The 60,948-nt window shown below is 32.9% G+C and overlaps 3 protein-coding genes across 3 annotated transcripts; all 3 read right to left on the bottom strand.

Annotated features, from left to right (window-relative positions):
- Positions 1-5,743: 5,743 nt before the first annotated feature.
- LOC134725214 (uncharacterized) lies at positions 5,744-18,170 on the bottom strand. The gene is made up of 6 exons (XM_063588856.1): positions 18,046-18,170; positions 16,055-16,206; positions 11,098-11,272; positions 9,377-9,448; positions 8,562-8,637; positions 5,744-6,204 (listed from the first exon to the last, which is right to left on the bottom strand). Exons 1-6 carry the CDS (start codon positions 18,062-18,064, stop codon positions 5,946-5,948), a joined length of 753 nt encoding a protein of 250 aa, XP_063444926.1. The 5' UTR covers positions 18,065-18,170; the 3' UTR covers positions 5,744-5,945.
- A 2,157-nt stretch (positions 18,171-20,327) lies between these two features.
- LOC134725213 (uncharacterized) lies at positions 20,328-28,482 on the bottom strand. The gene is made up of 6 exons (XM_063588855.1): positions 28,389-28,482; positions 27,100-27,248; positions 25,890-26,064; positions 23,961-24,101; positions 23,000-23,081; positions 20,328-20,730 (listed from the first exon to the last, which is right to left on the bottom strand). Exons 1-6 carry the CDS (start codon positions 28,405-28,407, stop codon positions 20,490-20,492), a joined length of 807 nt encoding a protein of 268 aa, XP_063444925.1. The 5' UTR covers positions 28,408-28,482; the 3' UTR covers positions 20,328-20,489.
- A 4,727-nt stretch (positions 28,483-33,209) lies between these two features.
- On the bottom strand, positions 33,210-41,609 carry LOC134727101 (uncharacterized). Its single transcript, XM_063591486.1, has 6 exons — positions 41,387-41,609; positions 40,637-40,794; positions 37,962-38,115; positions 37,256-37,372; positions 35,363-35,438; positions 33,210-34,104 (listed from the first exon to the last, which is right to left on the bottom strand). Exons 1-6 carry the CDS (start codon positions 41,403-41,405, stop codon positions 33,918-33,920), a joined length of 711 nt encoding a protein of 236 aa, XP_063447556.1. The 5' UTR covers positions 41,406-41,609; the 3' UTR covers positions 33,210-33,917.
- Between the last annotated feature and the right edge of the window lie 19,339 nt (positions 41,610-60,948).

Genomic DNA, 60,948 nt, shown 5'->3' with positions numbered 1-60,948 from the left:
ATTACCCTTTGTTATGTACAGTGATTTCCTCCCCCCAATATTTATAATCTTTCATTATGTACAGTGATTTCTTCCCCCAATAAATATTATCTCTTGTTAAGTACAGTGATTTACTCCCCACAGAAATATTACCTTTTTTTATGTATAGTGATTTACTCCCCCCCCCCATAATTATTATCGTTTACTATGTTCATTACCATGCATGTTACAAAATTATAATAACATGCGCGTGAATTAAAGGATATATTCTTCTAGTTTTTTGTCGCCACGGTAAGTTTTGTTCAAATAATTTTAGGAAAATAGAAATATAGTTTTGTTGAATCACCAAATGAGTAACGCTACAAAATGCCTTTTAACGTACGCGTATAAAATATAACCCCTTATTTTCATTCGTTATTATTTCTGCTGATCTTCAATGGCTACAAGAGGAGAGATGGATTACGGAAGGAGCTGAATTATTCAGGATATATAAAATGTAGGACCAACAAATTGTAAACCTACCGATCTTCTTTTTACTTCATCGCTCCACACTCCAAATTTCGTTGAATGTTTGAATAACCCATTGTTGTCCTTTGGTATGACATCTGTTTCAGTTTCTTCAGACTTTAAACTTAAAATTAATAAAATGTCATTACGTGAATAATTATTATTTTATCATTATTATTTCATTTACATGTTTGTACGAGGTATGACAACAAATTGAAAGTTAATTGTCATGCAAATCTTATACAAACTATTTTGCTCTAAAACAAAAAGTGACGTGTTGGACTGAAAATTGAACAAGATAATAAACAGTTTTACTATTTGAATACCACAATGCTTCAATTTGTTTGATAATAAGAGTACTGATATACATAGTACCCACGGTGCTTACTAGGGATTATAGTTCCAAAGTTTGAAGGTACTAAAGCTACTGTGCGTTATATTTTCTGAAAGTGCATTTAGTTTAATCGTGTGCTTTTTCTTGTTTACATATGTCCCACCTAGTTGTAACAGTTTTGTTTTCTAATTATTTTGTATGCCTGGCATTCGATGATGGAAACTTGTATGCCCATCTGCAATATAAGAGGAGCATTATATTTCCTGGTCTGTGTGTCCGTTCGTCCGTTCGTCCCTCTTCGGGTTAAAGTGTTTGGTCAAGGTAGTTTTTGATGAAAGTGAAATCCAATCAACTTTAAACTTATTACACATTTAACTCATGAAATGATCTTTCTAATTGTAATGCCAAATTAAAGTTTGTACCCCAATTTTACTGTCCACTGAACATAGAAATTGATAGTGTGAGTGGGGCATCCGTGTACTATTGACACATTCTTGTGTAAACCTATATTTGAATGCACTTAACTATTTTTTGTTATGATATACTTTATGTATAAAGCAATCGAGTTGTGTATAATTACCTTGGTTTGTATCTATAAACTTTAATATTATAATGCAAATCCATACTCTGGGCATTCATCTTTTACTGTACTATAAAAAAAATTATATGAATATATATATACATGTGACGTATAACAATTCTAATAAGTGTTCTTTGGATTCTATAAGCATCATCAATTTGATGACTGAAAATAAAGATTGTTTCTTCCTGGATTGCCTAAATTTTGAACACAATCAATTCCTCGCATGCCTAACCAACAAATGTATTGAATAGTTGTGAAATGTGTATACTATGATTTTTTTGGGGTCTTTCTTTGCTGTAGAAAAAAATATATAAGTCGAGCCTGAGAGTTACTTTTTCGAGGCCACGAATAACTTATGCGTGGCCATAAATTCCTAGTTCGAGGTCACGAGATACTAGTTCGTGACCACCACTTACTTACTCGTTGACATCGATCAATTATCTGTGACCACGACTTACTTTACCGGTGATGCCAGTTAATTATTTGTAGCGACGAAATGAATCACCCAGTCATTGCTGCGGTTTTTTTTCGGGGCCATGACTCATTAATTTCTGCTCACAAATAATTGGAGGTGACCATTTCGTAAGGTAAGTCATGGCCACAAAGAAGTTACATTAGCTTGAATTGTTTCCACAAATAAGTAACTCGTGACCACAAGTAAAGCCCTTTAATGTTTCGTGGCCACGACCTAGTTAATCGTTGCTACGACTGAGTAAATCGAGACCATAACCTAGTGACTTGTGGCCGCGTTACATGTCTTTATACATTTACTCATAAATATACCATGTTGATTTCTAACATGTACATGTATTTCTAAAGTAAAATTAAACCCGCTTCGGTTGAGACTCATACACTATAACATGTATAATGCATCACACAAAAAGCTTAAAACCAGGTAGGCCGTACAGTTAATTTACTCATAGAAGTTTCAAAATTAAAACTTAAGTCTGAGGAACGTTATTTTGAACGAATTGGCTTCGAGAACTAATAATCGACTGACCCTCCCATAGCAACTGATGTGCCCCGATTCAAGAGTTGTTTTAGCTGAATTTTGTGACAAATTGTTTGTTAATGCTACAAATAAAAAAAATCTTTCAGCCTACAAAACGTATAAAACATAAATTCAGATTTAACCATCAGTTTTTTAACAATGTTTAATCATACCTGATAACCCAAGTACTTGTGTTTTTATTTGGTTTGTAACGTCCATCTTCACAAATATTCCAGCCATCATTCATAGTGCCATGTCGTCTTCGTTTTGCACAAAATGCTTGAATCGTCGAAGTTATTCTATAAAAGTTATTGAACCAAAGAAAGATCTTACTGATGATTTTAAAAAATAAGCCGATATACGAATAGCAAAACAAACATGAAAAAGCTATTTCATATAAAAAGGAAGCCTTATAAACTGTTGAATATTCGGCTGGTGATAACATGGATAACATCGGTTAATAAACTTCCCCAAGCAGACGAATCGATACAGGGGTTGTAAATAAACTTCCCCCAGCAGAAGAATCGATACAGGGGTTGTAAATGAACTTCCCCCAGCAGAAGAATCGATACAGGGGTTGTAAATAAACTTCCCCCAGCAGCAGAATCGATACAGGGGTTGTAAATAAACTTCCCCCAGCAGCAGAATCGATACAGGGGTTGTAAACAAATTTTTATTCATTTTTGGTTATCATCTGTAAAAAAACATTATAGATAGAGAGAAACTTAAATATGGACAGTGTTTAAAGACAAGACAAGTACGACACATGAGTCATCATATTCAAAATCGTCAGTTGACTCCTGAGGGTTCTGATTTTAACAATATTTTACCGTAATTTTGTCTTATATTTTTCAAATTATAGTAGATAGATAGAAACTTATAAAGGAAAACAATATCACATAAGCAACACTTCCGAATCACCAGAGATCAACTCTATTTTTTGGTGGGGTTCGTGTTGTTTATTTTTTAATTTGCTATATTGTGTCATGTCTACTATTGTGTTTCTGTTTGTCTTTTTCATTTTCAGCCATGTCGTTGCCAGTTTATTTTCGATTTATGAGTTTGACTGTCCCTCTGGTATCTTTCGTCCCTCTTTTATCACCAATACATAATCTAGAATAAGACAAATGATGGAAATGGTCAGACAATTCTATATTAGAGTTATTGCCCTTAATGACAATTTGTTAATATATGAATAAGAATTAAACTACTAGACTTGTTAAGTCTGCGATTTTGAAATAAATTGGACTCGTGTTAGATTGGAAAATGATATCAATCGATTTGAAATATTAAATGCATGCACATTTTTGTAACTACAAAGCCATTCCCTTTCATGAATGTGACCTACCGAATTCGACTATTTACCAGATTTTTTTACCACATAAGCATACGACTGGTACCACATGTGGAGCAGGATCTGTTTACCCTTCCGGAGCACCTTATATCACCCCTAGTTACTTGTGGGGTTCGTGTTGCTTGTTTTGTTTTTCTATGTTTTGTCATGCCTCCTTGTTTGTCTGTTTGTCCTTTTTCATTTTAAGCCAATGGCGTTGTCAGGTTTTTTTTTTCGATTTATGATTTTGACTGTCCCATTGGTATCTTTCGTCCCTCTTTTATTGAATTTCCAGCTGTGAAATTTTAATGCTAGCTGCATATTGTCTATTTGTAACGTTTACAAAAAGGTTAACAACATACTGATTTCATTGATACACGGAATTGTATCGTTTCATACTGATGAACGGTAATTTTACAATTAGGGTCTTTTCATTTTTGTATGTTTACGAAATGTTCATTTGTTTATATATTGATTGAGGATAAAAAAAAAAAAGGTGTTTGTCCTTGAATTGCTGTTTCACTAAAGTATAAAATGAATAATGCACATTTGCTTCGTTGGCTGTCCCGTTAAAAGCAATATGCATCGTATAGTCTAAATAAATTATTAAACGTGTTGTTTTCATTTTTTTTTGTAATATATAAAAGTCAGGAAGCTTCCACAATTCTTCTAAATTAAAGCCAACTTAAAATAATTGCTTTTGCACCTTAGAGCCTCGAACATGAAGAAGAACATGAAAAAATAGGAGATAAAATGTTAAAACACGTTTTAACAATCCACAAAGGAATTGAACCGACAACCTTATTATTTGAGGCAAGCATACTACCACAAAACTATGCATATTGTTTTGAACTGTAATTTATGATAAAATGGATGATTTTTCATTTCCTATTGTTAATTATCCGTTTTTAGATGGTGACGTTCCCTTGTCACCATCTTACGGTGTTTATATATCTCAACTTGTACGATTCGGTCGTGTATGTAACAATGTTTTAGATTTTAACGAGGGAAATTTATGTATTACTGATAAATTATTACACAAGGGTTTTCGATATCACAAACTAGTCAAAACATTTACTAAATTTTATCATCGGTATAAAGACATCATTCGTAAATATAGCTCAACATGCAGACTTCTTATACGTGTAGGTATTTCACATCCAATTTTTAATGGAAATATTCTGTATAAAGCACAAAGGTGTCAGTATTCACCTCAGAAACTTACAAAACCTTTGAATAGACTTATTAAGAAGGGATATAATTACGATACTGTTGTCAAGTCATTAAAGATTGCATATTTTGGCGTTAATATTGAGTCACTGATAAGGTCTTTGCGTCGGAACTAAACACATTTATTCTAAAAAACAGTTGTTGGCATGACACGGGTTATGTTCTTCTCACATATGTTATGATGGTATGATACTAAACCCCTAACGGGAAGGATTGTGCCTGATGTTCATATGATGAAATCATATTCTTTCAGTCAGTTTAATTGAAGTCTGGAGCTGGCATGTCAGTTAACTGCTAGTAGTCTGTTGTTATTTATGTATTATTGTCATTTTGTTTATTTTCTTTGGTTACATCTTCTGACATCAGACTCGGACTTCTCTTGAACTAAATTTTAATGTGCGTATTGTTATGCGTTTACTTTTCTACATTGGTTAGAGGTATAGGGGGAGGGTTGAGATCTCACAAACATGTTTAACCCCGCCGCATTTTTGCGCCTGTCCCAAGTCAGGAGCCTCTGGCCTTTGTTAGTCTTGTATTATTTTAATTTTAGTTTCTTGTGTACAATTTGGAAATTAGTATGGCGTTCATTATCACTGAACTAGTATATATTTGTTTAGGGGCCAGCTGAAGGACGCCTCCGGGTGCGGGAATTTCTCGCTACATTGAAGACCTGTTGGTGACCTTCTGCTGTCGTTTTTTATTTGGTCGGGTTGTTGTCTCTTTGACACATTCCCTATTTCCATTCTCAATTTTATTAGTGTATTAGAAAGTACAACAAATAAAAAATACATTGTTCATATTTATTTTTGCGATCTATGTTTACCAAAAAATTAACATTTCCTCTGCGAGTTTGTAAATGCAGTCTAAAAAAAATCAATGGATCATTAAACAATTATAAAGTTGTAAACGTCACAAACAAATTTTCTTGGGAAAATATCAGTCGCTGGTTCCAACCAAAGCAACGAACGTTACCAATTTGATGACTTCATCAGTTTGTCCTTTTCTTCTTTCTTTGCTTGTGTTTTGTGTCTTGTGTCGACTCTTTAAGGTTTGTGGCAATTGTTATGGTATTTTCATACGTTTCTTCTGTCGGCATTAGATCATCATATGTCTGACCATCACTGGCTACGGTCAGTGTTGCATAAGGACCGTTAACGCCTGGTGTAGATTGTGGGACGTTGTCATATCTCACCGACTCATTCGTGTTTGAACAAGATTGCACGGATCGTTTTGCATTTGACTTAGACCTTCAACATGTAAGGTAACAACACTACTAAATTGGAAGATTTTCATAATATAAAAGAAAAAAAATCATGATATAGAAATATCTGTGTTAAATTTTGAAACGAAATCATGATATTGAAATATCTCTTTTAAATTTTTTGAAACGAAATCATGAAACAGAAATATCTGTGTCAAATTTTGAAAAGAATTCATGATATAGAAATATCTCTGCTAAATTTTGAAATGAAATCATTATACAGAAATATCTGTGTTAAATTTTAAAAAGAAATCATGATATAGAAATATATGTGTTAAATTTTGTAACGATAACGTTGCAAAAGTTTTGTACCGTCTAATTGTGTGATTTTGACAACACACTGCCAGTACAAAATATGCGATGCCCATAATAAATTCACCAATAAAAGCTGAGTGAATGATAACATGCATGTGAATAAAATATAGTGCAGCATTTGATAAATTGCTTTATTTTGACATAAGAATAAAAATGTTAAAAAGAGGTGATATAAATCAAAGGGACATTCAACCTCTTGCGTCTAACACCGATTTGCTACGTATCAGGTACGGTTGGTACGTAACACAACCGTTGGTGCTGTTTTTGAGGTATCGTTTAACGCATGAAATTATCTTAATAATCACAATGAAATTTCAAGATTTGATTTGCGTATCACCAAAAAAATAGCTTAACGATTTATTTGATAGCGATGTTAACGTTTCTAGAGCACTTTGTTTATGATCCTTAATGGAATAACTTTGTTATGCACAAGTGAATGAATCAAATCGACCTTAAACGGACTGAGTTGAAATTGACATGACCTTTAGATTCTAAATGTAGATTTGTGTTTGTTCCTGTTAGATTTGTTATAGGTATTTTGTTTTAGTTCGTTTTTAATAATATCTCAACCGATGAGTTTGGAGGTTGTTTAAGTATATTCAACCTCTACTTATTCATTATTATTCGTTGGATACCAATTTTCGTGGATTAAATGGGTACAGGTTAATCACAAAATTAAATCATCAACGAATAGCAAATTCGATATAGGCGTGTATACATAGAAAAGAAGATACTAATATGGTATAATTGCGAGACAACTATCCACAAAAGACCAAAATGACATAGACATTAACATTGATAGGTCACCGTATGGCCTTCAACAATGAGCAAAGCCCATACCGCATAGTCAGCTATAAATTTAAAGGCCCGGATGAGGCAATGTAAGACAATTCAAACGAGAAAACTAACAGCCTTATTTATGTAAAAAAAATCAACGAAAAACAAATATGTAACACATACACAAACGACAACTACTGAATTACAGGTTCCTGACATAGGACAGGCACATACATAAATAATGTGGCGGGGTTAAACATGCTAGCGGGATCCGATCCCCCCTAACCTTGGATAGCGGTATAACAGTACAACATAAGAACGAACTATAAAAATCAGTTGAAAAAGGCTTAACTCATCAGATGGACAAAAATACAAGTGGACGTGGCAGGGTACTTATACATCCCGACACTAAAAGACATAATTAACAGATCTGAGAGTACTTGCAGTTATCTGACAACTAGTTCAACATTGTTCAAAGCCACTGACAACTAATAACAAAATCATGCATCTAAGACTAAACTAACAATCCGTACACATCCAACTTCCAATGGATTTAGTTTAAAGACGTCATAGACAGCCAGAGAAAAACATGACCTTGTGCAATGCCAAGTTACAGGTATCGACAGATTGCAGATCCATGAATATGTATATGAATATAACGTATAGTAATATTTAGTTAGCTTTTAATTTACTGATATCAAAATCAATATTTATACCAATAAAACAATATTCAAGATTAAGGGTTGAATATGTAAAGAGTAAAAACACAAAAATACTGAACTCCTGGGAAAATTCCAGAAAAGAAAAGGAAAAGGAAAGGCAAAAATCAAAAGGCAAAATCAAAAGTTCAAACACATCAAACGAATGGATAACAACTGTCCTATTCCTGACTTGGTACAGGCATGTTCTAATGTAGAAATGATGAATTGAACCTAGTTGTATAGCTCGCTAAACCTCTCACTTGTATGACAGTGGCATTTTTTAGTAACCTTTTAGAATAAGTTTATTTAAAGAGGCGACAAGTTTACGTGGATCATTTCTAAATTTCCGGGCACGGTTAACAACAATTCCGTAAAAATGAAGATGTGTATGCAGAATTTGGCAAAATCACGAAATTAAATATCCACGAACATGTAATTTTTCCTTAATCCAAGGAAATTTGTAGCCATGAAAATAAATGAATCCACAATATTTCATATTAAGGTCAAGTGATTAAAAAATTCAGTGTGTGCAAACATTGATTACATTTACCGTTTTCTTATCAATACGACTAGTATTGCTAGCATCAGCAATAAAGTCAAGCCTACTGCAACACCAGCAATGCCACCTACAAAATGTAGTTTTGTAATCAGAAATACCACGCACTTAATTAAACGTCGAACTCATCAGCATACATAAATTTTTACTAGTTAGTTTTTGAGTTTGTTCAACAGGTCACAGTTATGTTAATATTTTCCTTTATTTGATTTGACGATCTCCATGGTTTTGTGTAAGATTAATAAAACAACGATCTTATATTATTACTTTGTACCGTATATATTTTTTCTAAAATGTTTTAATGAGAAAACACTCACCACGGCCATTAAAATAAAACAGTTGGTCTTGAATAATGAGAAAAAACCATACCGTATAGTTTTATATATTTATATAGTTATATAGCTTAACAATACTCTGACCTGAAAATATGAATCAATGCATTTAGATAAATGAAAGGTGTAACTAGTATCAAAACAATTAACCCATAAAACAATACAACGGAGATTAACTACTGAACGCGAGGCTTCTGACATGGGATTGGTACACATGAAATGTATTATGGTTAAACGTATTAGCGCCCAATCCTCTCATAACCTGGGCCGACAACGTTTCGGCAAAACATTAGAAGAAACTGAAAAAAATCAGTCGACTATACGTCTTTTTAAAATCAGAATCTCAATGGAGACTTAATACTTGATATGTCCTATATCAAAACAGTCAAAACGTCCTCATGATCGTTTTAAATGAGAAAACAGAAATGTCAAAAAAGAAATAATTTATTTTCCAATATCATTAAATATGAAACTCACCAGCATAATTACTGTTTCGTTCAGAATGTGGTGTTACTGGGTGGGATGGAGGCACTGTGGATTTTGTTATGTCTTAAAGAATGAAATTTATATTAAAAATCAATATATAACATACTTTGAGTAAAATGTATACATATATTTTAAAGGTAGCCAACACAATGCATGAATTATTTCATAGTATATCTCAAAGCCACGTTAACAATGATTTATATTTGCGCAATTTATTATTTCAATTGCGCCACAAACAATATTTCATCCCCCATTAATACATGCATTTATTAAAATTATAATAAAATTAGATGCGGTGTATTGAGAAGTTTCATTAGAAAGAATGATTGCAACGACTATTGTAAGATTAGAGGCATTGTTCCTTCATTGTACATATAGTTTTAAGGTGGTACCTAACACTACAGGGAGATAATTCTGTAAAGTTATATAAACGTTTTAATTACGTTGTGGTATTAACAGGTTAAGGGAATATTAAGCTTTTCAATGATCAAAATTGGTGTTTGTAAAACTGCTATATAAACAGTGTAATTTTTCTGATAAAACGGTTGGTTCAAATGTTTTCAATTTTTTATATTTTTGTTAAAGGGTCAAAGTAAATACTTTGTTAAAATTTTAAGAAAATTAAACGAGCCAAATTAATTTTAGTTAAAGTGTCAGGTACTTCCTTAATTTTGGTTTGGCTAAAGTTTTACTGTTTATATGTTTTCTGTTACATTTAAATTTTTATACTTCTATAATTTGTAGTTTTTAAAAATTGCTTTGATTTAATGTATGTAACACTATTCGCATTATAAGCATATATTCTGTAAGCTGAATATGTGTTAACTTTGGAATAAAGTATAATTATTATAATCAATTTCGTTCTCCAAAGAGTAGTGAAAGTAGCATATCGAGAACTATCAATTCGTAAACATGTTAATTTTAAACAAGGTTACAATGAGATATTAACTTATGGCGTAACATAGACAATATTTTTCTCATATACGAAAGCAAATTAGTGTTTTATAGTGTGTCATAGATTAAAAATATTCGTTCATTGTATGTTTACTTGTTTTTGGACTATTTGTCTTTTTGATCGAGTTTAGGTAATTTAATTAATATTTAATTGTGGTGTTTTTTGTGTTGTAATGTTCATGATGGTACACTTCTGATTCGGGTCACGAAATGAAGGTTTATGCTTTTAAAATGTTTACATCTACTGCATTTGTATGCACCTGTCCAAAGACAGGAACCTACCTAGCTGTCCATTGGTTGTCGTTTGTTGGAACCAACGAGACTACTCTCTATTTAAGTGTATAATAAAAAAGCAACATTTATAGGTTATAGTACGGCCGTCAATAGACCAAAATAAAACAGCAAACACATGGTTCATTGAAATACTAGTACAATGTTGTTGTTACGAGTACAGAATCATTGTTTACAAAATTGATATGTTTGTTTTGATTTAAATCTTAAATTGAAGAAATTGGTTGTTTTCACTATATCAGATACCATTGACTCGTGTGTCAACATAATGTAGGAGGTGAATTATTTCCATATTTATGCCTTTTGCAAATAACTGTCATAAAATTTCCTATCATGTACATGCACCAACTATTCTTCATTTTAACTACAAAACAATTACAAAGAAGCTAAATTGAAAAAGGTAACACTGTATATTTTTGAGTTTTAGACACATCATTTTTTTTTATACAAGAACATAATTTCCTTACTTGTTACAATGTTGTAGACAGAGAACGTGAAATTCCCACCACACGTGTAAACTTTATCACTTGAACAGTATATATCACACTCTTTGTCGTTCAATTTGACAGGTAGTCTAGTTCTATCGGCGAGGTTCCAAAAAGGGATATAATCCTTATCTCCACAACTGCATACGTCACCACCCTGTAATGATATCAGTGTATAAAAGAATCCAAAAGTACTTTTTTCAGAAAACTTTTAGATCAGTTTTTAATGCTGGAGTAAGCGTTTGCAAAATCAGGTTTTTTGAATATTTTAAAGCTTTAGTATTCATTTCAAAATTAATAAAACACTAGAACACACCCGTGATATCACGGGTCCGTGACTGAATTAAAGTATATATCTATGCGCAAGCCTTATTTTAGTATTAGTATTGCTATATGATTATAAGATACACAGTTTTCTCTGCTTTCAAATCGTTCTGTTTGAACCCGTTGAACTGGAACTTATAAATTAATGGTAATATTAATTATTTGGAAAACAAAAGGTCCTGGAATGGAGTATTTTTTTATCAACAGCATTGTCCTATAATAGTTATAATAAAGTTAAATTCTTTGATTCGCTGTTTTACGTCATGCCCGCTAACAAATTGAAAACTGTACCTAAACGCCTTATTTTTAGTGCAGATTTTTAGTATTCGTATTGTAATCTTAGAAAGACTTACTGATTAAAAGACTACAATAGGTAACAATTTGACAATTAAGTAGTGTGAACCCTGTGATTATAAGTCTGACCAGTGTATATAGCATATTAATCATGAATACACTGTTTGGTGGTGCGCCTGTCAGATGCAGAACGTATAGATAAGGTAATAGGTAACAGGTGAATATACTATTGGTATCGGTATCGAACTCGACCCGGAACTTCCTAATTATTCGCAATATTAATGACGCGGAAAACAAAAGAGCTTGGAGTGGTGTAATTTTTAATCTACACCTGTATTCTATATTAGTTATATATAAAGTTTAATTCTTTGATTCGTCGCTTTTACGTGATGACGGCTGACAAATTGGACCTCGTAATTTTAGTATTATAGATTAACATAGCGTATTTTTGTTAGCTTAAACCATCGTTATTTGTGAGAACAATTGTTACACGCAACTTAGTTTAAACGTTGTTGTGTCGTCATTCTACTGTTTTACCTGGTCTTTATTTCAGTGATTGGACTAGGATCATTTACTTGTAAGAAACCATTATGTTATCTTTAACTGTCCAATATTTTTAAGAATATCCCTCTTTTGTCTTAAAAATATTGGACAGCTAAAGCTGAAATAAAACACAAACTATTAATTTCCCTTATCTTTTTCATCACATAAATGAATTTCTTTTTTTCAAAATATGTATCCTCGTTCGTCCTTAGGTTATCAAAATTAACCTCTTGTGTTGCTCTTATTCTTCCTAGCATCATAGCATCATGTTCAACTACAATGAATATGAAAATGCAATAAAGTAATGCGTCTAAAATTTGATAGATCATGCTGCAATACAACGGCCATGAACAACTTAAACCTTTTCATGTTTACCAAGTGCGAATCGATAACTTCCTTCATGAACTAGGGGACTATCGTACTTTTTAGAATTTTCAGGTTTCGGCGTTGATTTACAATTTTTTTAAAGTTATTGCCTAAATATGAATATAATGCAACACTTCGCTTATGAACAACGGTGAATATGAGAAACAGAATAAAGGAAAACATTACCGCATTTTATCTGTTAAACAAACCAACCGTGTGTCCGATTAGCACTTTGTTCGCAGTGATCGTTTTATAAACGTGTTTTTTTTTCAAAAGAAAATTGAGACAAAGTTATGTTTCGGAAACATTTAAAAAAAGACAAGGGACTCAATACACAAATAGACGAAAAATGAGCGATACGACCTTGCAGAGAGAGAAAACAACAGAAAAAAGTGGGGGGTATTCAGGTGGTAACGTTTTGGTAAACAATCTTTAAAAATCCAACAATAAAATATCACTGATTGCATGTTGTTATATTTTCGTTTTTATTTGAAAAGATATCGACTGCAGTGCACACGATATAGTTCAACAAGAACTTTTCTTCATATGCTATTCTTTTTTTTTCGAGAAGAAAAAGAAACTAATAGAAAAGAACTACAGTTTGAAACATAATTTATCAAAACCTTGCCATAATTAGCTGCTTTGACAACTGATATATCCTCTTTGTAATCCACACTAAAATAATGTATCTGAATAGATTCTGAATACGCAGTTTGATTGTAATTCAAAGTTTGAAACAAGACAATCACTAATGAAGCCATATCTTTCTTCTTTTTGGCATTAATAAAATACTTTAATCAATTTATCCATTATGAAACACAAAACACACGTAAAGGTATTCACGGAAACCATGAGCGGAAAATATGAGTAGTCCTTGTGCACGCAAAAATCATAATACGCATACCCTGTGTCTTATTTCTCATGAACATAGCAATACCTGCTGTTAAACTTTAGATGTACTTTCTTTTTGTCTTTTTTTTAAGTTGAGCTACTGGTTAAAGAGGCCAACATAAAGAATATATTTCAATGTAAATAAGTTTATTTACAAAACAATTTTCCTACTTGATGAAAAAAAAAATTTACCTGCTTTTTGTTTTGTTTTACCTTTTTCGACGTGTTAAACAATGTTTTATGTAAAATATTAGCCTCTAACAGTCCATTCTGTAATATATTAAACAGGTCTTCGGCCTGCGGCCTCAGACCTGTCCAGTATTTTACAAAATGGACTGTTATCGGCATATAAATATCCTCTGTTTAAGAAGTAAATCATTTTTTACAAACAACGTATTTTATGTAAGGGATATAAGCCGCAAACAGTCAATTCTTGTTTGATATTTTACAAAATGGACTGAGAGGCTTATATCTTACCCAAAACATTGTTAAACACGTCGAAAAAAAGGTTAAACAAAAGAAAAAGCAAGAAAAGATTTATTTTCATCAAGTATGAAAATTGTTATGTGAATAAACTTTCTTTACATTAAAATATATATCCTTCATGTTTGCCCCTTTAAACAGTGGGTCAACTTTATATAAAAAAAAAATAGACAAAAAAGAAAATACAGCTGAAGGTAAACAACATGTGTTGCTACATGAATCATAAGACACAGGGTATGCGTATCATAATTTTAGCATCCACAAGGACTACTCATATTTTCCGTAAATACCTTTACATGCGTTTTGTGTTACAAAATTGACGAAGTGATGAAAGTTTATTCTTCCTGCAAAAACGGAGAAAGAGATGTCGTTATTAGTGATTGTTTCAAACTTTGGATTAAAATCAAATGTGTTTTCATAATCTATTCAGATGCATTATTCATTTTATTTCAGTGTGAGTGTGGATTACAAAGAGAATATAGTAAAATCAGCTATTAATGGCAAACTATATACATTTTACATTTCAAAATGCAGTCCTCTCCTATTAGTTTCTTGTTTCTTCTCGGGTTTTGTTTTTTTACTAGGTAACAGAGAAAAACGAATAGCATATGAAGACAGGTTCGTCTTGAAGCATATCGAGTGCACCGCAGTCGATTTTATTTCAAATATATCATTAACATGAACAAATGGAAGAGATAACACCATGCAATCTGTTATATTCTTTTGTTGGGATTTTCAAGAGTCTATGACTGTTTACCCAAACGGTACCACCTGAATTACCCCCTTTCTCTTTTTCTGTTTTTTTCTTTCTTTCTAAAAGGTCATGTCGCTCTTTTTTTTATTTCTTTTTTTGTGTATTGAGTCCCTTATGTTTTTTTTAATGTAACCGTCCGTGTTTCGATTTTCTTTTCAAAAAAAATCTTTAATAAAACGATCACTGCGACCGATGTGAGAATCGGACACGTGATTGGTTTGTTTGACAGGTAAAATGCGGTAATGTCTTCCTTTAATCTTCTTCCCATATTCATCGTCGTTTATAAGCAAAGTGTTGCATTCTATTCATATTTAAGCAATACTATTAAACTTAAACACACAACAACTTGTAAATCAACGCCATTAGTTCATGAAGAAAGTTCTAGATTCGCACTTTGTACCCAGGATAAGGTTTATGTTGTTCATGGCCCTCATATTGCGGGCCATGATCTATCAAATTTTAGAAGCATTACTTTTATATCGTTTTTTTTTTATTTCTATTGTTGTTGGGAATGATGTGAGGAAGACTAAGAGCAACACCTGATGCCAGTTTTGATAACCTATAGACGGAAGAGGATGAATCTTATGAAAATGAAATTCATAAAAGCAACAGAAACAAGACTTACAACGAGCATAATCAACTTTATCATGTTTATGAATTAGTGCTAAAAGAGACAATCCAAAAACATGAGAAAATGTCTGTGATATAAGTATTAGAAGGGCTGGAAATCAATTTGAATGTGATTATTTTCCTAAAGAAACCGTTTTGATGAGTGACAACATTTTTGTATTGGAAGGTGACTTTAATAAAAAAAAAGTTGTATTTTTTGTTTACATGATAAAAACAATTGGGATAATTAACTTTTTTTTTATTTCAGAGATTGAACTATCGTTTACCTGTGAAGAAGAATTATGCTACCTTTAGCTGCCAAATATTTGTAAGAAAGTAGAGGATTATTCTTAAAAATATTGGACAGCTGAGGGTAACATAATGGTTTCTTAAATGTATATGGTAGTCCCATCACTGAAATAAAGAACAGATAAAACAAAAGAATGACGTCACAACAATGTTTTCAGAAAATCTCGTATCAAAGTTGTACAAGAAGATAGTCTATTGCCCTTTGATGTAAAATATAAAGCCATTGTTTATCAAAAGCGGAGATATAACACTACAAGCTTAACACGATAATAACTGATCTGTTATTATTCTTGGATTTAAAAATCTGCTAGATGGCCTTACGCCATAAACGTTTTAAAAATTATATTTTGAATTATAAGTGCTTACCGTTATCCCGAACTCTTGAATCGACAATGTTGTTTGGCAGTGTCTCATACAAACAAATGGAGACATATTCAGGCTTGAATTTTTATAAAAGTATGGAGAGAATATTTTTGGCCTATATCTGCCATAGCACCCAGCATATATGTAGTCAAGACCTTGAATTAATTTAGAATAAAGTAATTTAAGCACATCATTTTTTTTTTGTGACACATGTTATGCAAAACTTGTTTGTGAAATGTGTGGGATTTAAGATTCACGAACCAAGTATTTGATATTGAATATCTTTCAGTTTTGTTACTAGTATGATATATGTAAGAGCAGATCAAATTACATATTTCTACCAGCTTATTGTTTACCTTTCAACTAAATGTCATAAAAGTTTGTTATTTGTATGTTCTACACATAATTGTTTGTGACTGGTCCATCTATCATTTATAATTGTAAATTTTAATGAGACAAAAAAGGGGGATGAGTAGTCTCAAAACTTCTCAATCAACAATCTGTAAATGAAAATGTCTAAGGCCGTGTTCACACCAAACGCTGTGTACAGTAAACATGTTTACAATTAGTTTACCGTAATGTACACTGGTTTAACATTACATTTGTTCACATATATACACCTTGTTTAGCTACCTGTACATACGTTTTGTTCACATTTGTAAACTATATGTCATTTAAATGTTCATAACGTAGAACTGAATTCAAAGTTTTCGGACAATTTTTCTAGCGGTAAGGGAACGACCATTTGACTTCAAAAAGGGGGGATGGAAATATTCCGATCCCCAATTTGATAAAAAAAAAAAAATCTGGTCATACAGATGATAAAAAAAATATTCTGAATCAAGAGTTTCCCCATACATTATAGTGTTAAATACTGAAAAAAAGTATTTGATCACCAGCATCGAAAAAAAACGGAATAAAAACGTACGCGCGAAAAAAAATCTGACTCAGATAAAAAAAATTAACCCTGCCCCTTTTTTTTTTATTTAAGAGGTTGCTACTTTATAAAAACCATTTTTATAATTTGCAATAGTTTGAATATACTAGAGATGTCTCGATTACGCATAAGAAAACGTTAGCTGCAGCAGCTTGCTTACAGCCGAAAAAAAAGATAATTTGGATCACTACATTTTTATCTTTTCTGTGTTTCAAATGGTATTTCTTCTCCAAGGAGTATTTGGTAAAGGAACAGGGCAATGGTGCTGCTTTGAGTCTTGATCAGGGGTTAATAAAGTACGTTATTTTTTATTAACAAAAAAAATCTGTAAAATTTAGACAACAATTTCTGTAAAGAACTATATACTAATAATTATCAAAAATATCAATTTTACTCAAAAATAGTCTCCTCCTTAAATATATACACGGTAAAACTAATGTCCTAAATGCCTACTTTTGTGTACAATTAACCTACACAAGGCCTATATTGACTATCGACTGTGTGTAGATAAAACATGATTTAAACTACATGTAAACATTGAGTTTTATCAATGGGAACGCAATTGTGTTTAGTTTACGTGTGAGTTACACTAACACAACACCGAAGTTAGGTCAATGTGAACACGGCCTAAGAAAAGACACTCTCACGTGATCGATAACTTGTATTTTTTTTGTCATTTTGTTTGAAAAGGGTAGGTTATTCTGGTATATGGTCTTTTGGAATATAAACATTAAATATGTGTGACTATTTGTTAATATTTGTTTTACTCCTGTTTATCACCTTTATCATCTGTTTGAAGTTAAAAGAGTATTTACTCAATTCATTAAGTGTAAATTATAAACAAAAATATATGAACAAGGTTTAATCCACCATTTTCTACTTAAGAAAATGCCTGTACCAAATTAGGAATATGAAAAGTTTTTTTTTCTCCAACCCTTTGATGTGTTTGAACATATGATTTTGCCATTTAATAAAGGATTTTTCTGTTTTGAAATTTCCTTGAGGTTAAGTATTTTCGTTATTCTACCTTTTCCTATAGATATACAAAATTATTTACCTTCTCTTTTAAAATCCATCTTCGTTTTGATATATTGGTATAATCAGTTTCAAGTGGACGGAAATTATTATGTCCCTTACATAACGCGAGGTAATATTGAAAATGTTTAAATATTTCCGCAACACTTGAAAAATGTATCTTTAAAATAAATGTTAATGATCTATGTGACGTTTCGTCTGTCAATAATGTATAGTCAATTATCGATATGTACAATTGTTTTAAGTAATAATGAATGCAAATTAATAATAAAGATATATATTTTCGATGCACAACAGTTTACACATTTGACAAAATGTGACTTTTAACGTATTCACATTAAAATTGAGAATGGAAATAGGGAATATGTCAAAGAAAAAAAACCCGACCAAACAGCAGACAACAGCCTTAAACCACAAATTGGTCTCCAACGCAGCAAGAAAATCCCGAACTCGTAGGTCATTCTCAACTGGCCCTCATAATATTTCTTTTTTTCTATTGTAAAAATCACCGTCACACTGAATTCAAAAACATAAAAATGAATTAAATTTTTAAGTAAACCATACAATACTAACACAGGCCAGAGGCGCCTGACTTGGGACAGACGTGACAATGCATCGGGATAAGATATGTTGTGTGTGATCTCAACCCTCCCCGAATACCTTTAGCCAATGTAGCATAAAGAAACACATAGCAAGACGCACAATAAAACTTAGTTAAAAATATCCGAGTCCAATGTCAGAACATGTAACAAAATAAACTAAAAAAAAATAACTATGATACTTAAATGAACAAGGAACTACTATCATAAACTGACATGGCAGGAACAGACCTCTATTAAACTGATTAAGAGATTGTGTCTTCAACATATTTAAACCAAGCACAATCCTCTCTTTAGGGGTTTAGTATAATACCATCATAAAACATATGAGAAGAACAACTGGTTTTCGAATACATGTGTTAATTTCCGATGCAAAGACTCTCTGGGTTATTCAATAATCCTTATTGACTTTACTATAATATCCTTTCCAAATAAGTTTATCTAAAGGTTTGGTTAGCCTTTTGAGATGAATGACGACATTTATGTACTGTGTAAAGAATATAACCATAAAATAATGAATGTGAAAGCCCTGAACGTATAAGATGTCTGCATGTTTATTTATATTTACATATGATATTTTTGTACCGATGATATAATTTCGGGAATGTGTTGACTAGTTTGTGATATCGAAAACCCTGGTGGTTTTTTTTTCAATAATGCTGAGATTCTTTTGTTGGAATCAAAAACGAGCGAATCGAACAAGTTCAGATATACAACCACCATAAGATGACAAATGAATAATTAACAATAGGAAATGAATATCATCTTCTTTATCAGATATTTTGGTATCAAGCTTACCATTAAACATTTCAATATCAAGATCCAGGAGAGTTCAGTGTTCATTGCTAGTATAAGTTTAAACTGTATACTTTAAAAAAAAAAATGAAAATAAAAAATAATCTCCTCTAAAATTATCCCATTCTTTGTACACGATCTGAGATACATTAGTTGCGTTCACATATTACACACTCAATTCAATTTTTGTTTCTTCCATATGAATTGTGTGTTGACAACAGCTCTTTGGCTCATACAGTAGTGGGTTTTCTTAAGAGACGATTTTCTTTGGGTGGCTAACTTTTCAATACATTGTTGCCATGTGTCAAACAGTACAAGTTTGTAATAAATCAAAATCAGTTATAGGATCCGGACGTTTCAACATGTGCAACTTTGTTAACTACATGTACATGTATGTGAAGCTTGTTTACAAATTTTTGTCAATATGATGTAATGTTTATGTCTCTGTTATACAAATAAGAGCTTTAGCTAGCTCTGAAACCAGGTGTAATCCATAATGTTCCGCACAAGGGGGTGCCTTAACCAAGTCAGAAATATGACACTAGTTTTGAGCTTGTGTGATGTGTTTGAGCTTTTGATTTGACAATTTGCTAAGGTTATTGCCGCTTTAATTTTTCCTTAAGTTTGGTATTGTCGTCTCTTTTCTGTTTTAATGTATTGTAATCACTCATATTGACATATTTTTTATTTTTTAATTATTTTTTTTAGATTAGACTGTTGGTTTTCCCGTTTGAATGGTTTTACACTAGTAATTTTGGGGCCCTTTATAGCTAGTTGTTCGGTGTGAGCCAAGGCTTCGTGTTGAAGGCCGTACATTGACCTATAATGGTTTACTTTTTAAAAATTGTTATTTGGATGGAGAGTTGTCTCATTGGCACTCACACAACATCTTCTTCATCTATGATACTGGTATTACATAACAATTTATTAGATAAATTGCCTAAAAAAAACAATATAAAGAATTCAAAAAACAAAATATGTAATAGAAAAGTTGGAAATGTTAAAATTTAATTCCTTGAGAAGGACATATCTGCCTATTACTGTTTGAACGTAAGTATCTCAAAAATGCAAATCATCTTTTTCGTCTTTTTTTCTTTTGTGACTTGAAGTCTGTGTTTGTAGCCACCGTTTCAGTATTTGCATATGTTACTTCTCTAGGCATTAAATCATCATAGGTCGAACAATCATTCTGAACAATAAGTGTTGCATACGGACTGTTGGACCCCTGTATAGACTGTGGAACATTATCATATCGCACTGACTCATCTGTAGTGTAACTAGATTGCAAAGTTCTTGATACATTTGTCTTTGACCTGTAACATAAAACAAAACTTAAGTTTAAATTTGATTGTTTAGATGCTTAAAAATTTCAATTATTGAAGTAAACACTATTATCTTTTTCAAGTAAGAATGAGACAACAGAAATATACCGCTGTTCGAAATTCATCAATCGATTGAGAGAGAAAAAAAAGGGTTACAAACTAAAACTGAGGGAAACTCATCGAATATAAGAAAACTACAACACAACAAAACACAACTTTAATATGTAACACACACAGAAACGAACAAAATATAACAATGGCCATTTTCAAATTGGTACAGGACCTTTTAAGACAAAAATGGTGAATTGAACCTGGTTTTGTGGCATGCAAAACCTACCGCTTTAATGGCAATGCAAATGTAACATTAAAATGACAACATTTGAATAGAGGACTACAATGCAAATAAATAGTAGAAAATATAGGACAGAGAAACACACGAGTAATAGCCAACAAAAAGTAACAGTTTTAAATTTAATACGCCAGACGTGTATTTCGTCCACACTGGACTTACCAGTGACGCTAAGATTAAAACATTTCTAAAGCCAAAACAAGTACAACGTTGAATGGCACTTAGGACCAAAAGAAAACAGAAATGCACATGACTCTCATATTGCATACCAAACTGTCACTTAAAGACGCGAATATCAAACTAAAAGAGAATGAATAGTTTACTCAATAAGAAGTAAATACCGAAACACAATGCAGGGACATTAGCTATAATTACTAGATAGTTACAAAACAATGTTAATATTGATGATGCAAGTCCAAATGCCAACCTCATTAAACTCAGCTGTCATGCAATCTTTAATTTGCCCTTAGTCGAAATGAGTTCCGCATGAATTTAGCATGTAAATTATTCTTTTAAATGAAAAAAAAGTTATAAAAAAGCGAAAAACAATGAACACCTGGCCTTAAAATCATACTCATACTCCAAAATCAACTAATCAAAATGTAGGGTTTTATGTTTCGAGCATGATTTTTGTGCTCTTAGCATTGGGCAATGTTCTATGACTTCAACCCTATGAGAAACATGCCGTTGACTGATCCATCCCACTTACAAACAAAAATGCTTTTACAGATAAATTGATGATATACATACATATCAATCTATAACATGAAATTAAACATATCAATACCAATCGCTAATATGTGATTGCACTTATTTGTCTTTCTTTGTTTTATTTATACATTTTTGTAAACTGAAGTTAAAGTTTTAGTATTTTAATTACTATAAATCGAAAAAAAAGGGAAAATTAATAATAAGGGGGGTCTGTTATTTTAAATATGTAAAGTTTTAATTCCAATAACCAATGTTTACGTTTGCTAGTGTTAGATATAAAATTAAAAAAAAGAAGATGTGGTATAATTGCCAATGAGACAACTGTCCAAAAGAGACCAAAATGACACAGACATAAACAAATATAGGTCACTGTACGTCCTTCAACAATGAGCAAAGCCCATATCGTATAATCAGATATAAAAGGCCCATATATGAAAATGTAAAACAATACAAACGAGAAAAATAACGGCCCTAATTATATATAAAAATGAACGAAAAACAAATATGTAACACATAAACAAACGATAACTACTGAATTACAGGCTTCTGACTTGAGACAGGCACATACATAAATGATATGACGGGGTTAAACATGTTAGCGCCGGTATGAATGTTTTAATTTGAAAATAAGTATGGCGTTCATTATCACTGAACTAGTATATATTTGTTAGGGGCCAGCTGAAGAACGCCTACGGGTGCCGGAATTTCTCGTTACATTGAAGACCTGTTGGTGACCTCCTGCTGTTGTTTTTTTCTATGGTCGGGTTGTTGTCTCTTTGATACATTCCCCATTTCCATTCTCAATTTTATTCATTTTAAACAAGGTTACAATGCGGTATTAACTTGTGGCGTAACATAGACAATGTTTGCTCACATACTTAAGCAAATTCAACGCGCCCCATATACAGAAGTGCTAACAACTGGGCTAGTGAAATGACACTCATTAACAAAAATAACATATAAGTTATTCAATTTATAATCTAAAAATCCAATGTCTAGAGGCAACCATAACATTACGACCTTGTTGATAAGCTATGTTTGTCTACGCATTTGCCTTTTTTTTTAAGTCTTAACACGCATGCGTTATATACGTAGCCATGGTAAAGTGCATCTACAAATAAAATCAAAATTTACTCTTTTTCATTAAGGTCAAATGTTCACATACTATATATTATTACTTCAACTATTGCATTCATTTACCTTTTTCTAATCAACGTTAACACGAGTAGTATTAATAAAATCACCAATAAAGCAACTCCAACTGAAACACCAGCGAGTATACCTACAAGATATAACATTTGGTATAGACGTTTAGCAATTAGAAATACAAAAAACATAATATAACATATTGTATGATTATATAATGAATTAAATGGTTATCCAATATGGTATACAAAAATTGTTCAGTCAGATTGCTGACAAATGAAAATACATTGTTTTAAAAAATGTAAAAAAATCTACACTTGCTTAAACCTGTTTTGTGTTTATCTCTAAAGTACGAGACAAAGTGACACTACAACTATTGCAATTTTATACAGTTATAGAGAATGTGGTCAAATGAAATAGAATAAAATGCTGGACATGAAGCTGGGCGATTGGTGCTGTTGTGTACCAAAGTACCAAAGGTGTGAGTTAAAATCCAATTGCGGGACAAACATTTATCAGCATGAAAATATAATTATAATACTCTTGGGTTCAATTTTCATACTAAGTACCCTTAAAAAGTGATAACAGACGACAGATCCGTCCATTTCTATTGAAGGTGATACACGACTAAAAACATATATTATATTTATAATTCATCAAAATAACACCACATCATAACAGATACAATACTTGTAATCAGCAAAATAACTTTACAAAAACTACCTTTTCTTAGTTTAATGCTCAATTAGATATAAAAGTAGCTCAACTGTTATGTCTATTTTCATTTGATGATCCTGTTAAAATTGTCAACAAATTTATTTTTATCTCTAATTACATGAATTATGAATACCACAGTTATTGGGGTCTTGTTAATTTGTTCCCTTTTTCTATATATAGTAATTACTAGCGGTATTGTCTTATACAAAAACGAATATGATCATTATAAAAGGTAAGAACTGTACTCAATAAGACTATAAAATCAAGAATGTGCACTATCATTGAGAATTGCACTCACTACTTGTTATTCCGTGTTGTTTTGTTCTGCCATCCTGAATCGGAAAAGATGTTGCATTTAAATCATCTGTACATGCTGTAGTTATCCCTTGCGCATATTCTGTGGTAGGGCTTGAAGTTTGCACTAATGATGAATTCCTGTCTTTAAAAATTGCAAGTCCAATATGAGATAAACATTTATGTACAGTCAAAAAACTCATTCCTCAAATTATCTTACTATTACAATCATATCCTCAGTGTCAAAGATGTTTTTTGTTTTGACGTGTCCTTCGTCCTGATTGTCTTTCCATATAAATTACGAAACCTTTTTTCTCTTCGTTTTCGCAAAATAAATAAAATATTTAAAAATTGTTACATTATATGATTCGTAGCGAAAACGAACCGTGGAGCACAGTTGCTTGATGTGTTTTATCTTTTGATTTTGCCATTTGATTAGGGACTTACCGTTTTGAAGTTTTCTCGGAGTTCAGTTGTTTTGTGATTTTTCTTCTTTGTATATTTTTCTTTCTATTACTTTTCGATTCTTGTTTAATATGAGATGACTGAATGGTTTGCATTAATTCTAGCATTCTTTATTGCATTTCCAATCATTACCCTTATATGTAAATTAAAAGTTTAAATAGATATAGGAAGATGTGGTTTGAATGCCAATGAGTAACTCTCCATCAAAGCCTTGGCCTATATCGAACAGCAAGCTATAAAGGACCCAAAAAATACTAGTGTTAAACCATTCAAACGGGAAAAAACAACGGTCTAATCTATATAAAAACGAGAAACGAGAAACACGTATAAATTACATAAACTGACGACAGTCACTGTACATGTATCAGATTCCTGATTCTACCTGATTTGAATCAATCTACTTTAGCAGGTTTAGCTTCACAATATGTGTTGATTTTTATAAGTCCGGATTGAACGCGATTATGCAATTTTGTCTTAAATTACGTGTAATTGAAAAACTTGAAAGTTCTGATGCAGGACATTTATGAAGTGTTACAAATATACGGCTTTGAGCATTACCCTTACAAAGGTTAATCTAGACTAGAAAAGCGCATCGGACGCATAAAATTTATAACGGGAGGTTTTCACTTTTTGCGAGAAGTGTAGAAAAAACCACTTATAAGTGTTTTCCTTTAAAGCAACACGATTTGTTTTTGTAGAATTTCCACTGATACATTTACAGCTTATAACTATTTTGCAAAATGTGGTGGCAAATGTGCAAATATTGTATGTAACGTATTTGTCATATTTGTCATGTGGTAAGGTTTTTAACAATTCATGTTTTGCTGATTGAATGGTTTAAAAGCCAGTACAATTTAAATGATGTATAACCTCAATTAAATGCTAGAATGTCCTGTACCAAGTCAGGAAAATGGCCATTGTTATATCATAGTTCGTTTCTGTGTGTGTAACATTTTAACGTTGTGTTTCCGTTATGTCGTTTGTTTTCTCTTATATTTGAGTGTGAATTCACATTACTATAAGACGTGTCACGGTACTTTTCTATCCAAAATTCATGTATTTGGTTTTGATGTTATATTTGTTATTCTCATCAGATTTTGTATAATGCTTTGTCCTTTTCTGTGTGTGTTACATTTAAATGTTGTGTCGTTGTTCTCCTCTTAAATTTAATGCGTTTCCCTCAGTTTTAGTTTGTTGCCCCAATTTAGTTTTTTGTCCATAGATTTACGAGTTTTGAACAGCGGTATACTACTGTTGCCTTTATTTAGAGCTATATTGTTTTAAAAAAATAACAGGGCTGGTTTGAAATAAATGTTTCCTCTAAGACATTGATTACTACATATAATGTCGTCTTTTCCGAATGCACTTTTTATTAATTCATATGAAAGCAGTTAAAAAAAATTGAACACGAAAGACTAAATGTACAAGTTAAGTTTTTTGACTATATCTTTTCATTTCATCTGCTTACCTGCTAAGATTCTGTATATGGAACATGTCGAAATACCACCACACTTTTCACCTCTATTACCAAAACAATCTATATAACATGCAGTGTCCTTTTCTTTAAAACGCTCAAAGGTAAAGAAGAAGTATTTATGGTTCCATTTGTTGTATAATGGTTCACACATGCACATGTGACCTCGCTGTAATAATTCAAGACTATACATGTTATCATTTTTATGCAAGGAAACTGAAATACTCATATCGAAGCGATATTATGAACTATCGTTAATATTTAGAAATTTCTAGTGAAGAAAATACCCCCTTACAATATTTTTTAAGAAGAAGTGACTCTAATAGTTGTTATCCATTCATTTGATGTGTTTGAGCTTTTGATTTTGCCCTTTGATTATGACTTCTATCTAGATATAGACTATGAGGATCGGTTGAAAACAAAAAACTTAACGACAAACGAGATGATTTCAGCTTTCCAATCGTGACCTTTTCATTTTTAAACCAACATTACAAATTGTTGCAGTTGAAATCTTCAATTCGTAAATTTTACGGACCCCATCATGGGTTGGTTGAATATAATGGAATATCCGTTATACATATGATATCGGATATGTTCTTTATGTCGTTACATGTACTACAATTTCGTTCCCATTTCACGAATATGACCTACCGAATTGGAATATTTACCGGCTTTGTAATAACACGACAGATACTACATATGGAGTAGGATCTGATTTCTCGTCCGAATTCGACACCTGAATTGACCTCCAGTTTTTGATGGGGTGCGTGTTGTTGTTGTATCCCTTTTTGTGACAATTTTATCACGTATCATTGTCAATATAAAAGAACTGATGCGACTGTCGTACTAATGACAGGTTTAGCGCTATAGAACCATAGAACCCGTTCAATCCACCATGTTTTACAAATGCATGTATCAAGTCAGATATATGACTGCTGTTGTCCATTAATTGGGTGTGTTTTATCATTTGATTTTGTCATTTCATTGGGGAATTTCCGTTTTGAATTTTCCTCGGAGTTCAGTATTATCGTGATTATACTTTCTCATGCGGTCTATATTTCAACTGATGCTCCAGTTGCAAAGACAGCCCTGATTTGGACAGTCGTAGTCACAAAAGGAGTACAATTATGGTATCTCATTTAAATAATTTCATTCTGACTCAATATTATTAACTAACCTTGATTCAAATTTACATTTTACTAACCGTTATTCCAAAAATATTACTACGGTGCTTAAGTTGGCAATTCGTCATACAAACAAATGGAGACATTTTATCAACCCGATCAGCCCGTGTATTCTCAAACCTTCTTTGTATAGAACTATCATAGCAACCAACATATATGTAATTCAAATCTGAAATGAATTTAGAATACAATGCAGTTTAGCAATACATTTTATTTACTTTTTGATATTTTCAAATTCTAAGTCTGGAGACATATTGGACTAATGTTTATAGTTTAATATGTTTAATACCTAGACAATACTTGACGCATACAGACGTATTGAAGTAGTTGAATTACATTGCCTATAAGCTAGAAGCACATAAAAATAATACATTTTTTAATTGTCCTCTAAGTTATGAATAAGCGAACGCCAAAAACAGTTATAACTGATGACAAATGTCTTAAGATAAGGTTGTAGAAGATAAATAGCATCATCATAAATCAAGATAAAAAAATATATCATATGCGCTTGAATGGACATCTTCACTTTTGTTTTTTGGTTTATGTTGTACATGTTGTATCTACTCACTTTTATTTTAAAGTTTAACATAATCAGTATATTTACATTGGCTGGTAAGAAACTTTAAGGAGCACGTTGTCACCAACTTATTTATGTGTGCATCTGTGTCCATGGACACCCAAAATATAGTAAATTAAAATATATTTATAATCTCTCTTGATTCGAACAAAAGGTTTTCAGAATTTTACATCATCAAAATGCATGATATTTTCTATTGCATATCTTTGTTGCATCTAAAGGTTGTGTTTTAATACACAATCTACATTCTTGGTGAAACCCACCAATCTAACTTTTTGTGAGTAAGTGGACCTTATTACAACCACAAAAAACATGACAAAATGAAATATAAGATTGTGCACAGTGTTACATAACGAATTGGCAATGAAGGTCGGTTGAAACCTAAGGTTAACGAGTTAAGTAGTTATTTAAATTTTAGCATTATGAATTATCCAATATAAGGATGCAATCTTTAAGCAGCACCCAAACATGGAGTACATATCCTTCAGAAGAGACGGTATTCTAGGGCGTCAGTTTCATATCATAGTTTTCTTGATAGAGATGATGACAAGGGAGCTATAACATAAAAGGATCCAAACATTATAATTTGCTATCAATTCAATTTACCATTATTATCATAATTGAAGTAACGTTGATATATATATATATATATATATATATATATATGTTTGTTCATAATGAATGAAATCCTAATCATAACAAAAACTTTCCCATTAATAGTATGGACTTTACCTTTTCTTTCGTCGTCCATCTTCGTTTTGATTATTGTTGATGTTAGCGGAAACGATCAAGATATTTAGTGTATTATAAAAGGAGAGATGATAATGTATATGTATGGATATTTCCGCTAGACTCTCCTTTAACTTGTGTTTCTAAAATATCTATGTTAAGTGTATCGTATCGTTTCGTCTGTGACTGTCAGTTTATTATATTTGATAATTATGATTTAGTGTGTTATGAAAATATATCTTAATCGCAAATGATTTCTTTTTTTTAAATATTCCTGCGTGCACCATTAATAAGATCTAGAGGAGAGGGGAACTTCAATATGTTATATAACATTGATACCACTGTACAAATATAAGTTTTTACAATTTGAATAGATGTAAAAGTTTGGTTTTTTTTTTTAGAGAATTCGGTCTTTATTTAAACTTTTAATTACAATAACTAAAACACGGTTTACAAATATATGATATTTATAAAAATACCATGTTTCTGTAAATTTTATACGTACTTTTGCCTTCGACTATTTTGATTCGAGCGCTCTTGATGTGTATGATGTAGACGAAACGCGATTCTTGCGTCTCATAGAAAAAAAATGATTTCTACTTGTCGATGACACTTCTGGCTGACATTTCGTCATCAGGGTATCAGCATACCCATAGTGTGGCCTGTTGTGTTAACATAAAATATAGTTCATAAGTTTATTTTCTGTAATTTTACTGTTTATACAAATTTTTAATTATTCGAAACACTTAGGTTTTTATCAAACCCAAGATATAGATAGCTTGAGAGGTAATTACAAAAAAAAATGTAGCACAACGTTTCAGAATTGTTGTTGTTTAATACCCTTCAATTTTGTATTTCATTTTCCATCGAACTATAGTGATGCGAGAGCAACTAATTGGTTTAATGTAGATAAAACTCGCGTCGGGAAGCCAAATAATATGACTTATCGTCCTTCCCTACGCCTATATCACTCTGCTCTGTCGCTCAGTAATTCTCGTATCAAAACTTCAAAACGAGACCAGGCATTATCAGCGACGTTACAATGTTAGAGGAGAAGTTATCAGCGACGTCATAATGCGAGAGGAGACGTTATCAACTTGCTTTCGTCAAGCGTAAAACTGTCTTAGGGAGACGAAACAAGACCATTAATAAAACGATAAATAGATAATCGGGTTTTCTACGTATAGATATCGTAAAATATCAGCCGCTCGACACAATATAAAACTTTTTAGCTCGTTCGCTACGCTCACTCGCCAAAAAGGTTCACATTGTGGCTCGCGGCTGATATTTTACGATATCAATGTGTAGAAAACCCGATAATCTATACTTATCGGTCGTCCCTCTGTCTATATCACTCTGTTCAGATCTTAATGTTATTCCGTATCATGTCTTTGTGACGTCAAATACGTTGACCCGGCCTTAATAACTTTGACCCGGACATATCAGCGACACCATAATGTTTGAACTGACGTTAATAACTTTGATCGGAACTTATCGAGTCATCTTTTGTGTGCTGGCGAAACAAAGAAAACACTTCCGAAATATGCAAATATAGCCCAATAAATCGATTAGCAGATTATCTGCATATTGATATTGTAAAATATCAGCTGCTTGACATCATATTAAGGCTTTTTGATCTCGTTCGCTACGCTCACTCGACAAAAAGCTTCATATGATGTCTCGCAGCTGATATTTTACGATATTAACATGCAGATAACTTGATAATCGGTACATCTTTGATGCGCTGAAAATTTAGCAATGAATAAACATAATAAAAAATATATGTTTTTATTATATTTCGCATTAACATTCTTTATTTTGATTGGCTTTAAATACTGGCGTATTAAAATTTTGAAATTGTTGCCATATTATGTGTGTGTTCTTTGTAAATTGTGTTCTCCTATTGATTTATATTGTAGTCCTGTGATGTTGTGTTGTCATTTTAATGTTATATTTCACATGGCCATAAAAGAGGGAGGTTTGGCATGCCACAAAACCAGGTTCAACCCACCATTTTTTCCTTTAAAAATGTCCTGTAACAAGTCAGGAATATGGCCATTGTTATATAATAGTTCGTTTTAGTGAGTGTTACATTTTAACGTTGTGTTTCCGTTCTGTTGTTTGTTTTCTCTTAATTTTAAGTGTGAATTCACATTACTATAAGACGTGTCACGGTACTTATCTATCCCGATTTCAAGTATTAAGTTTTTATGTTATTTGTTATTCTCATAGGATTTTGTCTAATGCTTAGTCCGTTTCTGTGTATGTTACATTTTATTGTTGTGTCGTTGTTCTCCTCTGATATTTAATGCGTTTCCCTCAGTTTTATTTTATTACCTCGATTTTTTTGTCCATGGATTTATGAGTTTTGAACAGCAGTATGCTACTATTGCCTTTATTTATAAGAGGGTGTTAATTTACTCTATCACTATTTTTATAATACCCTTAACGTTGTTATGTACGTGACGTCAAAAGAAAATATTTTTGAATGAAATTCATTCATAAAAGACAATAAATTAAATAACTGTGTTACACATTGCTGAGATGGTGATCATGGAGATAGAGCAGATTGTACCCCACGAAAAAAACATTGTCAACCTTGGCTTCGCCGCGGGTGACAAAGTTTTTTCGGGGAAACAATCTACTCTATCAATCTCTCAGCTATGAGTAATATATAAATATTATCATATTTCACGTTTAAATGCCATATCTATTTTGAGTAATACGAGGGTACTCGTTTACTCTATCACATGGCTGAACGGGTGACAATTTTTTTTCAGTGTCACCATCTCGTCCAGGCAAATCAAAAATCGGAAATGAAAAGGACCATAAATTGAATTTACATCAAGTAATACAGTCAATGCTTAAATTCTACGTTTAGACCCAGATTCTATTTTTTGACTGTCAAAATAAAATAGCAAAACATCTTGCTTCACGTCTGTTGATTTTTCTTACACCCGTAACCTTGTTATGTACGTGACAATATAGAAAATACATAAGAAATAATTGATGGGGGGTTGAATATATCGCTCAGGGTTGAATACTTGGCATAAATGGCTAACCTGAGGTAAAATCGCGATATGTATAGAAGCTCCCATGAATTATTGCGATTGTCTTACTTGTGTGACAAGTACGACAATTGTTTTGGATCGAAGCACTGTAGATGAAGGGATTACTTGCCGTTCCCATAAATAAACGCACTATCAAATTGACGTAAAAAAACAGCAAACTGAAAAAGTGACACACTATCTAAAATGACATATTTAGATCGGTTTTGATGACTCTAAATAATAAGTGTACGTATATGTCGTATATGTGTAAAAATAAAACTTAGTGGCATGTATAACACATTTTAGCATCGTTTGTTTCCCTTTCCTTGTTGTGATGATTTTTGGTTTCACAATCGTGTATTTTCCCGTAAAATGCTTATATGTTTACGTCAACGTTCTATGACGTCGGGTAGCTCATTCATAAAACAGCTTATGTCGCAGGAGTACGATTGGAACAGCTAAAACGATTTACTCATATTTCACCACGGATGTGCACTCAAGTCGTTTGAAGATCGTCATGTTAGAATTTTAAATAAAATTCATAGATGATATTGTTACCCCGAGAAAACATTGTCAACTATGTTATTCATATAATAGCATGACATTTTTGTATAATTTCAATTCATTCTAGGTTTGAAGAGATCCACCAACATGGACTGCAACCAATGTTTATAGTGCAGGAGTTATCGTAAAGGGATTAACAGTTTCAGAAATAGGTACATTGACACTTGATTTAGATGCCGTCAGTAAACTTGGAGAATACGATAGTTGGACATATACTGATAAAAGTTGCTTTCAAGGTTATCAATTTTAAGCAACCATATCAAAGCTTGGGATTTACGTTACGTATTTCTCTTCATTTTCTTGGAGAATATCGTAAGTTAATATGGAAGTGAGTTCTTCTTTTTAGTCTGTTATGAAAATAATCAACCGACTTAAAGAGCGGTACCTTCGATATTTCTGTATTAACATAACGTTTGTCGATTCTCGGTCACGTTTTTTTCTTTGAAATAATCTACTAGGTGTCGCTAATCGATGCTGTAATGCCAAAATCGTGTTCAATGAGTTTTGCAATTGCCTATAAGTAAGCAATTTCATATGTGTAAAAGTCGTTTAAGACACATTTGTAATGTTTTTTTCCATACATACATGAAATAATGGAGGAGAAATGAAATCTGATTATCTTCAAAGTTGTATTAATTTTAAACTTAGCTACTATAATTTTCTCTAGCCATGGATGTTTAAGTTATGAACTATTGCTCGCTACAATTTAAATCTATGGTGGAATACGCAATCAATCAGCATCCGCTTGTTGCAATAACAAGATTAAGTCATTCAGCAAATGTATAGATTGCATGAACACGCGGGTCATGTGCATTATTTGCGAAGTTGTACACATCAAGAGTGAATCTTCACTCTCCTTATAAGGGTTAGTGGGATTGGTTGTCGTTGGACTGTAGGATACGAGCCATGTTTTCCACAGCTCCTATTTTGTGTTTCAAGAAAGTTCAAAGCCGTCATTATCTCCGCCCTTTAAGTGTTGATTTAATTAGTATGTTTTTCTGCATTAAGATTGTTTTTCGGGTCAATCTTTCTGTTTCACGAAAAAATCTGTTTTACGGCAGTGGTTTCCCCACAGAGTGCAGGCTGTATTATATATTCTTTCCTGTGCTATTGAAAATATCGTTGACACAAAATAAAAGCCTGCACATGTTTCAACAAATTTAACCACTATCATATCAATGGTTTAATACGACCAAAACTGATTTTTGTTTTTTAGATTTTGAATATAAGAAGAATCTACCATTGACCAGCCTTGCAAAAAGTTAAAGCATAATTTTGAAGTTTATTGCTTTTCCAATTCAGATACTGACGACTGATGTTATTTGACACTGGTGGTGAAAATCAGTTGAATCTTACAGTTTCCTATGTTGTGTCTTGTGCACTATTATTTGTCCGTGTGTCTTTTGTTTTTCTTTTTTTAACCATGGCGCTGCAGTTTAATTTCTATCAATGATTCTGAATATCCCTCTGGTATCTTTCGTCCCTCTTTTACAAATTCTGATAATTTAACATATATTGTATAAATCAGCATTCGAAAATTTTGAATCTCTTATATCAATACATGTATAAATTTATGTTTATAATTTTGTGGTTCTGCATTTTATTCTCCTGCATGTATTTCAAATACTTTTTTATTGTGCTTTGCTAAAAAAAAAATTAAACATAACATTTAATGGTCTTACATATTATTTGATGGACATCATTAATAGGTAATTCGTATATGTTATTATCATGAGCTGTGTCTAGACGTCTTCGTCGTAATATGCATAAATAAACAAAATATCGTAAAATGACTAGAAACGTCTTCCCTGGTTTCCAGTTTCAGGTTGTCACTCTTGACCTTGTCGAAAAGTCACCAAATTATTTTACAATTGTTTCAAAAATGTATTCCCTGTTTTGGTTATATTGCCAAATATAATTAAACAGATGTCTCACTTATTTCGCTAGGGAGAGTAACAGAATCTGTGTTTTCATATATAGGAGTCTCGTTCTGAATAATTAGCGTCTGTTCAGATATATCTGTCATAGAAGGAACACTTATGTGGTTTCGAACATGTTGGTGGTGAGGACGTGTTTCTGTAAGTCTCCTAGGACTTGGTTTTCTTCTGGAAAAATAGAGAAAGAAACATTGTCTTATATCGAGTTTATAAATGTGCACTTTGCTGTGTTTTTTCTACTCCACGTTGGCTATAGAAGTATATAAAATGAAAAGGTGGAGATCTTACAAAACATGTTTTAACTTGCCACAGTTTTGCGCCTGTCCAATCTAGGCAGACTTTAGCCTTTGTCAGTCTTGTTTGTTTTTGTTTTCATTTTGGTTCCTTTTTATGTTTCGACAATTAGTGTTGTGACAAATTTTCTAAGCTAGTACAAATGTATCAAAACGGTTTAGGAGCCAGGCGATGCCTGACTCCGAGTATAGGAATTTCTTGTTGTGTTGAAGACTCATTGATGGATTTTTGCTGATGTTTGTCCTTAATTCGGATTTTTGTCTCTTTGGCACAATCCCCGTTCCCTTTATTATGTATTATTTATTGCATTTCAAACCTGTGTGATAACCTTAGAAAACTAGTTGTTCCTAACGTCACAGGTATAGACAGACTCATTGACAACCACGTGGCATTTCCTGCTTTCACATTTACCACAAGTATTGATATAGAAGGTAAAACTAAATTAAAAGATAAAGAACTTTCAGTAGCGCAGTTCCATACTTCATAAAAAAATACAAATTACTGAGAAAATGAGGTTCGCACTTCCTCTGGAAAAGTCGACCTTAGTTGAATTTTGCTTTAACAGGGTCGTTTATACATATCAGGGTCAGTGGTTTTCAAATGTATGCGCTTCATCATCTTGATAAATGTTAATAAATGAATGCGCCTTGAACGCACACATTTTTACAACTTCTAAGTGTTTTTTTCTTTTAAAATCATTATTCAATTTAAAATTAGATGTAAATCTTAATTTTCGTTATAAATAAGTTTTCGGAGATAAATTTTAAAAAGGAAGCACACTGCAAAATAAGACAAATATTGTAAAACAATATGTGTTGAGTACATACGAATGAAGTCTTTTTTTAGTAAACTATTTGATGTGTGCAATACGTACAAAATAAGTTCTTTGAGTTTTGATATGATATAACTGTTCATGTGTCATACAAGAGATATAATTCACCAATCAATTCCTATACAAAGTCAAGGAAATAATAGTTGGTTTCCATTCGTTTGATGTGTTTGTGCGTTTAATTTTCCATTCGATCAGCGTCGGATAATTATACAAATCGACATTGTGCAAATGAGTACATCTGTACATTATCTATTCAAAGTTTGTTACTGTTTGCATGTAAGTATAATAAGTATACTTTACCTTCGAAGCACGAATATATATATAAGACTTGCAACGAGTAAATAGACAAGGACTGTTGATACACCAATAGCAGTACCTGCAAAGAACAGAAGATTCCGTTATACTATACAGTTCTGAATACTTGACAAGTTGTGGTCCTACGTCCTGTTTATACCTAGTATATTATGTCGACATTAAATAAAGCGTGCATTTTTCAGTCTGTTTATGACGTCTTTACACTAAATCCGGTAGATGTGTACTGATTGATTTTTTAGACTTAGATAACATGGTTCGCAAAATTTAAGTTGAAATGATACTTTAAGTTGAAATGATACTTTAAGTTGAATAACTTTCGGTAATTGGAAAAAAACACAAACTACGAATTTCAAAATGTGTAGGCGCAATAAATATTATATTGTTGTTTTTTTCAGTTAAGCTGTTTTAAGGTGGTACCTAACACTACAGGGAGATAACTCTGTAAAGTCAGCTTAACGTTTTAACTGCGTTGTGTTGTAAAAGGAATATTAAGCTTCTCAATGATCAAAATTGGTGTTTGTCAAATTGCTATATAACCAGTGTAATTTTTCTAACAAAACGGTTGGTTCAAAAATTTTTAAATTTTTATATTTTTGTTTAAGTGTTAAAGTAAATACTTTGACAAAATTTTATGAAAATTAAACGAGCCAGATTAATTTTAGTGAAAGTGTTGGGTACTACCTTAAAAGGCTCTTACCAATTCTCCGTTTCAGAATCTAAATAAATGCATAATGAGTAATATTTCTCAAAGGGTACACCAAAACTTTATGATTGGTTTAAAACGTGATAAACAAAGAAAATTCAACCAATGACGTAACGTTATTGTCATTTTGGTGTACGAACAATGGGATTACCCATAGTCCTCTAGATTTTGAAGCAAGCCACGTGCAGTTTGTAAGAAAACTTAAAATTAATAACATATCAATTTTAATGAATTACCATTGGAAAATTAACGGTATACTAAGTAATTGTTTTACTTTTACGTTTATTGTTTTGTATCAACTGTTTGGTATATTGTAGATTGGAAAATTATCTGCACACCAATTAAACAACTTAAAATTAAGAGAACTGTGTAATAAGCTACGTGTGTATAATTATAAGGAAGTATGCCTTCAAATATTTTGTTACATTCTTGGCAATGACCGGTGTTTCTATCTACAAAAACTACTATGCTCTGTGTTATTGGTGTTGTCTATTGTTGAAGTCCGTACGATGACCTTTAATAGTTGCTACATTTTGTAACTTTTGTAACTACACATATATTTTCCCAGTATTATATTGGGTCTCTGTTGGGGAGTTTCCTAATTGGCAATCATACAACTCTTCTAAATTAAAAGAAAAAGAATATGAAATTAAGAATTTAAAATAAAATTTTTTTACGTACTAATTATATAACGCCAAAACTATGAAAATTGTGTCTTAAATTTCTTTATTTTCAACAAAAAGTGGTTTTTGAAAAATGCATATTTGTCGACCAAATCAAATATTGATGTCCTATTACTTAGTACCGGTTCAGTCCAACATGGTATAAAATCATGAAATACATCCGATATGGTTTAGTAATACTGTCCAGGGGCGGATCCAACCATTTTTAAAAGGGAGGGTGGGTTCCCAACACATGATGAAGGGGAGTTCCAATAATAAAACCCCATTCAAATGCATTGATCGTCCAACAAAGGGGAGACGAACCCAGATCCCTCCCCCTTAGATCCGCCACTGTTGTCCAAGACGAGTTTAGAAATTTCTGGAATTTCATATTGTAAGGACAGTTATAATACATGATGTGGTATTATTGCCAATGAGACAGCTCTTCCATAAGTGACCATTTAGATCGTTTAGCACTAATAAAATAATATTATGATAAATGTTATATCGTACCTATATCACCACCAGTTCTTGTAAGACCATGTGATGGTTTGGTCGTTGACACTTCACTGCTTCCAGACAATGTTCTGTTCCGAGATTCTTCTGCTTCCTGTACAGCAGATGCATTCCCTACATAACAAAGGGCATGGAAATGGGAAATATGTCAAAGAGACAACAACCCGCACAAAGGGCAGACAACAGACGAAGGCCATCAATGGGTCGTCAACGCAGCGAGATAATCATTTGACCTCTTTGTGTCTGATCTACGATGTATCTTAGATAATTTTGGCGTCCGTTAATTGTTATGTTTGGTTCAAGTCTCTGCAACGTAGTATTTTACCTTCACGTCAACAATACACATAATTATATATATATATATTTCCAGCAAAAGTGTTGGAATCACATTTCTTAATACGAATACAAACACAAAATTAGCTTCAGGCTATAGTAATATTTTGGAAGATACTGTCCGTACAAATATATATTAAATGTACGGTGTTGTACATTTAAACATAAATCATTCATTTTGTAAATTACACACACATAAATATGTAATGAAACATTAATAAGAGTGTGACATATGTCACTATAAAGTACAAATACAGTGAAACCTGTTTAAATCGAAACACTTCTGGACTTTATGCAGGATTCGGTTTAACCAGATTTTACTGTACTTATCTTTTACAACAACCATAAGAATGACTTAAATTATCCTCACCTATGCGAATTTCATAAACTGAAGCCCTCAGTAAAGCTCCACATTTTTCATTCAGGTGTCCCAAACAATCCAAACTGCATTCAAAATCATCCCGCTTTTGGTATTTACCAGATCCAAGTTCTTCTTCACTACCACAATAACAAGAACTTTTGTTCTATGAAAATGTAATTATAATAAAAAAAATATACACAAAGCTGTTTCCTGTTCTATATATAACATGTATAATTTTACTTTTATTGGGTTGATAAGTCATTTATTTTAAGTAAATTATGTCTACACTACTGGTACGGTATGGTTTTTGTTCAAAGTTGAAGGCTGTGTTTCCTATACTATAGTTGCTTAAATCCACTTCATTTGAAATATTAGAAAAGTTGTCTAATTGGCAATGATGCCACATCACCTTATTCTAAATTGAGAATAATGACCTGTACACTGGCACTTGCATTGCTACATCCAACGTTTAACATCACTGCCTTCCATTAAAAGCTATACTGTAGTAAACCGTTGAAATCGAAAAATGTCAGAGAACAAAGGGGATTTTTTTTTAAAGATGTGAAGACCTCAATTTGCCATCGTCTTCGATATGATGACTGTAGTAATTTTATGATACAAATTAAAGGAATGTCAGGCTTTTCAATAATAAAATACAAAATAAAGTTAAAAGTGTCGTATCCCTAGTTAATTATGAAACATTAATTAAGTGCATTAAGTAGTTCTATATCATCATACCTTAAGACAGATTTCTGATTTATATTATTTTGATTGAAAATATGCACATGTCAAAAGTATTGGAACGTCAAAATGCATCCAATTTGGTATGACTTATTCATACATGTTATAATCCATTATTTTGTTGTACAGTTTTTATGTGGTAAAATGTTTAACATTATAACTAATGTTCTTGTATATATTTGATGCATTGCCAGTAATTAGATGGTCGCCGTAGCCAGTAACATAATGAAATTTCGTGTATTATAGTATAATTTGAATAGAAAAATGAAGTATTGATGCAAATGCAAAGTCATCCATTAAATATCAGAATGACGAAAAGTTGATTAGTACACGTCTAGAGGTCATCGCAAAGTCAGCAACTCTGAATAGTGTCCGAGTGTACAAAGAAAGAAGGAAATCCACACATAATCGACGGCTTTATTTACATGACACTTTCGACTTTTATACTACAGTCTATACTGTACTGCATTTAATTATCAGCAAACAACCCAGTAAAATACAGCACAATTAAAATGTCTACTGATCAATCCTCCGTACAGGACGCAAAAAGATTATAAGATACCAATTATAAGTTCGAAAGATCAGAATATTTAATTGTCAGCTCTATATGATGTTCTAAAGTTATCAAATATTAATGCGCAAAATACTTTAGAAGTACTTAGTATACAGTATATGCAGAACCAACAACTCTTCCGCACAACAATTAGATTTATCTTCCTCATAGAAATAATCATGATAATTCGGAATCGAAAAATGTCTTATAACCAAGATTTATGTAACAAAGGAGTAGGTCCGGTAAGGACCGAATTTGGCCTCAAATTTCAGTTTCATCTGACGAAAGATTTTGACCACTTTTTAAACACTTAAGTGTCTATTTCATATGATTCAATTAATTTATTTGCAAGATTTTAACTTATAAAGTCATTAAAAACGATTCGATTCAAGCTCAAATATGGAAAATCTACCAAATATCCGAAAAAATGTCACTTTTCAGCTGGTTTGTCAAAAACGTAAGTGGCCGCGCCGCATCCGTGTTCATCCTCAATCTTTACATATGTTATGTATTATCATCAAATACAACTTCCATTTCAATATTTTGGATGAACACGAATGCGGCCACTTTCGTTTTACCCGGAAACCGTCTAAAATTTAACTAAAATGATGGAATTGTGAAGATTTCAGTAATTTAGCACGACTTCATGGTGCTAGTACCCAATATATACATACATTGTAGTGACAAAAACAGCCCATATTTATGTAGCAGAACCATTCTGCTATCCAATAACTAAGTAAGAGTTTACATTTTAACAATTTTGTAAAACCGCTATATTTTGGGGCCAAAAAAAGGTCTTACCGGACCTACTCCTTTGTCATTATTGAAAATATTCAACATGAAAACGATGTTTTTCAATTTAAAAAAATACAACAAAAAATACAAGTGATCATTTGTTGAAAGCTAAAAAAGAGAGTTTACGGAAACAGTAAACGGTTTGGTAATGCTGAAGATATGAATTGTCTGTTTGTTTGACAAAAAGGCCAGACACCAAAGGGAGAATAAAAAGACTGAGCAAAAACTGGGTTAATAATGATAATCCGGCAGGGGAAGCACATCCTGCTCTACATGTAACCCTTTGTGATGCTCATGGTAAGTTGAGTCTCGATCGATAAGACGACGGGACAATGGCTAGAATAATTGTAACATATCTTATAGCTATCATCAGCTGTGACTACAGATGTTGAATAACAGTTAACAGTTAACATCTAAGTGCCTGTTCGTTTGCTTAAGTTGAATGATTTACATTTGACTGATCACACAGTTATCTGTGTTTATTATGTTACCCATGTCATAGTAGTTTTAAAATCATTCCGGAAAAAACGTACAATATAAAACTTCATTTGAATAGGGTCATTTGATAAACATGTAACTTATATTCTGTACTTACAGAAGTAGCAAAGAACCTATTTATTTCTATATCTCCACTAAAACTGCAGTATTGAAAACATATTTTAGAGGACATTTTATCGCCACTGTAATGGAGTCCATCGTCAAATAACCTTTGGTCATCATTTTGGTAGCAACCACTATACTTATAGTACACAACTAAAACATAAAAGGAATAGAAATGTGTACATTAAAAAAAAAGTTTCATCTTATTTCATATAAGTAAATGACAACGGGCTGTTTCGAACTCAGAAGGGTCCCTCCTTCATCAGTATACATGTACATAGGTTATCAGATACTAGGAAAATTGACAAAATTCACGCTTGAATATCTCACGAAACACTAAAAAATAACCCTTCATCAGTCCACTGAGGACAAAAAACTATAAAAAAAAATATAGGATCGGATTTAATTTGAATAGTTCAGGTTGTCCCTTATGTATTTTAGAATAATTTAATTATTATACCTCAGTTATCATGTTCTATATAAAATACAGCTACATCTCAGGGCAATAATTGGACCTCAAGCTCAAAATAAACTTACTATTCCACTCTTACCAATGCAATAAGTATACAATATATCCCCCCACCCAAAAAAAAATCAAGATCATCATCCTGCATAACGAAGGCATCTGACCTTACATTTGTTATTTACAAAGTTTTTATGGTTTGATTACCAAGAATCTTAGTTTCAAAATTTAATGAACCTTTGCATAATTGTACTTTACTTATAATATTGAATAATTACTTACATCCTGCCTTATCTGTCATTGTTTATATTTGATGTCACTTTCAACTATATATCAACTATATATAAAGTCCTAGTTTAGATGTCATCCTTAATAATTCCCAAGTCCTGTTTCTTTATATAAGTATTATAAACTTGTACACTGAAAAAACATGTTTCATACCGTAATCCATAAAACATTTATAGAAACATAAAAAAGTCTATTTGTGTATAAAGGTGCGCGTAGTGTAAAATAAAATTTTACATGTATATGATGTACACCTTGTACACACCTGTAACCATGTTTTGATCATACAGTATTCATAAATTGTAGTACATAAAAAATCCGGAATAAATTTTAATTTTAAAAGTTTTAAATATATTTTGATTAGCATAACAAATACTGTATGTGTTAGGTTTTTCTTTTTTTTTTTACAACAGATTGGGTATACATTTAACCAGACATATATTTAATATGTAACTTAGTGACTTACCATAAGTTAACCATTCTTTTTAGTTGATTCATAAAATGCATAAGAAGTTAATACTTTTATCTAATGAACAAGCTGGTGTTTTCTGGGACCATTGTATGCTAGTTATGCCTGTATAATTACTCCAGAGAATTGTCTTTAACATAAACATTTCTAGATGCACGATACCTTTTAAAATATCAATCGAAAAGTTGCCGGGGTGTTGCAATAAGGTTCTATATGAACTTCTCCTGTTTGACCGTAAACCTCATTCTCAAGCGACTTTTTAAACAGCGTGTTGCAAAAGGAACATGACTGTCAACTTAGTGTGCATTCATCATATTCAATCGTTTTGATCGTAACTTCTAGCTAATTCATTAGTTAATAGTAATATTTGCCGTATTAGAGATAATGTGTCCTACATGACTAAACTGAATGGTCTTGCGTGGCTTACTTCTTATTGAAAACATAATTATATTAAATATTTGGTTTAAGCGTTAATGGTGCTTTTGGTTTATTTTCAAAAATAGGGACATGTTAAAAATTAAAGATTCAATTTTGAGCAATAATTTAATTAATTTACTTTCATTGGATATTTGATTTCAATTCTTGCGATAGAGCGAGAGAGCTCAGTCAGTCATCATCGTCATTAAGAGTTTACATACATGTAAATTGCAACTATATTGATGAGTGAAAATGTGGCTTGAAAATCCGATTACAAAGGTTCCATAGAACAATATTGATTAACCCCGTCATACAGTGGCTTCGGTTGAGTTAAGCATAAGAATCAAGGGAAGGCGATAAAAAAAATAGTAACGGCCCTTTAGCGCATACAAGTCATGTGTGCGTACGAGAACTGCTGCACGGTTGATGCTGAATGAGATAAAAAAAAGATATTTCCAAATACTGAAAACATGAAAAAAATACAAATCAATGTCAAAATGCTGGTTATTAAGGATCATATTTGTGAACCCTTTGGTTTAATTACAGGTTGAATATTTCAATGTATTACCATAATCAATTAAGACTTAAATATGTCATTGTTTTATAGCACAACCCTTCTTTGAAATATACAGCTATCGTCAATGTATTGGATATTTAATAAATGTTTGAATAGAATGAACATTTCGTATTCATATAAGCCCTATCAAAAACTAATTGGCCATGTAAAGATTTTTCATTTGTAACAGTAAGATCAGTATATGATAATTATATTGGTGTGAATTAAGCTGGAATCACACATTCACGATTTGTACTGCCGTCCTTGACAGGACCTTTCCCGATTAAAATTTGTCAAAAGTCTGATTAAGATCCTGTGAATCGTTGATGGAAATTTAAACATTAATAAAAATTTGGTCAAGCTGGGGTCACACATTCACGATTTTTACTACCGTTCTTGATAGGACCATTCCCGATTAAAATTTATTAAAAGTCTGATCAAGATCCTGTGAATCGTGGATGGAAATTCAAACTTAAATTAAAATTTGTAAAAAAAATAATTTGATCACGACAACAATCAGATAGTATTCAGGAAGCACCGATATTCAACCGTTTCTAAGCGAATTAGTCCCGATAATACCGTTCTGAATCCGCTTCTAATCCGATTTGTATTTTTCGCCAGGTAAAATTCGACCGAGTCTGTCACGACTGAGTCCCGACTCTACCGAATGTTATCCGACTGAGATCAGACAGTGACTGGTCAGTGAACCGACGCTGACGGAAGTTATCCGTTCGAAAACTGTCGGCATATTCGGGATGATCAAGTACTGTCGGAACGTAACCCTATCATAGTCCGCTCTATCGCATTGCAAACGGCTTTGTCTGGTCTCAGTCGTATTGTATTCTGTAATTGTCGGGACTCTGACGTGGGTATCATTGACGAATTTCGTATTAATAACGGGACTGTTTCGGAACGGTTTCGGCAAAAAACGGTTCGCAATCGACAAGATCTGGATGCAATCTGGACTCAATCGGCAGAAAAACAACTATGAAAAATTACTCCGGATCATTCCCGTTCCACAGGACACCGTCCAGAATACACAAGACATTGTTCGGAATTCGATCCGATACAGCAGAATCTGTCACGACATAGCCACGATAGTAATCCGACTAGACAAAATCGGGTGAGTTGCCCCGAATGTTACGGGACGCACCTAACTGTCGGGATGCTTTGCCGAACTATTCGGGCCCTTCCCGATCCATAGGAATCTGTTACGAAATAAAACGAATGCGTTCAGACAATGATAGGACATTCCAGATAATTGAGGATACTAATCCGACTTTTTCACTTTTCGTGTCGTATTGCTGTCTGATCTCAATCGGGAGCAATAATCGGCAATGTGTGAACCCCGCATTAAACAAACAATTAAATCACAACAACAATCAGATATTGTTCAGGAAGCGTCGATATTCCCCCGTTTCCAAGCGAATTTATCCCGATTATCCCGTTCTCAATCCGCTTCTAATCCAATTTGTATCTTTCGTCTGGTAAAGTTCGACCGAGATCAGACAGTGACCTGACAGTGAACCAACGCTGACAAAAATTATCCGTTCGAAAACTGTCGGCAAACTCGGGATAAGCAGGTACTGTTGGAGTGTTATCATATCACGGTCCACTTTATCGCATTGCAAACGGCTCTGTCTGGTCTCAGTCGTATTGTATTCTGTAAGTAAGTAAGTAAATTATTTATTATAGTGACATGTGTTTTTCACAAAATATTATATAATACAGGGATATGTAAAAACAATAATTAGAACACCCGACCCTTTGGGTCTATAAGTCACTTTAAACATAAATTTCAATGGTACGACGAACAAAAATAAATAAAATGTTATTGAAAATTGTCATATAAAAAGTTTTTTCTCTTACTGAAAGCTTGCAATAAATATTTAGCAGTTTTTCTTGGATGCTGACATAGTAAATATTTAAACTGTTCTTCATTTGATAATATAAATAAATTGTATATTTGAGAGAAATGTTGCAGTCGCAGATTGTTATAAAAGTTACAATTGATATGATAAGGAAATGAAATTCGTTTTCCACACAGTTATCGCTACACATTTTACACAAACGGTCACATTCGTCTTCACCTACAAAACGACCAGTTTCTAACCTGAGTGGAAGAATGCCACACCTGAGTTGCGCTATTATGGATCTTTCAGTACGGTTAAGATTAAGTTCAATGTATTGTTCACAGCAGTATTCAGATTTTATGAGCCTGTATGTTCGTAGTTTTGAATATTTTGTTAGACCTTTCTGCCAATCTGCGGAGCATTTATCTTTGAGTAATGTTTTACACATCTGTGAATCGCAAGTGTTTTTTGTAATAAAATTGCTCTCTAGTCCTATCACTGACATAATATTTTTCACTTCGGATGACCAATTGTTCATGCAAATTTCGTAGTCCCAATTGAAGACGCGTTTACATATACGAGTGTCGTCCATTGATATAAGTTTGTTCCAATACCATAGCATATTGCACCATCGTCGTTCCTTTGAGTTCATCCAACCAACTTCACCGTTTATTGCAAGTGTCGGTGCAAGTTTATGAACGCCAAGAAAATAACGAATTGCTTTGTTCTGGATTTGATTCAAGCAAGCAAAGTCTTTGTATCCCCAGATCGAAGAGCTGTAGTCAAGCACTGGAACTACACAAGAAGTAAAAAGTTTCTCAAAAGTTTTGATTCCAAAGTCTTTTAGATGATGAATCTTGGAGATAACTCCTCCTAAAGCTCTACCTCCAGCTTCTGATAGTCTATTTGCATTGTCTTTAAAGTCCTTTAGGTCGTGAAAAGTTACACCGAGGTATTTGTATGTGTCAGTTATTTGAAGAAGATTTTCACCGATTTTGAACTGGAATTCGCTTCTTTTAGATCGAGACGGACGAAAATGCAAAACTTTTGATTTCTCTGTATTTATCAAAACACGCCATCGCTTGCACCACTCATGGACTTTATCAAGCATACATTGCATGTCAGTTTCGGATAATGCCAATAAGACTATGTCGTCCGCATATAAAAGTAACGAAAGCGTTGAGTCGCCAATATTTACACCTAGTCCGAGACTGTTTACTTCCTCTACCAGATCGTTGATAAAAATAGAAAATAACGTCGGGGATAAATTATCCCCTTGTTTAACACCAGAACTGCATACAAACCACTGTGAGAGTTTGTTGTTCACACGAACACAAGCAGAAGTACTAAGGTAAATGTTTTTAATCGAGTTGTAAATTTTTCCATCAATGTTATTAAACAAAAGCTTATATAATAGCAAATCTCGGTCAACAAAATCGAACGCTTTCTTAAGATCAATAAAGGTTGCAAATGAAGTCTTTAGGTTTCTCAATACAGCATTAAGAGTAAATACATGATCCTCTGTATTTGTCGGGACTCTGGCGTGGGTATCATTGACGAACTTCGTATTAATAACGGGACTGTTCTGGAACGGTTTCGGCAAAAACGGTTCGCAATCGACAAGATATGGATGCAATCTGGAAAAACAGCAATGAAAAATTTCTCCAGATCATTCCCGCTCCACAGGACAACTTCCAGTCTACACAGAACATTGTTAGGACTTTGATCCGATACAGCAAAATCGGCTGAGTTTCCCCGAATGTTACGGGACGCACCTAGCTGTCGGGTGCTTCGCCGAACTATTTAGACCCTTCCCGACCCGTAGTAACCTGTTAAGCTGGGGTCACACATTCACGATTTTCACTTCCGTCCTTGACAGGACCATTCCCGATTGTGTGAACCCCGCATTACATTCGGGGCAACTCAGCCGATTTTGTCTAGTCGGATTACTATCGTGGCTATGTCGTGACAGATTCTGCTGTATCGGATCGAATTCCGAACAATGTCTTGTGTATTCTGGACGGTGTCCTGTGGAACGGGAATGATCTGGAGTATTTTTTCATAGCTGTTTTTCTGCCGATTGAGTCCAGATTGCATCCAGATCTAGTCGATTGCGAACCGTCTTTTGCCGAAACCGTTCCGAAACAGTCCCGTAATTAATACGAAATTCGTCAATGATACCCACGTCCGAGTCCCGACAATTACAGAATACAATACGACTGAGACCAGACAAAGCCGTTTGCAATGCGATATAGCGGATCAGGATAGGATTACGTTCCGACAGTACCTGATCATCCCGAATATGCCGACAGTTTTCGAACTGATAACTTCCGTCAGCGTCGGTTCACTGTCTGGTCACTGTCTGATCTTTGTCGGATTACATTCGGTAGAGTCGGGACGCAGTCGTGACAGACTCGGTCGAATTTTACCTGGCGAAAAATACAAATCGGATTAGATGCTGATTCAGAACGGGATTATCGGGACTAATTCGCTTCGAAACAGTTGAATATCGGTGCTTCTTGAACACTATCTGATTGTTGTCGTGATCAAATTATTTGTTTTACAAATTTTAATTTAAGTTTGAATTTCCATCCACGATTCACAGGATCTTGATCAGACTTTTAATTTTTTTTAATCGGGAATGGTCCTGTCAAGGACGGTAGTAAAAATCCTGAATGTGTGACCCCAGCTTAACGGGACGCACCTAACTGTCGGGGTGCGTTGCCGAACTATTCGGACCCTTCCCGACCCGTAGGAATCTGTTACGAACTAAAACGACTGCGTTCAGACAATGATAGGACATTCCAGATAATTGAGGATACTAATCCGACTTTTTCACTTTTCGTGTCGTATTAATGTCTGATCTCAAACAGGAGCAATAATCGGCAATGTGTGAACCTCGCATTACGAACTTAAATGACTGCGTTCAGACAATAATAGGACATTCCAAATAATTGGGGATAGTAGTCCGACTTTTTCACTTTTCATGTCGTATCACTGTCTGATCTCAAACGGGAGCAATAATCGGCAATATGTGAACCCCGCATTACATAGTACACGCAATTGAGCTTACGCACACTAATAGTAGGTTGTGTGCATGTTCCTCTCTTTAATGCATCTAAGCATAAAACAAGACTTTTGGTTACTTAGATAAAGGGTTAATTTAAAGATACATGTAATATAAAAACCAACAAACCGATTATGTAAAAGCATCGCACTACGTATGTCCGAATCGTGTTAAATATTCAAGTAATTATATGATACTAAGTAATAGAAGTGAGGAGAAAAAAATTATTGTCTCCCATACTGGTTGTATATTATACAATGTTAATATATAACAAAATTATATTAAAAAAAAAAATTCCCAGCCATTTGGTTGGCCAATGTGGCACATATTTACAAAACATTTCACATGACTATATATTACATGTATGTATTTAACATTTCCTAAAAAATTGTTTTTCGTACAATTTTAAAAAGATTTTTTTTTTAAATAAGACATTACAATGTAGCTATAGTGTACTTGTGGCCAAACATGTTTTGGTTCATAACTGTATGTGTGACGGAAAATAACAGAAAATAGCGTCACTTTGAGATCTGTTTTAAAAGTAGGAAGGTACATGCATTTCATATTCTTAGAAAAATGTATGATGAGATTAATTTGGGGTCGCCGACTTTATTTTGTCACAATAGCTAAATTGTCAGTAGCTTTTTGGAACTGTAATGGTTGGAATGTTACTAAAGAAACTGATGATAGTAGAACATTAAGGGAAAATATTCTGACATCTTTGAACTTTGACATAGTTGGTATTAGTGAAAGTCATTTACGAGATGAACAGACAATTGATTTGAACGGTTATAAATGGATAGGGAACAACCGGAAAGCTATTTCAACAAATGCATGGCGTGGAAGTGGAGGAGTTGGTTTTCTTATCAAGAATAACATTTTTAATAATTTTAATGTAAACATTCTCGACAGAAACCGAGATGACATTTTATGGATCTTTCTTCAATGTAAATATGATCAGGATGTGAATTTTTAATTTTGCGTGTGTTATCTTCAACCCGAACGTTCATGTAGGGGTAATATTTAAGAATACTATGACTCTTTGTTATCGCAGATATATTTATACACCACTGGTGTTCCGATTTTCCTTTGTGATGATTTTAACGGTCGTTCAGGATTACAACAAGACTTTGACGATACTCTTCAAAGTATAATCGATTCGATGCTACACATGAACAACATAGAAAATAGGATTAACACAATATACGAACGCCTGGTACAAAATTTTACATGATGAAATGGACGAATATATGGAGTGCAAAGACTTTAATGAAAGTACAAACAAACGGAAACGTAACATTGGAAAACCGTATTGGAATGCCGAACTACAGCAACTACTGTTAGAAACAAACAAAACCGAAAAAAAAATTTTTAAATTTACCTTGACAACCTATTGATGAAACTAAAAATGCCTTTGGAGACTATCTACTCGAGTTTTTGGGACACGCCAAGTGTTGTATGTTAAATGGTAGAGGACAAAAGAACAAGGATAACTTCACATATGTATCGCCGCAAGGAAGGTCTGTTGGGGATTATATGATAGTACCATATGAAGAACTCACCAAAGTTTCAAATTTTGAAGTAAAACTTGTATCTGATTTAGTGATTGATTATAATATTCAATTATCGTCGAACGTCCGACTACCAGATCACTCGATTCTTACATGTGTTTTAAATTTTTCAGAATATGAGGAAATCAATAAGTTATCAGAAACAAGTCATCATAATTCTAAAACGATATAGGGAAATACATTTAACCGTAAATATTATATGTCAACGATTCCTCGTGATATATTCAATAGTGAAAGATGTGTACGATCTCTTTAAAGTATAATCGATTCGATGCTACACACGAACAACATAGAAAATAGGATTAATACAATATACGAACGCCTGGTAAAAACTTTACATGATGAAATGGACGAATATATGGAGTACAACGACTTTAATGTAAGAACAAACAAACGGAAACGTAACATTGGAAAACCGTATTGGAATGCCGAACTACAGCAACTACTGTTAGAAACAAACAAAACCGAAAAAGATTTTTTTTTAAATTTAAAGGAGATAGGAGAATGCGGAAACAACTCAAGTAATAGCTATAAACTGTAAAAGAGAGAATTCGATAAGCGTTTAAGACAAGAAGAACATAAATACACGACTGAACAACTGAATAGAATAAAAACAATAAACACATCAAATCCTAGAATTTTGGCGGGAAATTAATAAACTTGGACCTGGAAAGGAAAACACTAAAATTGATTGTGTTGTCTTAAATGGGGGGGTTATTCTAATGATCCAAATATTATCCTTGGAAGATGGAAAGAAGAGTATTCTAAACTTTTTTCGGGGAATTCAAATGAAGCGAATAGTGAATTGATAGACGAAATAGAAAAAATTGAACTCAAGATGGGAACAAGAACTGAGTAATATTGTCATTGAAACTGGTACTGAAAATGAGCACACTGCAAATGAAATGAATGACCAGATCTCCTTTGAATAAACTAAACAAGCTCTTCGAAGTGTTAAACTTGGTAAAGCGGTAGGAATTGATAACCTTCCAAACGAAATTTTACGTAATGCTATTTTAACTAATGTATTACACGAACTGTACAATACATGCTTTTGTAACGGGATAGTTCCTAATGTATGGTGTCAAAATATAATACAACCGCTTCTTAAAAAAGGGAAGGATTACCGAGACCCGCAGTCATATCGTTGCATTAGCCTTATGTCCACTGTTGCGAAAGTGTTTAGTCATATCTTTAATAAAAGACGTGTAAGGTACATCGAAGAAAACGACCTTCTTAGTGAGGAACAGATAGGTTTTAGAAAATTACGTTCCTGTTTAGACCAAATTTTCACCCTTTGTACAATTTTGCGTAACCGAAAAACTATGAATATGGACACTTATCTGTGCTTTATTGATTTTAGTAAAGCGTTTGACTCTGTAAACCACACACTGCTATGGAACAAAATATTGTCAAATGGTATACATGGAAATTTCTACAGAACTATAAGAAATATGTACTCGAAGTTGAAAAGCGTTGTGCCAATATCAAGAAACACACTAACTGACTGGTTTTCTGTTGACGCCGGTGTCCGTCAAGGGGACAATTTAGCGCCCACACTTTTCGCGCTTTTCAAAAAAAGTCTTATCCCAGAAATCACTAACTTACACAAAGGAATTAACATAGGAGACAACATGGTTAGCTGTCTCTTGTATGCCGACCATTTAGTTATTTTGTCTGACAGTGCTGATGGACTACAATCGCAACTTGACTCTTTGCACAAATGAAAAAAGGATAATTTAATGACAGTTCATTACGACAAATCTAAAGTTAGGCATATTCGGAAAACTACTGTTAACCAGTGCGGTCATACTTTTATGTTTGGTGATAAAGCATTGGAACTAACCTCAAAATATCGCCTAGTCATCTGTGAACATACCGATTTTACAACTACAACGCATGAATTACTTACCACAGGCAGCAGAGCTCTAGGATCCTTAACTTCAAAATACTATAATATGGGAAACATGGACTATGATACTTACACTAAAATCTATGACAGTACAGTGTCGCCGATACTTGAATACGCATCTGCTGTATGGGGATTTAAGAAGTACAATCCGCTAGAAAGATTAAAATACAGAGCCATACGGACATTTTTGGGAGTTGGCAAGCACGCTCCTCTCCAAGCTATCACAGGAGATACAGGCTGGACTCCTATACACATGAAAACTCAATGTAACATGATAAAACTATGGTGTAAACTTTGTGAAATTCCTCAATATAGGCTGTGTCGCAAAACTTTTATGTGGGAATTCAACATTTCCAACAGATATAAAAGAACTTGGAGTAAAGATGTAAAAACAATAATGACTAAATGTGGTCTACAAGATGTGTATTTCAATCAAAACTCAGAACGACGATTAACGGCTCATATCGTATCTTGTGTTAAGAACAAACTCGTTGAACTGCATCAACAGGAATGGCTAAAAGCACTGGAAGATATGCCTAAACTACGAACATATAAAAACATGAAAGCTGACTACAATGTAAACAATACTTGAAAAAGTGTCTATCAAGACAACAACGATCAGTGAAAGCCCGGATGCGAAGCGGAACTTTACATTTAGAGATCGAAAAGGGCAGGTTTCATAATGTGCCACTTGACCAACGCCTTTGTAAAATGTGCAAGTCTCAATCAATAAAGGACGAATCCCATCTCTTGCTGTTTTGTGAACGCTATGAACAATTACGAACAACATTATTTAACGAAATCCGAGATAAGTACAACAAAGACTTAACTACGCTACCAGCGAACATCAGATTAAAACATTTATTTTGTAATTACATCAAGCTTGTTTCTAACTTTTTTGTGAACTGTTTTACCATCAGATAATCTGTGATCAACCGATAACGTGCCTTGCTATATAATTTGCTTGTAAATTTGAACTATATTTATTTATTTAGTTTACTTTCAATAATGATGCAAAATGAACAGTGCATCATTTGGCTGGCTGAAAATTACTTGTATATTTGAATGTAATATTTGTTATAATTCAGGTTGCACTTTAATATTAAAATATTCTATTCTATTCTATTCTAATAGCAACTTCATTTTTGCGTTTTCCCCAATATAAACATAAATAGTTAATATTAAAAACTTAACATAATCCATTACTATTGAGCATACAAGAGTTATTTTTTGTCAAGTTTTGTGTCTTCCAATTAGATTATACAGTTAAAATTGGTTGTTAAAACTACGAATTTCGGAAGTAGCCTTAGGATTTTATTTTATTTTATTTACTCTCTGGTCAAAATAACCAGAAGCAGTCCTGAACATACCCTTTGTCATATATAGTCATAACGGTTATAAACCGACTCCTGATGGCATCCATAAAACCTTCAAAACACACGTAATTGTTAGTAGTCTTTAGTTTTCGTATATACAGTGGAGATCACTTCTAACCTCTCATTAATTCTGCTAGAATCTGTCATGAGAACTGTTTTAGAACAGTACCACAGGCACTCGTCTCAGAATTTCCCCCTCCTATATACCTTTATATAACACAAGGTACTCAACTCGCGATTAAGAAATCGGTGACGAAATTTCATTAAAATGCCATGTCTCGGCTGTCAACCCCACTAAAATTTGTTAATAGTAATTATTTCGTCAACCTACACAAAATTGGCAATACACAGTTTGAATGGAGTCAATCCAAAAGTTTCAGTACACTTGATACAAATATATGTTATACCTAGACGTCTGTATGGTTAAGATGTTTCTTTAGACAATTATTAAAGCAATTTCAGCACTTGCCGTAACGCACATCAATTGCTGCAACTTTATTATTATTAGGGCGTATTCCTAAAGAAAATACTGAAAACATTTGAAAATATAATCAGAAATGATACCATCATACAATTTTCTTACCTTAAAGGAACAGGTCCGTATAGTATAGAGACATTAACCATAGGGCTGTGTTACAAACTATATCACAAACGTTTACTTTAAATGCCTGAATGAATTTATTCTCAGTATAGGCGGTATAAAGGAAAATCAAAGTATATTAATGCATACTAGATAACATTTCGATATATATATATATATGCATTTGATCCGCATTTTACTTGATTGTGTCAGTATTTATATAGTGATTCCTATTCTGTAATATAAAGAAGTGGATAGTGTTTGAACTTAAAACTCGTATCCAAGGCTTGAAAGATATCAAGTGATTTTAGATTTTAAGTACTATGTTTACGTGTTATATATGGAATAACTGGTTACCAAATAAATAGTGGAAAGTTTTTAAATTTTAAGATAGTGATTGAATAGTAAACGCGTATGCGAGGGCAGAAGTGTCATATATAGAATATAATGTAATAAACAATGGAAATATTTAGATTTTACGATAACAAGGTAAGTGTTTGAACAATAAATGCTATTAGAGAATTCTCGATATCTCACTTTACTAACGTCATACATAAAGTATACGTAAGAAATCAAAATAAAGACTATATTTGAGATTGAATTATCTCCCTTTTTCCGAAATGCATTCAGCCATAATTTCGCCTTTATCTCCATATTTTCCCTTAATCTAATTAGGATATTTGAATTGAGACAACTTTAGTGGACAACGTTTATTTTCAGTTAGGGAATCATAAATACATTGGACAATTAAACAATCTTTTGTTGGTTGATACTGCACGTGTAAGTCTTTTGTGTTTGATAGAAACAAAGCGATCAAAAATCCCGGGCTTTAATATCTCAGATCGTTAAAGAGTTATTTGTTGTGAATTGTTGCAACTGTCTTTTCAAACTGATTTTACCGATTGCTGTTGCATCGCTTTGTAAACTTAGGAGAGAATTTTGAGTCGGTCAACATGTTTGTCCATCGCCATAATTTATGCTCGGTCATATACTACTCAGTGCTTGACTAAGTTGCTGCTTATACTATTTGTGTTTGGTTTGCACCTGTTTGCTTTCTCGTTTTAATTCCCTTTCCAAAAAAGAGATTGATTCTGGTAACTTAAAATTATTGACCATTAAATCGCAAGAAAAATAATCGTAATTAATGGAAGCAAAGGAAGGTATAAAGAGCTGATATCCAGTTTAGAATTCAATAACTGGAGACACTGCTATACATCTGTTATACTTTAAAATGTCAAGGGTTAATGATTAAGTCAAAGTATATTATTATTATAATATTATAATTGATATAAAAAAATCTCAAAATACAAATATCATCTCACTTTGTTGACGATATCCACGATATTCACACCAGAACAAGTTGTATCTTTAATTTAAAGTTGTGTTTGACGTAAAGTTTTGTTTGGCGTATAGTTATCATAACTAGTATTTTGGTCAGATATACCTTATAGTGAAGTCAGAATCACCATGTGTGAAATCATAAAAAAATCTAAAGATGAATATTTAAGGTTGATACAAAACTTCACGCCAACATATACATGTGTCGTATATCTTATATCAAGATAGTTCTTGTTTGTTTATTGTCGTCAGTACATAATTAAGGCAATCTGAAATTGAGCCCTGGGTCTGGACTATAGCTCAATAATGAAGGTCATACGGTAACCAATATTTGCTTAAAAACAACATTACTCCCCCTCGTAGTTAGCTATCTGATTGTTTATACTGTTAGATATCGACCATTCATCTTTTGTGGTTAAACAAAGGATTTTTTAAAAGTTTTATTCCTTATTGCTTCATATATACTTCATCAAATTGTCTGTACTAAATACAATGCCCCTCCGCACCAAATTTTTGAACAAATAAAAAGATTGTGCGTCCCTTCTATGATGTCAACATTAGAAAGAAAATTAACGGAAGATCTGAGTGGCAATCTCCTGGTTATAGTGTACCAAACATCTCTTTAAACAAGTATCTACAGTAAGGTTGAACACATAAATAACGAAGTTTTTTTGGGGGAAGAACTTCTTGCAAACACGTTTATGAAATATCGAATGAAACAAGTGTGGACACAGGCTAGCGTGGATTGTATCCAGCATATAAAGAATACCACGGTCAAACTCATAAGACCTTGATCTGGATTTAATCATGGACATTTGCCAGCCAGACAATACCACCAGAAAGACAGATATACAGACAGATAAGACCATCAGACCGACAAGAACATCAGAAAGACAGACCGACATAAAAAGAAAACACCACCAGACAGACACACAAACAAGACCACCAAAGAGACACAGACAGCCAGACAAGTTAACCCTTCAACCAGCCAGCCAGACCATACCAACAGATAGACAGAGAAGACCACTAAACAGACAGACAGACAGACAGACAGACAGACAGACAGACAGACAGACAGACAGACAGACAGACAGACAGACAGACAGACAGACAGACAGACAGACAGACAGACAGACAGACAGACCAGATTAACAGACAGACGGACAAGAACACCAGATAAACTGAAAGATAGACAAGATCACCAAACATACAGACATACAAGACCACCATACAGACAAGACAACCAGACTAGACCACCAATCAGACAGACAGACATGACCACCAGACAGACAGACAGACAGACAGTACCAAAGTCTAGAGCCTGTAATTCAGTGGTTTTCGTTTGGTGCCGTGTTGCATATTTGTTGTTCGTTCATTTTTTTGTACATTAATTAGGATTTTAATATTTTATTGTTAATCTTTAAAAAATGAGTCTATCACAATTATTGGTCTCTTCACAACTGAGTCGATCCAGAGCTTTACATTTTGTGTAGAAAATGCATAATACTATATTGCAGATAAAAGGCGTAGACTACAATTCATTGACGGTTCATGTAATTATCGTCTTAACTTATATAGCTACGACTGGATTACGAACTTGACAGATAAGAATTTATTGGAAACTAGTGATACGAAGCAAGAATGTAATTTGTTTTTAAACTACAATTTCCTATAAGAAATAGTTTTCTATATGACTTTTTGTTTTATTTATATCCCCCTTTTGACGCTTTTATACCCCTTTGTTGACACAATGTAAACGGATTTGATCAATGAGATTAAAACATTTGTTTCATTAAAGAGCTTAAAACATTTGTTTCATCATTAGATTTTTTTAGATAAGGTTGTACAAGTTCCGGTGAGATGAAATTAAAAAAAAAAGGCAGGACAGAAATTTTGATTTAAAAAATACAGGACATGAGTTTCGATTGAAAAAATGCAGGATGAGCAACTGGGCAAAAAAAAACTAGGACCAAATAAAATAAAAATGCAGGACTGATATACAACTTTAAAAAAAATGCAGGACACAATTTTTTTTTATAGTAACCACCCCTCTAAAATCAAATGATAGCTTCCTGAAATATCAGATGTATGACATTAAGTGATGTGAATATGCCCCTTACATTGTGATGCGGCAACTGGTCTACCATGTTAGAAATACTAACCGCATCATTTAATTTCAAAAAGTTTTTCGAGAAATCATGCATTGAATTTGCGCTTCAGAATTGTGCAACATTTCGCGAAACAAAATTGAATCTGTAAGAAAAAAATACTTCATCTTATCTGTGAGAAGATATATTAAAACTTCAATGTTGGATTACGTTATACAGCCGAGGTTAGTTTCTTTATCGTCCCCGGAGTGCCGATTGGGAGTCCCAACATCTTTCTGCCTTTTTGGTTCTGAACTTCTCGGGTGGGTAGATTTGTATAGAAATAGTTCTAGGTGTTTTTTTGCTTTTTTTTTATCTTGGGTTACAATGCAATATCACTGTCAGTTCCAGCTCAGGCCAACTCTTCACTAGAAGATGGCGTAAATTAAAGTAGTTCCGAAACAGAATCGATCAATGTTGGGAGTTTAATTATAACGGTACAACTACGAGACAGGGCTTTACGGGTTGGGTGCTTTCTATTCTATAAAGTCCACGTTCTCAAATTCATATATGGACTTGACTAGGATGTAAAATTGCTCATTGGCACTCACACCACATCTTTTTATTTATATTGATAGGTTAAAATTCTAATTTGGGTGCTTTCTGTGACGTTTTCAAGTTGTGTTATTAAATATCGGCCTAGTGTAGTAGTGCTCATTTCACACTTTAAAGTATTGCCGCTGCTGCTGTTGCTTCATGTTGATTCATATACAAGGTGTTTCCATGTAATGCTTTTACTTCCTTTACAGCTCTTGTGCTCACTTCCTTCTTGTGAGTGTCGTTGCTGCCGCTACTTGAGGAAAGAGTGTTGTTGTTGTTGCTGCTGCTTAAAATGCTCATATTAAGATTTTTTTAATAAACTGTTTTCAATGCTCCTGCAACTTTTGTCGTTCTCATTTCACTTCCTAAGTGGTTATGCTGCTTTTGCTTGAGGGAAGAACGAACAGAGGGGATTTTTCTTTAAATTCATAAACATATAAATAAACAAAAGAAATCATTCAATGAGTTTGAATGTGATTTCCTTTATTTGATTCTAAAAAGCAGCAAATTAACAGCAACATCATAACTATCCCTAAGCAACAGCAACATACAATGAGCATAAGAGCAAGCTATAAAGGGCCCCAAAATGACAATTGTATCACAATTCAAACAGGAAAACCAACGGTCTAATCTATTAACCGAAACGAGAAACATTTATCAAACATATCAAACAAACGACAAGCACTGTTCCTGAATTAAATTCCTGACTTAGGAATATATGCAGCGGATTTGAACGTTTGAACAGGCGCCAACCATCCCCTAAACCTGATACAGCAGTATATTAACACTTCAAACAGAAAAGACGCACTATAAAATATTAATTGAAAAAGGCTTTACTCAGACTATAAAAAAATGAATGTAATATGAAATCGTGTGTACGTACCAGTGTATGACTAAAATTTCCTGAAATTTACTTTACATATGTTGTAATGGCTCTTGCTATTTCTACATGAAAGAGAATAAACTTTCAGAAAGCAAAAAAAATAGATTTGCAGCCATCAGCTACAATTCCTTTTATCTGTTTTGACTCCTTATAATTTTAAAATCTTGATTTATTTCCTTGCATAAACTTCAAAGTTTGTTCGATTTTTGTAGTATGCGCTGCAACGCATTAAAAAAAATGGAATTGATGACTGAGGACTCTACAAAGATTTTCTACTAATCTAAATAAGTGTGCATATGTTGATAAATAACATTGCGCATTAACATAACAACTGTAAAGATACAAATGTCGTCTTCACCGAAAACTTTAATAAATCAATTTGGAAAAAAAGGTATCAAATATGACAACTTAAATTAAAAGATACTGATATATTTCATTTTTTATAAAAATCCTATTTGTTAGCTTACTGTCAAAAAAAATATGAATCTGTAAAAACAATCACGGGCTTACCATCTTACGTATGCAAAGTCAGTGATTGTTACATGTACGTTTTCACCTGTTTAACGGTCTAAAAATGATTTGGGGAAAAGAAAGACAATCCAAATTAATAATGTTCACTTACATATGTATAATGTATTTGAAATGACGCTTGGAAGGTATAAATAACATGAAGTTTACGCTTCCTACGTACAAATACCATTGTTAAGTAACATTTAACGTATAAAGTAGATACTTATGTCGCTTGTGTTGTTTTCTCTAATAAGAGAGCAGGAATGTTTAGCCTTTTTGATATAGAGATATAAATAGTGAACCGGCTATGGAGATTGGACTGTGTAATATATATAGTTAAAACTTCGCTACATGGTGATGGATTATTCCGCATGCTGTATATATGTTACTGTTATAAAAATTACGTATAACTGATTTAATGAGTGCCTCGTGTGAAAGGGTTAGGTGCAAATAATGGTCCAAATACGCTGTAGAAGCGAATCTCCTGCTAGAGGAGGAAGATAAAGACTAGGTAACTGGTAACAGGTAACAGATAACTGCAGGTACACGTCTCGCAGTAAATGATTAATTTTAAAAATTATTTCAGAAAAAACTGTTATTTTTCGTATGAATAGAACTTATCATCAAGTTAGTAAAATTGCATGAGATACCGTGAACAAAATCTAACAAGTGTTTTTTGTGGTAATATGTTACAAATTGTCCCATGACGTCAATGTCATTCAGACTCTCTCTTGGCTTTACGTATGAAATGAAACAAGATCAGATAACTCCGAGAATCATTTAGAATTTCCCATAAAATTGACCAATCGGAAACCGAGATATATAAAGAGACGTGACGAGTTTATTGCAAATTCTTAAGCGGTTTGCAAAATTATTACGATTGACATACTTGGTTAGGATTGCTACGAATGATTCCGACAACAAATGTAGGCATGTTATACACTATTGTACAGATAAATCAATTTAGATTTACAATATAACGATTTTTAGTGGGGTTGACAGCCTATAAAGCGGCATATAACGGAATGTCGTCACCACCTGATATTTTTCTAAAATGCCATTTAAGTACCTTGTGTTATATTAAGGAGAAAAGATTGTGGTTAGAACAGTTCTATGACAGATTATTCTGACAGTTCTAAAGAGAGATAAGAAGTGATCTCCACTGTAGTGTTTGGTGAACTTGTTGTCTATTCGTTGTCAATTTCTATCGACTTGTACATAGATATAGGAAGATGTGGCGTGAGTGCATTTGAGTAATGTCCCCATGGTATGTATACTCTACTTCTTATATTTTACAAAATAAAGATGGCAGTGAGGTTGCTGTGATTGAAACTATATGATAATCTTATGATTTAACGTTCACTTGGTTAATATGGGACATAATCAAACGTATCTAACTTGACATCTGATACAACTGTGAATCTTTGTGATTTAAACAATTCATTCAGTATAGTTATAATTATCAAACAAATTAAAGCTCATGAGAGAGAAATTTATATAAAGTAACTTGAATCTTGATTTAATAATCTATGACACAGATGTATAAAGAAAGAAACAAAATACGTACTTTAATCAGTTGAAATACTATACAATATTTCACTAAATTGTTTCTACTCACATTACAATGTGATCGCGATGATTATAAATGATTGTCACGTTGCATGCATTGTTACAAGGAAACTGTTTAAGGATTATCTGAAATTCGAGATTTCATAATCGCTGTGCTTAAACGACCGTGGTTAACTTAAGTTACCCACAGCCCAAGATTGAGCCGCCTGGCTTCGGTTAGAAAGTTTGCTCCTAGATAATTACAATACCATGAATACAAAAGAAATGTTCAATAATTAAAAAGTTATATAAATCTTTTAGGAAAACTCTGCAATGTGAAACGTGGTTTGTTACTACAAAATAAACGATTACAGCACGATTTGCCAAAACACTTATGATATCCGTAACTTCAAAACAACTTGTCCGTAACTTTTTTCCTTAAACCAATAGGGATGTCCGTAAAGGAGTAGGTCCGGTAAGGACCGATTTTGGCCTCAAATTTAAGTTTCATCTGACGAAAGATTTTGACCACTTTTCAAACTCTTAAGTGTCTATCTCATATGATTCAAATAATTTATGTGCAAGATTTTAACTTATTTAGTCATTAAAAACGATCCGATTCAAGCTCAAATATGAAAAATCTACCAAATATGCGAAAAAAATGTCACTTTTCAGATGGTTGTTGTCAAAAACGAAAGTGGCCGCACCCGTGTTCATCCTCAATCTTTACATATGTTATGTATTATCACCAAATACAACTTCCATTTCAATATTTTGGATGAACACGGATGC

This window comes from Mytilus trossulus, chromosome 7, assembly GCF_036588685.1.
Source record: "Mytilus trossulus isolate FHL-02 chromosome 7, PNRI_Mtr1.1.1.hap1, whole genome shotgun sequence".
Taxonomy (NCBI): domain Eukaryota; kingdom Metazoa; phylum Mollusca; class Bivalvia; order Mytilida; family Mytilidae; genus Mytilus; species Mytilus trossulus.
This window is presented reverse-complemented; position numbering and strand designations above follow the sequence as displayed.

Bases quoted from the DNA above. Each gene is read 5' to 3' on its own strand.
- LOC134725214 (XM_063588856.1), bottom strand. The intron at 11,273-16,054 runs GTAAGCACTTAT...ATATCATTACAG, and splicing joins TTCAAGAGTTCGGGATAACG to GGTGGTGACGTATGCAGTTG. The intron at 6,205-8,561 runs GTAAATGTAATC...TACATGTTGAAG, and splicing joins GTCGTATTGATAAGAAAACG to GTCTAAGTCAAATGCAAAAC.
- LOC134725213 (XM_063588855.1), bottom strand. The intron at 26,065-27,099 runs GTTAGTAAAATG...GAATTATTACAG, and splicing joins GTAATATTTTTGGAATAACG to CGAGGTCACATGTGCATGTG. The intron at 24,102-25,889 runs GTAAGCAGATGA...CAATTTTTAAAG, and splicing joins CATATACAGAATCTTAGCAG to ACAGGAATTCATCATTAGTG.
- LOC134727101 (XM_063591486.1), bottom strand. The intron at 37,373-37,961 runs GTGAGGATAATT...TTTGTTATGTAG, and splicing joins AGTTTATGAAATTCGCATAG to GGAATGCATCTGCTGTACAG. The intron at 34,105-35,362 runs GTAAAGTATACT...CTATTTTTCCAG, and splicing joins TATATATTCGTGCTTCGAAG to AAGAAAACCAAGTCCTAGGA.